Source organism: Oncorhynchus mykiss, chromosome 18 (assembly GCF_013265735.2).
Source record: "Oncorhynchus mykiss isolate Arlee chromosome 18, USDA_OmykA_1.1, whole genome shotgun sequence".
Lineage (NCBI taxonomy): Eukaryota > Metazoa > Chordata > Actinopteri > Salmoniformes > Salmonidae > Oncorhynchus > Oncorhynchus mykiss.
In genome coordinates, this window is record NC_048582.1 from 65168803 (window position 1) to 65240891 (window position 72089).

Below are 72089 nucleotides of genomic sequence, written 5' to 3' on the forward strand. Positions count from 1 at the left end.
GGGGGCATCCGTTGTTGCTACCCGATCCCCAGCCTCAATACACTTAGGGGGGGGGGGGGGGGGGGGGGGGGGGGGGGAGAAACAGGGAAAAGAGAGGAGTTGAGAGAGAGAGAGAAAGAAAGAGAATCCTGAGAGAGTAAGAGAAAGAGAGAGAGATAGAGCGCAAGAAATAAGAAGTTGGACTATCAGTATACCTGAACTACTGTAAGAAAACAAGGTTTTAGAAGTTAGATTATCTGTACACCTGAACCACTGGGTTTAGTAAACACGGGCTTCTACCATGATATTATGTCTCCGTGGATTAAGGTCCAATTAGTGATTAACCTGGTGAGACAGAATGATTTCCACAAAGATGATACGAGTAGAAATAAATTAAACTTTCCTAAATATAAACGAATGAATAACACTCCATACAAATGACATTACATTACTACAGTATAACACTGGAATCCAAAATGACCAAATAATTGACTTCCCTTTAGCTCAGGACCAAATATACTCGAATGTTTGCATTATGATTATAGACAGCATGGTCGAATGCCATTGCAATCAAACTCAACATAGAAACGGAGAGGGGATCACGGAAAGAACAAAATTGCCATTCTTTAGTGACAGATCTCATCAGCCACAAATGTTTCCTGTTTGTTCATGCACAGAGTGTACCCACCCCATGCTTTACTTCGGAGATGCCCTGTAATTTTTAACCATGCAGTCAGTCAGTGGTTGGCTGGCTGGCACAGTCTAGTACCCATGACGTAATCTCTTTCCCTGGGCACAGCTAGTGCTCTGGACACGCATCCCAAATGGCACCCTGTTCCCAATAGTGCACTTTAAAGGGTTCCATTTGGGACGTAGTCCTGGCTTCTGTAACCCACGTAACAGTTGTGGTTTCACCTGTTAGCATTGGACACACACAGAAACAGATGGATCAACATGTTATGTTCTAAAGATATAGTCAAACAATTACAAAGGATATTTTTCCTTTTTCCCATTCTCTTCTTAATGTTTCCATTTTGTGTAGTAGAGTTTATACAACAAAGTATGTTTTGCTCTGAGTGTGAATATAGTACAGTATAGCCTTATATGGTAACTGGACTGACAAGGTGTTTGTCTAGCCCAGGATTTTCAAAGACAAACTAAATTACTACAACTACAATAGCTCTTTCGCCATCTGGCTTGGATCCTTTGTCGACACGGCGTCCCGCCGTACCACCACGACTGGTCTGCCGACGAATACCCCATCCACTGTGCCTTCAACCGTCCTCCGTCGGACATCAGAGCAGACGCTTCCACTAGCCCCAGGCTACTAACTTTAGCACTAGCGTAGTAGCGAATACTCCGCTGCTTCCCTGTTCCTTCTATTGCTGCCCCCTGGATCCTATGATCACTTGGCTACAGTGCCTTGCGAAAGTATTTGGCCCCTTTGAACTTTGCGACCTTTTGCCACATTTCAGGCTTCAAACATAAAGATATAAAACTGTATTTTTTGTGAAGAATCAACAACAAGTGGGACACAATCATGAAGTGGAACGACAGTTATTGGATATTTTAAACTTTTTTAACAAATCAAAAACTGAAAAATTGGGCGTGCAAAATTATTCAGCCCCCTTAAGTTAATACTTTGTAGCGCCACCTTTTGCTGCAATTACAGCTGTAAGTCGCTTGGGGTATGTCTCTATCAGTTTTGCACATTGAGAGACTGACATTTTTTCCCATTCCTCCTTGCAAAACAGCTCGAGCTCAGTGAGGTTGGATGGAGAGCATTTGTGAACAGCAGTTTTCAGTTCTTTCCACAGATTCTCGATTGGATTCAGGTCTGGACTTTGACTTGGCCATTCTAACACCTGGATATGTTTATTTTTGAACCATTCCATTGTAGATTTTGCTTTATGTTTTGGATCATTGTCTTGTTGGAAGACAAATCTCCGTCCCAGTCTCAGGTCTTTTGAAGACGCCATCAGGTTTTCTTCCAGAATGGTCCTGTATTTGGCTCCATCCATCTTCCCATCAATTTTAACCATCTTCCCTGTCCCTGCTGAAGAAAAGCAGGCCCAAACCATGATGCTGCCACCACCATGTTTGACAGTGGGTATGGTGTGTTCAGCTGTGTTGCTTTTACACCAAACATAACGTTTTGCATTGTTGCCAAAAAGTTCAATTTTGGTTTCATGTGACCAGAGCACCTTCTTCCACATGTTTGGTGTGTCTCCCAGGTGGCTTGTGGCAAACTTTAAACAACACTTTTTAAGGATATCTTTAAGAAATGGCTTTCTTCTTGCCACTCTTCCATAAAGGCCAGATTTGTGCAATATACGACTGATTGTTGTCCTATGGACAGAGTCTCCCACCTCAGCTGTAGATCTCTGCAGTTCATCCAGAGTGATCATGGGCCTCTTGGCTGCATCTCTGATCAGTCTTCTCCTTGAATGAGCTGAAAGTTTAGAGGGACGGTCAGGTCTTGGTAGATTTGCAGTGGTCTGATACTCCTTCCATTTCAATATTATCGCTTGCACAGTGCTCCTTGGGATGTTTAAAGCTTGGGAAATCTTTTTGTATCCAAATCCAGCTTCACAACAGTATCTCGGACCTGCCTGGTGTGTTCCTTGTTCTTCATGATGCTCTCTGCGCTTTTGACGGACCTCTGAGACTATCACAGTGCAGGTGCATTTATACGGAGACTTGATTACACACAGGTGGATTGTATTTATCATCATTAGTCATTTAGGTCAACATTGGATCATTCAGAGATCCTCACTGAACTTCTGGAGAGAGTTTGCTGCACTGAAAGTAAAGGGGCTGAATAATTTTGCACGCCCAATTTTTCAGTTTTTGGTTTGTTAAAAAAGTTTGAAATATCCAATAAATGTCGTTCCACTTCATGATTGTGTCCCACTTGTTGTTGATTCTTCACAAAAAAATACAGTTTTATATCTTTATGTTTGAAGCCTGAAATGTGGCAAAAGGTCGCAAAGTTCAAGGGGGCCGAATACTTTCGCAAGGCACTGTACATAGCTGATGCCTGCTGGACTGTTCATTAATCACGGTACTCCATTCTGTTTATTTTTTGTTTTTTCTGTCGGCCCCAGCCGCGAACTCAGGCTCTGCTCTGTGTGTAGTTAACCGACCCTCTCTGCAGTTTATCACAGTGCCATCCGTTTTGTTACCAAATCACCTTATACCACCCACCACTGTGACCTGTATGCTGTAGTCGGCTGGCCCTCGCTACATATTAGTCGCCAGACCCACTGGCTCCAGGTCATCTACAAGTCTATGCTAGGTTAAGCTCCGCCTTATCTCAGTTCACTGGTCACGATAACAACACCCACCCGTAGCACACGTTCCAGCAGGTATATCTCACTGATCATCCCCTTAGCCAACACCTAATTTGGCCGCCTTTCCTTCCAGTTCTCTGCTGCCAGTGACTGGAACGAATTGCAAAAATCTCGAAGTTGGAGACTTTTATTTCCCTCGCCAACTTTAAACATCAACTATCTGAGCAGCTAACCGATCGCTGCAGCTGTACATAGTCCATCTGTAATTAGCCCACCCAATCTACCTACATCATCCCTTTACTGTTTTTTATTTTATTTACTTTTCTGCTCTTTTGCACACCAGTATCTCTACCTGCACATCATCATCTGCTCATTTATCACTCCAGTGTTAATCTGCTAAATTGTAATTATTCGCTTCTATGGCCTATTTATTGCCTACCTCCTCATGCCTTTTGCACACACTGTATATAGACTTTCTTTTTTCTACTGTGTCATTGACTTGTTTATTGTGTTATTGGCTTGTTTATTGTTTACTCCATGTGTAACTCTGTGTTGTTGTCTGTGTCACACTGCTTTGCTTTATCTCGGCCAGGTCGCATTTTTCAATGAGAACTTGTTCTCAACTAGCTTACCTGGTTAAATAAAGGTGTTCTCAACTGGCCTACCTGGTTAAATAAAGGTGTTCTCAACTGGCCTACCTGGTTAAATAAAGGTGGAACATTTTGTTTTTTAAAATAAATATTGCCGCGTTCACATGCTACTTGGAACTAGAAAACTCTGAAATGTACGACTTGCTAACTGGTTGTAGTTATACACGTGCCACTTTCAACCATTTAGCAAGTTGGAAATGTGCGAGTTTCCGAACTAGCACGTGAACGCGGCACATGTCATTAGGTATTTTTTTAGTCACATGGGTCCAGGTAGTCAGGCCGTTTGACCTTGGAATTGAGGTGATCCATTTGTGGTGTTTTGAAAACTCATTGTCATTATCAGGCCATGGATCCTCTCATCGGTCACACTGTGGACAAAGATGTGGTTACTGTACACAAAACCATGTGCCAGAGAGGAAACCGTGTGATTGTTGCAATTACCCTCATTGTTGTTCAGATTCAGAGTGATTGATAATCACATGTACAGGGTTGCAGGTGTAATTGCAGGGTACAATGAAAATCTTAGGCTTCGAGCTCCAACATGCAGAACTTATGAAATAAAATAATGACAATGGTCATAAAAACAATAGAAATAGATATACCACTACACACATCATAACAACTGTGGCAGTGATGAATAGATATACCACTATATAAGTCATAACAACTGTGGCAGTGACGAATAGATATACCACTATATAAGTCATAACAACTGTGGCAGTGATGAATAGATATACCACTATATAAGTCATAACAACTGTGGCAGTGATGAATAGATATACCACTATATAAGTCATAACAACTGTGGCAGTGACGAATAGATATACCACTGTATAAGTCATAACAACTGTGGCAGTGACGAATAGATATACCACTATATAAGTCATAACAACTGTGGCAGTGATGAATAGATATACCACTATATAAGTCATAACAACTGTGGCAGTGACGAATAGATATACCACTGTATAAGTCATAACAACTGTGGCAGTGACGAATAGATATACCACTATATAAGTCATAACAACTGTGGCAGTGATGAATAGATATACCACTATATACGTCATAACAACTGTGGCAGTGACGAATAAATACGTCCATTGGGGCGGAGGCAGAGTAAAGGCTTGAGGGGGTGGAGTGGAATTACCATAGGGGGAACAGCAGCACAACCATTGAGTGAAATAAAAACAAGTAAATAATATGATATACATATTAATAACTGCAAAAGTGATGAATATATATATTTTTCTAAACCTCAACATCTAAATACTCTCCTGCAACCCGCCTCACCCAATGTGGCGTGGATCTGCTTTTTTCTCTAAAATATCTATATTTACTTGGGATCTGGAACCCCTCAACTGAAGCTAGCCAGCTAACTACCAGCAATCAGTCAGCAAACCATTGCCAGCGGTCATCAGCTAACCTTCAGCTCGAATAGCTCTCGCCAGTTCGAACAACGTGACTCTAACCAGAGCATAACAGACCTATTATTTTTACCCCCGGATTCCCACCGCAAACTGAACATTTTCATCTGGATCTTCACAACTAGCTAACAGCAACCCCGGATGACTACTCCTGGCTAGCGTTTCCATCCACTTAGCTTGAAGCTAGCCCGGCCAGAGCTCCTGTGCTACCACCGAAGCATACTCCTGGGCTACAATATCCGGACCCCTTCTACAGCCGGTACGGGGCATGGAACCCCGCAGATCCCCTACGACTGGAATACCGACATAATCTGCCCGAGGACTCCAACAGGCCCCTCAGGCGCGACGCCCGCTGAAGGCCCATTATGCTAACCAGCTAGGCCTGCTAGCTACCTAGAGCTACTTGGAACACTACTAATTCCACGACCGGTCTATCGACGTCACCGCATGAAGAGGCAAAAACAGACTTAACCCCATCGCGACGTCCCCCAAAGGCTAACTTTCTAGCCCTTGCTTGCTTGCTAACCCGGCCTTCTAACTGCTAGCCTACCCCAGTCTACTAACTGCTAGCTTGTTTAGCCCCGGTCTGCTATCTGCTAGCTTGTTTAGCACCGGCCTACTAACTGTTAGCTTGTTAGCACAGGCCTGCTAACTGTCTGAATCTCCGTGTCCCCAGCCAGCCCAACCACTCACTGGACCCATATTTATTTTCAATCTCTTTTCGATTTTTAATTCGATTATACCTCCCGGTAACCTGCCTCACCCAATGTGATACGGAATCGCTATTATTTTTAATTTTAGAATACATTCAGGAATCTCCAGAAGCTAACCAGCTAATTAGCTACAAGCTGTTTAGTCATTGTTAGCCACTGCTAGCGGCTTTTACCTTCTGCACAGCCAGCCCTTTTTAGCCTGGATAATACTCGCCAGTCTACCAGTATCGAACTGTCTCTCCACAACAACGTCGGATTCCTGCCGTAATCCCTGTGTTACGGTTTTCTTCTGGTGAAAGAGAGGCGGACCAAAACGCAGCGTGGTTATTTATAAACATCTTTAATAAAGATGATAACGTGAACAATATACTTATACAAAACAAGAAAACGTGGAAAACCGAAAACAGTCCTAACTGGTGCAAAACACAGAGACAGGAACAATGACCCACGAAATACTCAAAGAATATGGCTGCCTAAATATGGTTCCCAATCAGAGACAATGATAAACACCTGCCTCTGGTTGAGAACCACTCTAGGAAACCATAGACTTTCCTAGACAACTCTACTAAATACAACCCTATAAATCTAATAAACCCCTAGACAAGACAAGACACATAAATCACCCATGTCACACCCTGGCCTGACCAAAATAATAAAGAAAACACAAAATACTAAGGCCAGGGCGTGACACCCTGGACCACTACTTCTGATCTTCACAGCTAGCTTGCACCCAGTACCGAAGCTATCCCTGAGGCCCACCTCCCGGCCTACTCAGCTGTTCACCTGAACCCCAATCATACACGGCTAGAGCCCAATACTCCACCGGATCCTTGCTGTAATCTCTGGACTTTGGCTAACGCCACTGCCACAAAGCTAGCACCGGTTAGCCGTGAGCCTGGCACATCTCCCTGCTAGCAAACTAAATTCTACAATACCTCTTTCGCCATCTGGCTTGGATTCTCTGACGAAACAGACCCCCCGCCGCACCACCACGACTGGTCTGCCGACGAATACTCCATCTGCTGTGCCTACTCCATCTGCTGTGGTAGACACCCCCTACCACCCCCGGGCCTCTAACTTTAAACGCTGTGTCGCCCGCGTGCTAGCGTAGTGGCGGCTTCCCTGTTCCATCTACTGCTGCCTCCTGGACACTAGGATCACTTGGCTACATAACTGATGCCTGCTGGACTGTCCATTAATCACGGTACTCCATTTTGTTTATTTATGTTTTATCTGTCGGCCCCAGCCGCGAACTCAGGCACTGTGTGTAGTTAATCCGACCCTCTCTGCCTAGTCATCGCCATTTTACCTGCTGTTGTTGTGTTAGCTAACTAGCTGTTGTTGTCTCACCTGTTGTTTTAGCAAGCTCTCCCAATCAAGACCTGCGATTACTTTATGCCTTGCTGTATGTCTCTCTCAAATATCAATATGCCTTGTATACTGTTGTTCAGGTTAGTTATCATTGTTTTAGTTTACAATGGATCCCCTAGTTCCACTCCTCACACCTCTGATACCTCCTTTGTCCCATAAATCTGCTCCTTTATTGCTTGTCCCCAACGCTCTAGACGACCAGTTTTGATAGCCTTTATCCGCACCCTCATCCTACTCCTCCTCTGTTCCTCGGGTGATGTGGAGGTAAACCCAGGCCCTGCATGTCCCCAGGCACCCTCATTTGTTGATCTGTGATCGAAAAAGCCTTGGTTTCATGCATGTCAACATCAGAAGCCTCCTCCCTAAGTTTGTTTTACTCACTGCTTTAGCACACTCTGCCAACCCTGATGTCCTTGCCATGTCTGAATCCTGGCTAAGGAAGACCACCAAAAATTCGGAGATTTCCATACCCAACTATAACACTTTCCGTCAAGATAGAACTGCCAAAGGGGGAGGAGTTGCAATCTACTGCAGAGATAGCCTGCAAAGTTCTGTCATACTTTCCAGGTCTATGCCCAAACAGTTCGAACATCTAATTTAAAGAATTAATCTCTCCAGAAATCAGTCTCTCACTGTTGCCGCCTGCTACCGACCACCCTCAGCTCGCAGCTGTGCCCTGAACACCATCTGTGAATTGATCGCCCCCCATCTAGCTTCAGAGTTTGTTCTGTTAGGTGACCTAAACTGGGATATGCTTAACACCCCGGCAGTCCTACAATCTAAGCTAGATGCCCTCAATCTCAGCCTGTATCCGCTACGGGTCCACGGTCAAACGACCACCCTGGGTCCACTGTCAAACGCTCCCTAAAACACTTCTGCGAGCAGGCCTTTCTATTCGACCTGGCCTGGGTATCCTGGAAGGATATTGACCTCATCCCGTCAGTTGAGGATGCCTGGTCATTCTTTAAAAGTAACTTCCTCACCATCTTAGACAAGCATGCTCCGTTCAAAAAATGAAGAACTAAGAACAGATATAGCCCTTGGTTCACTCCAGACCTGACTGCCCTTGACCAGCACAAAAGCATCCTGTGGCGGACTGCAATAGCATTGAATAGTCCCCGCGATATGCAACTGTTCAGGGAAGTCAGGAACCAAGACACGCAGTCAGTCAGGAAAGAAAAGGCCAGCTTTTTCAAGCAGAAATTTGCATCTCCAAAAAGTTCTGGGACACTGTAAAGTCCATGGAGAACAAGAGCACCTCCTCCCAGCTGCTCACTGCACTGAGACTAGGTAACACGGTCACCACCGATAAATCTGTGATAATCGAAAACTTCAACAAGCATTTCTCAACAGCTGGCCATGCCTTCCTTTAGGCTACTCAAACCCGGCCAACAGCTCCCCCCCCCCCCCCCCCCCCCGTAGCTACTCGCCCACGCCTCCCCAGCTTCTCCTTTACCCAAATCCAGATAGCAGATGTTCTGAAAGAGCGGCAAAATCTGGACCCATACAAATCAGCTGGGCTTGACAATCTGGACCTTCTATTTCTGAAACTGTCTGCAACCATTGTCGCAACCCCTATTACCAGCCTGTTCAACCTCTCCTTCGTATCATCTGAGATCCCCAAGGATTGGAAAGCTGCCGCGGTCATCCCCCTCTTCAAAGGGGGTGACATCCTGGACCCAAACTGTTACAGACCTATATCCATCTGCTCTGCCTATCTAAGGTCTTCGAAAGCCAAGTCAACAAACAGATCACTGACCATCTTGAATCCCACCGTACCTTCTCCGCTGTGCAATCCAGTTTCCGAGCCGGTCATAGGTGCACCTCAGCCACGCTCAAGGTACTAAACGATGTCATAACCGCCATCCATAAAAGACAGTACTGTGCAGCCGTCTTCATCAACCTGGCCAAGGCTTTCGACTCTGTCAATCACCGTATTCTTATCAGCAGACTCAGTAGCCTCGGTTTCAGTCTAATGACTGCCTTGCCTGGTTCAAATCGGAGGGCATGTTGTCCGGTTCTCTGGCAGTCTCTATGGGGGTACCACAGGGTTCAATTCTGGGGCCGACTCTTTTCTCTGTGTATATCAATGATGTTGCTCCTGCTGCAGGCGATTCCCTGATCCACCTCTACGCAGACGAGCCCATTCTGTATACTTCTGGCCCTTCCTCGGACACTGTGCTATCTAACCTCCAAACGAGCTTCAATGCCATTCAGCACTCCTTCCGTGGCCTCCAACTGCTCTTAAACGCTAGTAAAACCAAATGCATGCTTTTCAACCGTTCGCTGCCTGCACCCGCCCGCCCGACTAGCATCACCAACCTGGATTGTTCCGACCTAGAATATGTGGACATCTATAAGTACCTAGGTGTCTGGCTAGACTGCAAACTCTCCTTCCAGACTCATATCAAACATCTCCAATCCAAAATCAAATCTAGAGTTGGCCTTGGTTTCTCAAATGATTGCCTCGCCTGGCTCACCAACTACTTCTCAGACAGAGTTCAGTGTGTCAAATTGGAGGGCCTATTTTCCGGAACTCTGGCAGTCTCTATTTGCCATTACTAGGCAGTGTTGCAACCATTGCTCTCCATTGTACAGCTGTCAAACCTTTTGAGGATCTGAGGACCCATGCCAAATCTTTTCAGCAATGTAGAAAATAATAAAATAAAGAAAAACCCTTGAATGAATAGGTGTGTCCAAACTTTTGACTGGTACTGTATATATTCATATATATTAACCATTTCTATATATGTGTCCATTGTATATATGTGTTAATATTCATGTTGCTATTCATTATGTTACTATTCATTATGTTACTATTCACTGTGTTACTATTGATGTTACTATTCACTATGTTCATTTTCATCTTACTATTCACTATGTTACTATTCACTATGTTACTATTCACTATGTTACTTTTCATGTTACTATTCACTATGTTACTATTCACTATGTTACTATTCACTATGTTACTTTTCATGTTACTATTCACTATGTTACTTTTCATGTTACTATTCACTATGTCACTTTTCATGTTACTATTCACTATGTTACTATTCACTATGTTACTTTTCACTATGTTACTTTTCATGTTACTATTCACAATGTTACTATTCACTATGTTACTTTTCATGTTACTATTCACTATGTTACTTTTCATGTTACTATTCACTATGTTACTATTCACTATGTTACTTTTCGCTATGTTACTTTTCATGTTACTATTCACTATGTTACTATTCACTATGTTACTTTTCATGTTACTATTCACTATGTTACTTTTCATGTTACTATTCACTATGTTACTATTCACTATGTTACTATGCACTATGTTACTTTTCATGTTACTATTCACTATGTTATTACTCATTTTACTATTCACTATGTTAAAATTCACTATGTTACTATTCACAATGTTACTATTCACTATGTTACTATTCATGTTACTATTCACTATGTTATTAATCATTTTATTATTCACTATGTTACTATTCACTATGTTAAAATTCACTATGTTACTATTCATGTAACTATCCACTTTGTTACAGTTCATTTTAATATTTACTATGTTACTATATGTAGCCGATGTGAAATGACTAGCTAGTTAGCGGTGGTGCGCGCTAGTGGCGTTTCAATTAGTGACGTCACTTGTGGAGTGATGGGTAACGATGCTTCGAGGGTGACTGTTGACGTGTGCAGAGCGTCCCTGGTTCGCACCCTGGTCGGGGCGAGGGGACGGACGTAAAGTCTATACTGTTACATATTCACTATATTACTATTCACTATGTTACAATTCACCATGTTACAATTCACTATGTTACTATTCATGTTACCATTCACTATGTTACTATTCACTGTGTTACTATTCATGTTACTATTCACTATGTTACTATTCATGTTACTATTCACTATGTTACTATTCACTATGTTACTATTCATGTTGCAATTCAATATGTTACTATTCATGTTACTATTCACTATGTTACTATTCATGTTACTGTTCACTATGTTACTATTCACTGTGTTACTATTCATGTTACTATTCACAATGTTACTATTCACAATGTTACAATTCACTATGTTACTATTCATGTTACTATTCACTATGTTATTAATCATTTTATTATTCACTATGTTACTATTCACTATGTTAAAATTCACTATGTTACTATTCATGTAACTATCCACTTTGTTACAGTTCATTTTAATATTTACTATGTTACTATATGTAGCCGATGTGAAATGACTAGCTAGTTAGCGGTGGTGCGCGCTAGTGGCGTTTCAATTAGTGACGTCACTTGTGGAGTGATGGGTAACGATGCTTCGAGGGTGACTGTTGACGTGTGCAGAGCGTCCCTGGTTCGCACCCTGGTCGGGGCGAGGGGACGGACGTAAAGTCTATACTGTTACATATTCACTATATTACTATTCACTATGTTACAATTCACCATGTTACAATTCACTATGTTACTATTCATGTTACCATTCACTATGTTACTATTCACTGTGTTACTATTCATGTTACTATTCACTATGTTACTATTCATGTTACTATTCACTATGTTACTATTCACTATGTTACTATTCATGTTGCAATTCAATATGTTACTATTCATGTTACTATTCACTATGTTACTATTCATGTTACTGTTCACTATGTTACTATTCACTGTGTTACTATTCATGTTACTATTCACTATGTTACTATTCATGTTACAATTCAATATGTTACTATTCATGTTACTCTTGACATCATTACTATTCACTATGTTACTATTCTTGTTACTGTTCATGTTACTATTCACTATGTTACTATTCATGTTACTATTCACTATGTTACTATTCACTATGTTACTATTCATGTTACAATTCAATATGTTACTATTCATGTTACTATTCACTATGTTACTATTCATGTTACAATTTAATATGTTACTATTCATGATACTATTCACTATGTTACTATTCATGTTTTTATTTATGTTACTATTCACTATGTTACTATTCATGTTACTGTTCATGTTACTATTCACTATGTTACTATTCACTATGTTACTATTCACTATGTTACAATTCACCATGTTACAATTCACTATGTTACTATTCATGTTACAATTCAATATGTTACTATTCATGTTACTATTCACTATGTTACTATTCATGTTACTATTCACTATGTTACTATTCACTGTGTTACTATTCATGTTATAATTCAATATGTTACTATTCATGTTACCCTTCACATCATTACTATTCACTATGCTACTATTTATGTTACTGTTCATGTTACTATTCACTATGTTACTATTCATGTTACTATTCACTATGTTACTATTCACTATGTTACTATTCATGTTACTGTTTATGTTACTATTCACTATGTTACTATTCATGTTACTATTCACTATGTTACTATTCACTATGTTACTATTCATGTTACTATTCACTATGTTACTATTGATGTTACTGTTCATGTTACTATTCACTATGTTACTATTCATGTTTTTTTATGTTACTATTCACTATGTTACTATTCACTATGTTACTATTCATGTTACTGTTTATGTTACTATTCACTATGTTACTATTCACTATGTTACTATTCACTATGTTACTATTCATGTTACTATTCACTATGTTACTATTCATGTTACTGTTCATGTTACTATGCACTATGTTACTATTCATGTTTTTTTATGTTACTATTCACTATGTTACTATTCATGTTACTGTTCATGTTACTATTCACAATGTTACAATTCACGATGTTACTATTCACTATGTTACAATTCACCATGTTACAATTCACTATGTTACTATTCATGTTACAATTCAATATGTTACTATTCATGTTACTATTCACTATGTTACTATTCATGTTACTCTTCACATCATTACTATTCACTATGTTACTATTTATGTTACTGTTCATGTTACTATTCACTATGTTACTATTCATGTTACTATTCACTATGTTACTATTCACTATGTTACTATTCACTATGTTACTATTCATGTTACTGTTTATGTTACTATTCACTATGTTGCTATTCATGTTACTATTCATTATGTTACTATTCACTATGTTACTATTCATGTTACTATTCACTATGTTACTATTCATGTTACTATTCACTGTGTTACTATTCATGTTACTGTTCATGTTACTATTCACTATGTTACTATTCATGTTACTATTCACTATGTTACTATTCACTGTGTTTCTATTCACTATGTTACTGCTCAAGTTACTATTCACTATGTTACTATTCATGTTACTATTCACTATGTTACTATTCATGTTACTATTCACTGTGTTACTATTCATGTTACTATTCACTATGTTACTATTCACTATGTTACTATTCACGATGTTACTATTCATGTTACTATTCACTGTTACTATTTACTATGTTACTATTCAAGTTACTATTCACTATGTTACTATTCGTGTTACTATTCACTATGTAACTATTCCTGTTACTATTCACTATGTTACTATTCATGTTACTATTCACTATGTTACTATTCATGTTACTATTCACTATGTTACTATTCACTATGTTACTATTCACTATGTTACTATTCACGATGTTACTATTCATGTTACTATTCACTGTTACTATTTACTATGTTACTATTCAAGTTACTATTCACTATGTTACTATTCGTGTTACTATTCACTATGTAACTATTCCTGTTACTATTCACTATGTTACTATTCATGTTACTATTCACTATGTTACTATTCATGTTACTATTCACTATGTTACTATTCACTATGTTACTATTCATGTTGCTATTCAGTATGTTACTATTCATGTTACTATTCACTGTGTTACTATTCACTGTAATACTATTCACATTACTATTCATGTTACTATTCTTGTTACTATTCACTGTGTTACTATTCACTATGTTACTATTCATGTTACTATTCATGTTACTATTCATGTTACTATTCACTGTGCTACTATTCACAATGTTACTATTCATGTTACTATTCATGTTACTATTCACTATGTTACTATTCATGTTTTTATTTATGTTACCATTCACTGTGTTACTATTCACATTACTATTCATGTTACTATTCATGTTACTATTCACTGTGTTACTATTCACTATGTTACTATTCATGTTACTATTCATGTTACTATTCACTGTGTTACTATTCACTATGTTACTATTCATGTTACTATTCATGTTACTATTCATGTTACTATTCACTGTGTTACTATTCACTATGTTACTATTCATGTTACTATTCATGTTTTTATTTATGTTACCATTCACTGTGTTACTATTCATATTACTATTTACTATGTTACTATTCATGTTACTATTCTCTATGAGGAGGGGGTACTGGTAGTTTTTGTGTGCTGAGTCCCTTTTGAACTGGGTAAGTAAGTTTACAAAGGTGGGAGGGACCAGGGCTGTTCTACTCTACATCATGTGGCCTGTTGTGCTACGGCACTGTCCTGTGTAGTTGCATAGTCCCGCACTGTATGTTGGCGCTATAGGTGGCCTGTTGTGCTACTACACTGTCCTGTGTAGTTTCATAGTCCCGTACTGTATGTTGGCGCTATGGGTGGCCTGTTGTGCTACTGCACTGTCCTGTGTAGTTGCATAGTCCCGTACTGTATGTTGGCGCTATAGGTGGCCTGTTGTGCTACTGCACTGTCCTGTGTAGTTTCATAGTCCCGTACTGTATGTTGGCGCTATGGGTGGCCTGTTGTGCTACTGCACTGTCCTGTGTAGTTGCATAGTCCCGTACTGTATGTTGGCGCTATAGGTGGCCTGTTGTGCTACGGCACTGTCCTGTGTAGTTTCATAGTCCCGCACTGTATGTTGGCGCTATAGGTGGCCTGTTGTGCTACTGCACTGTCCTGTGTAGTTGCATAGTCCCGCACTGTATGTTGGCGCTATAGGTGGCCTGTTGTGCTACGGCACTGTCCTGTGTAGTTTCATAGTCCCGCACTGTATGTTGGCGCTATAGGTGGCATGTTTTGGAAAATTAATAGGAGAGTGCACATGAATAGAGAAAGGGCATCGAAAATACTATGGCTTCATAGAAAAGACATCAGAGTCCCAACCGGCCTGAAATTACTATGGCTTCATAGAAAAGATATCAGAGTCCCAACCTGCCTGAAATGACTATGGCTTCATAGAAAAGACATCAGAGTCCCAACCTGCCTGAAATGACTATGGCTTCATAGAATGACATCAGAGTTCCAACCCGCAGAGCCTTTGTTTAGTCTGACGGTCCAACTGGTGCCAACTTATAGAGTGATTCACTCAGCCTTAATGTTTTCGTGCATTCAGACATACACTGTAAGAGCCTACTGAGTCTAAATATTAGGACGTCTCACAGACATTATTTCATAGGTACAGTATGTACACACCCACATACTTTATTGTACAAACAGAGCCTATGCGGTCATAGCAGACCTACCTACACATTCACATAAAGAGTAGAGGTGTACTATGAAATGTCTGTGTACTACAAAGTACACACTTACATAAAAAGTTTGTGCCATGACAGTGTGTACTAGGAAATCCACTCATCTACAGACACAGGAAACTCCACTTTGTGGGGGATTTTGTCAAAGACAGGAAGTGATCTCTGACAAGAATCCATAGAATCTCTCTGATCTTATCAGTGAAGAGGCATCATCTACTAGAGTAGCCATAGAGACCAATGAGCTGATTGTGTCCAGACAGACAGTAAAGTGACTTCGTTTCCTGCATCCTAAATACTGTGAGATCAAGAAGTTAAACGTGGTCACACATACTTGACTATTTCATGCACTACTTTTTCATGCAACGAGGGTGCCCAGTCCGGGGCCCGCAACGAGGGTGCCCAGTCCGGGGCCCGCAACGAGGGTGCCCAGTCCGGGACCCGCAACGAGGGTGCCCAGTCCGGGGCCCGCAACGAGGGTGCCCAGTCCGGGGCCCGCAACGAGGGTGCCCAGTCCGGGGCCCGCAACGAGGGGCGGCGGTGCTTTGATGCACTGTTCACTGACCGACTGTCTCAGTTCTACTTTGATGCACTGACCGACTGTCTCAGTTCTGCTTTGATGCACTGACCGACTGTCTCAGTTCTGCTTTGATGCACTGACAGACTGTCTCAGTTCTGCTTTGATGCACTGTTCACTGACCGACTGTCTCAGTTCTACTTTGATGCACTGACAGACTGTCTCAGTTCTGCTTTGATGCACTGTTCACTGACCGACTGTCTCAGTTCTGCTTTGATGCACTGACCGACTGTCTCAGTTCTGCTTTGATGCACTGTTCACTGACCGACTGTCTCAGTTCTGCTTTGATGCACTGTTCACTGACCGACTGTCTCAGTTCTGCTTTGATGCACTGACAGACTGTCTCAGTTCTGCTTTGATGCACTGTTCACTGACCGACTGTCTCAGTTCTGCTTTGATGCACTGACAGACTGTCTCAGTTCTGCTTTGATGCACTGTTCACTGACCGACTGTCTCAGTTCTGCTTTGATGCACTGACCGACTGTCTCAGTTCTGCTTTGATGCACTGTTCACTGACCGACTGTCTCAGTTCTGCTTTGATGCACTGACAGACTGTCTCAGTTCTGCTTTGATGCACTGTTCACTGACCGACTGTCTCAGTTCTGCTTTGATGCACTGACCGACTGTCTCAGTTCTGCTTTGATGCACTGTTCACTGACCGACTGTCTCAGTTCTGCTTTGATGCACTGACAGACTGTCTCAGTTCTGCTTTGATGCACTGTTCACTGACCGACTGTCTCAGTTCTGCTTTGATGCACTGACCGACTGTCTCAGTTCTGCTTTGATGCACTGACCGACTGTCTCAGTTCTGCTTTGATGCACTGACAGACTGTCTCAGTTCTGCTTTGATGCACTGTTCACTGACCGACTGTCTCAGTTCTGCTTTGATGCACTGACCGACTGTCTCAGTTCTGCTTTGATGCACTGTTCACTGACCGACTGTCTCAGTTCTGCTTTGATGCACTGACAGACTGTCTCAGTTCTGCTTTGATGCACTGTTCACTGACCGACTGTCTCAGTTCTGCTTTGATGCACTGACCGACTGTCTCAGTTCTGCTTTGATGCACTGACAGACTGTCTCAGTTCTGCTTTGATGTTTTGGCATCCATGCATCATTGATCTGTATTGTTGATGGTAGCTAACATAGAGGCTGTGAGCCTCTTGACTGGTCTTGTCCTGTAATTTAGATGTTATCTGTTGGCAATTGAGAGAAACACAATATCACATCTAAGGGTATTCAATGGTTCAGTGTCATTTTCTCTAAGCACCACCTGCGTTAAAATGATACAGTCCACTAACTCACATACAAATCTTTTATTTTCTACATGAACTTTACTGACATGATAGTGGCTTCGTCCCAAATTGCACCCTACTCCTTATGTATGCTCTGGTGAAAAGTAGTGCACTATATAGGGAATAGGGTGCCATTTGAGATGCTGCTAGTGTCTGTATACACTGCAACTCATGTGGGACACTGTGTCCTCCTCCTGAATCTGCCTTACCCCAGATCCTAGACGCTGATAGGCCGGATACGAGTTACGACTGGATGACTTTGCCTTGGGCTAGCCAGGCTTATTTCGGGAGGATTGAGCCAAAAGGTGGAAACTTTCATGTTTCTGGGAAGTCCTGCCTCTAGCTGGTTTACAATCCCCACATACCTTTAGCCTGGGGCTCCACTCCTTCCTCCTACTACCAATCCCATTTTTTGTAGGTCTAGCTAGTCTAAATGAAACTGAGTTCCTGCCTCTGTTTTGGGTTTACCAAGTGAACCATTAAATTAGATTACATCAGATGAAATCAAACCTAAGCTGTTAAAATGAATTCTCAAACATTCCATTGAAGATGTGTGCCATATCAGTCCATTATCATAAAACAATTTGGGTAGTAAAGTAATTCAATTTCGATCTTAAATGGCAGAGGCATAAAGAATGCGATGACCCGTATTCCTTTGACACTGATTGTGATCGACTTTTCAAGGTAATGCCTCCTGTAAAAATCTCACGTGAACAATTCCCCCAATGATAGACTGACACACATTGGGACATGAAAAACCTCTCTGTACTCAGATCATTAATTCTATCTGATGCATGCCATTCTCTCAGGTCCTAGCACAACAAGTATAGTACCTAGGGCGTTGTTTCCTTTCATTGGGGACATCAGAATTGGGGACATTCATTGGGGACATCTGAAGCTGGACCTGAGAGTGAAATTAAGGTTCCACACAGTGGATGGATGGTGCCAGTGGTGGGGGACTCTTTTTGATGTGAGCCCTCACAGGAACTGAATCCCGCTAATCATACAGTATTCCGCCAGCCACCGTCACTGAGCTGATCAACTTATCCACTTCACTGGCGTTTATCTGCCTTATCATTACATATAGGACAGCACATCATAGGTGGTCTTACCACAGGGTTTTCCCAGTGGATTGCAAAGGAGGAACCATTCGTAATCACATTTAAACCAACAGGAAATACACGCCTGTAATGAAAAAACATGTACTGTACCTGTCTAAAACAGAGCCATAGATGTATATTAGATGAAGGGTTTTGATAGAGTGGGGGGGACAAATAAAGGGCAGGTCATGTGATTTTCCCAATGCATCCTGGGTCATCCTGGGGCCTAGAGTCTTTGTCAGTGGCAGGTGTGGGTACAGGCTTCTCTGGAGCAGGTGTTTATTTTCATACAGGAGCCAAAGAGAGTTCAGGTGGTACAGATCTGATTTGCTCCCTCGGTAAGACATAAAGTAGATCACCACATCAAACACTGTTCAACCTCGACCTGGGATTTAGAGTGGGGAACTCATGGACAGCTGCCTTTGGAAATCATCAAAGGTAAGCAGCAGCGTCACATGGCTAGGGAGCCTGCTGTAGCTGGCTAGCTGGCCGTTCTCCACACAAAAGAAACTCCTGACTGAAAGAACTCTGTTTTGCCTTTTCTTTGTGTCCTCTTAGTCTAGTCCCAGGTCTTTTTTTTGTTCTGTCTAGGGATTTCCTTTTAAACAATCACTACAGATGTTGGCAAGACACAACAAACAGATCTAGGACCAGGCCAGTGGCAGCATGTCCTCCTTCCCCCCCCGTCACATGAAACAATCAACCAGTTCAATGTGTTGCTTGTTATACCTTTCAATTGATTGATCAGGAAAACAAATTAAAATTAGTGTACAGTAGGGGTACGTCTTGCTCTGATAGAGGAAAGGAGCATCTTGGCTCTGAGTCCCAAATTACACCCTATTTCTGCATAGTGCACTACTTTTGACCAGAGTCCTGTGGGACCTGGTCAAAAGTAGGGCACTATATAGGGAATAGGGTGCCATTTGGGACATAGCTGTTGACTCATCCTCTGGTTGGTTCCAGTTAAGGTAACGTCCTGTGACAGGGATCCTAACCAGATGAAGCCTCTGCCGATGACTCGCCTGTACAAAGGCCATCTGCCTGGAGTGAAAGAAGGGGGAGAGAGAGAGAGAGAGAGAGAGAGAGAGAGAGGGAGAGAGAGAGAGAGAGAGAGAGAGAGAGAGAGAGAGAGAGAGAGAGAGAGAGAGAGAGAGAGAGAGAGAGAGAGAGAGAGACCATATATGAATAGATGAGTGAAAGTGTTTTGGGGCAATGTCTCACCTTGCAGATTCAATTACACAGGAAAAACAAAGGGATTCACAATGGAAGAGATCAAAGAGACTTCATATAAAGTGTCCAGAATGCAGGTCTGTACAGCACCCGAGGCTGTGACTTTTCAGGTTGGACCACAATCCCTGTTTCAGAACAAATCACACCGGAGAATGTTTAAACGGGAAAGCTCCCTCTTAATCCTTTACAGTGGATAGATTTATTACATTATACATCTATTTATTATACATCTATAAGGCTATAATGTGAACTCAAATTGTTCAGTGTTCCTAGTTAATGAGAATGTTGCATTGTTGTGTAAGCCTACCGTATTTGTCATTGATGTGCTGCAATGTGCACAAACAAATAAAGACAGCAAAAATAAAGTGTCTAGATGTTTCTTCCAACCTCTTGGTGGAGTCACACAAAAAGCATAAAAGCAAGAATGGGATTGAATTGAAAGACTGTGGAAAAGTACAGCAGGGATTTACAGGAACACTGGAGTAGGTGTCCACCTGGTGGCCAAATATGTCAACAACAGAAGCTTGTAATTCATCGACAAGGCAAGGGTTCTTTTTCAAACGGAACGTTTTACATTTTAATCTGGCAGTTGGCCTTTAGGTCGGGACTCATTAAATGTTTCCCTGACATATTTCTACGTGACATTTGTTTTTTGTATTCAGCCCCGGCTTCGTTAAATCCCATTTTCTAAACAAGAACACGGGCTGGTCGTATTTGATATGCAAATTATCTTACAGATACATTTTTTTCAATCACAAAAACAGAGCTGAATTCTTCTGACCTTAATAAATAAACATCAACTTTATAATAAGGAAGATTATGAATATTCAATTTTATGATCAACACTGTTAAACCAGGCAAGCACTACAAAGTACCAGTGCATTTGATCTGGACATTTCACAGAGATCATATTAGATCATATGACTGATATCCATTGACGTTTTCACACCGTACAGAGATAGGTGGGTATCATATGTATGCAGGCAGACCGGTGGGAACGAGTCAAATAGCTCTTTCATCCCACTAACCTAACCTAAACTGCCCAGAGGGTGGGTATGTCTTTACCCTTCTGAATGGCCATCTCTTCGTCTACAGACTATCACACCCCCGCATTACACTATCTAGTCTACACCCAACTTCAATTTACCTTACACAGGACCTTCCAATTCAGTTGACCTAAACACAGGACCCTCCATTTCAGTTGACCTAAACACAGGACCCTCCATTTCAGTTGACCTAAACACAGGACCCTCCATTTCAGTTGACCTAAACACAGGACCCTCCATTTTAGTTGACCTAAACACAGGACCTTCCATTTCAGTTGACCTAAACACAGGACCCTCCATTTCAGTTGACCTAAACACAGGACCCTCCATTTCAGTTGACCTAAACACAGGACCCTCCATTTCAGTTGACCTAAAGACGGAACCCTCCATTTCAGTTGACCTAAACACAGGATCCTCCATTTCAGTTGACCTAAACACAGGACCCCTGCATTTCAGTTGACCTAAAGACGGGACCCTCCATTTCAGTTGACAGGTGGGATGGAGTAAAGACTTCCCTTCACTCCCAGTCATCTACCACAGTTGAATTCCTCACAAGTTGTTATGGAAGTCAGATACACACTGCAATCCAATGCTTATCTATTTCAATACCTTATATCACAGACCAGAACAATAGGGTTTCCTATGATTCTTTATACCATCCTCCATTGTCTGTGAGACAGTGGATGTTGGTGCCGTTTAAGATGAGGGAGGACAATTTTTCATGGGCATGTCCTTATTTCTATTACAGCATATTGGGTGACTCTCGTTCATATTCCATTCACCCAGCTCAATGTAATAGCAATAGGTTTAGGCTACTACATGATACTCAAATTTTCCCTATCATTTGCATACGAGAGTTTCTATTGAACAAATTCAGGAATGTGTATCCCCGTTTTGTTCCATTTGCTTCCGTTTAAGAAACGTATTTCAACAGAATCTGCAAAATGAATACACCCCTGATCACCCATAAACACAGTTAACTTTCATAGCAGCCACTCCTCTCTCTCTCTCTCTCTCTCTCTCTCTCTCTCTCTCTCTCTCTCTCTCTCTCTCATGTTTTTTTCTCTCTCGTTCTCCTCTCTTTTCTCTCTCTGTCTCTCATCTTTCTCTCCTCTTTTCTCTCTCTGTTTGACTTTCCTCTCTTTCTGTCTCCTCTCTCCTCTCTCTTCCCCCCCTCTCTCTCTCTCTCTCATGTTTTTTTCTCTCTCGTTCTCCTCTCTTTTCTCTCTCTGTCTCTCATCTTTCTCTCCTCTTTTCTCTCTCTGTTTGACTTTCCTCTGTTTCTGTCTCCTCTCTCCTCTCTCTCCCCCCCTCTCTCTCTCTCTGTCTCTGTTTCTCTTCTCTCTTTCTCTCTCTATCTCTGTCTCTTTCTGTCTTTGTCTCTCTCTCTCTTTCACAACCTCCAGACTATGAAATTGAAGTACAGTCTAAATGATCCTGTACTAAAATTAGCATTTCTTTGCAGTGTTTAATGTGTTGATGCTGAATCATTCAAATGAAAGTTATACTGTGTCATTGGTCTAGTTCTATAGAAGTTTGTTCTTACAAACAAACCCCCACAGAAATGTAAACCATTTTCCTCTGGTAATGAATGTAGACATAGTTATCAAAGATAACATAGAAAGAAAATACATTTTACACTGCTGCATTATGCATTCAATAGATGTTGAATAAGCCATTAAAAACCCCAAAATACTTATAGATTACATATAAAAAATATACAGTACCAGTCAAAAGTTTGGACACATCTACTCATTCAAGGGTTTTTATTTATTTAGACTATTATCTACATTGTAGAATAGTAGTGAAGACATCAAAACTATAAAATAACACATATGGAATCAGGAAGTAAGCAAAAAAGTGTTATGTAAATATATTTTACATTTTACATTCTTCAAAGTAGCCACCCTTTGCCTTGATGACAGCTTTGCACACTCTTGGCATTCTCTCAACCAGCTTCATGAGGTAATCACCTGGAAAGCATTTCAATTAACAAGTGTGCCTTGTTAAAAGTTCATTTGTGGAATTTCTTTCCTTCTTAATGCGTTTGTGCCAATCAGTTGTGTTGTAACAAGGTAGGGGTGTTATACAGAAAATAGCCCTGTTTGGTCAAAGACCAAGTCCATAATATGGCAAGAACAGCTCAAATAAGAAAAGAGAAACGAATAAATGCTTCACAGAGTTCAAGTAACAGACACATCTCAACATCAACTGTTCAGAGGAGATCGTGAATCTGTGAATAATCTAAGTTATTTCATGTTTATTAGTAATACAGTGAAAAGTCTCACCACCATCCTGATGTGAAATACAAAACATGCTACGTATGGATCTAATTCCTAAAATGTATTTGTTGAAAGGACCACATAGTGGGAAGAGCTCTATAGCTTGCTCTCGTGCCTTATAGTGCTGTTCAGGTCCCTGATAAATAAACAAATAGAAAGTCGAGTTGAAGCTTTCAGACTTCTCATCTGCCTTGAAAGCAGAAATCATTGTTTCTGGAATGTTAGCTTATACATTTCTCTCCGATAAATTCCCGAACGATGATCTTAATATTGACTCAGATGATGGTAATAGAGAATAAGATCTGCTGAATATGATATCTCTTATTGATATTACCCACCGCCACTTTTATCAGGCGTTTTAGGATTGACTCAACTGGGAGCAAATCAGCACCATGGACAGTACCGGCAACGATGAGACGTCACAGACAACGCCCTGCAATACAAAAACGCATCATTCTTTTCATAGTAAAAATATGCAGGATACTACAGCCAATAGTCCTCTCACTGATTTTCACAATTTTACCGCTCAATTACGCACACATGTGCCACATGATTACGCACGTTTTCAGTGTAAACACTACTGTACTGATTACTCATCTTTTGTTTACCATTCATAAAGGGCTACAATATCATAACGGTAACTCGTAGGTTTAGCGTACACTCCACTTTAACCGGTGACGGCCCCTTTAAGGGTTATGTAGAGAGACGGGCTGATGTAGGACCACACCTCCGTGTGCGCTATGCTCTCTCGCGCTGCCATCCCATCCTCATCATGGCCTCCAAAAATCCGCCGCTGCGTCCGAGAATGAGCACGAGCAGACTAGCCGTTGGCCCTTACCTTCCCCGCGCGGAAATGAACAACGTCAAGCCGAAACAGAGGCACCGGTAGAGGTGTGCGCGCCGGGGGATAACGCCTCCGAGCTCATGCCACCCCGGTCTCCTCGATGTCTTCGTCAAAAGCCACGTACAGCCATTTGACAAAGAGGGGTGCGAACCCCGGCCGCGGCGGCGACAGAAACATGAACAGGGATTTTTCTGTCAATCTATCAGTGCAGCAAGTGCTGAGCCTCTGGGTACAAGGCACGACGCTGCAACATTTCACAGGTAGGCTATGTCACATTATTACTGTACAGTGTACAGCCATGTCGTACACTTGGCATCGTTTCAAACGTTGTGTGTAGGGTCTGGCTCGCTTCACCCAATTGCCTGTGTTGTAGGCTACACACATGTAGTGTTGTAGCCCATATCTACTAACCTACTGTAGGCTACGGACATCAGGGCGACATGGACTGCTGTGCGCGTTCATTTGTAAAGGGATAGCATCCACAGCACGAAATATCTACCGGGAACTGGTAACTGACCAGAGGTGTTTGGTCTCTCGGTCTCCATACTTTATAGCCTACCAGTTGCCTACCTTGGTTCGCAGGACGCATCCGCCTGTCAATGGTAGACCTATCACCAGAATAACACCTGGCAATGTGTAACATAAATTGTTACACTCCCATATAAATGATGCCATGCTTGGAATCATCAAATGAATAGCAATCTGTTATACCGGTTATTTCATCTTTATGGTGCGTGAATGCACTTTGCACTGTGAAGTGTTGAGTCGACTTATGACCTGCAATTAGTGACATCTTCTCCAACTCTTGAATAGGCTGTATTCACATTTATTATGGATCCCCATTACTCTTCCTGGAGTCCAGCAAAAATGAAGGCAGTTATACAATTTTAAAAACATTACAATACATTTCTACAACACAAAATCCATGTGTATGTGTGTGTATAGTGCGTATGTTATTGTGTGTGTGTGTGTGTGTAGTGCGTATGTTATTGTGTGTGTGTGTGTGTGTAGTGCGTATGTTATTGTGTGTGTGTGTGTATAGTGCGTATGTTATTGTATGTGTATGTGTGTGTATAGTGCGTATGTTATTGAATGTGTGTGTGTGTATAGTGCGTATGTTATTGAATGTGTGTGTGTGTGTAGTGCGTATGTTATTGTGTGTGTGTGTGTGTGTGTATGCATGTGTCTGTGCTTATGTTTGTGTTGCTTCACAGTCCCCGCTGTTCTTAAGGTGTATATTTATCGTGTTTTTTTGTAAATAAATATTTTACTGCTTGTATGAGTTACTTGATGTGGAATAGAGTTCCATGTAGCCAAGGCTCTATGTAGACTGTGCGCCTCCCATAGTATTTTCTGGACTTGGGGACAGTGACGAAACCTCTGGTGGCATGTCTTGTGGGGTATGCATGGGTGTCCGAGCTGTGTGTCAGTAGTTAAAACAGACAGCTCGGTGCATTCAGGTTGTCAACACTTCTTACAAAAACAAGTAGTGATTAAGTCAATCTCTCCTCCACTTTGAGCCAGGAGAGATTGACATGCATATTATTAATGTTAGCTTTCTGTGTACATCCAAGGGCCAGCCTTGCTGCCCTGTTCTTAGCCAATTGCAATTTTCCTAAGTCCCTCTTTGTGGCACCTGACCACACGACTGAACAGTAGTCCAGGTGTGACAACTAGAGCCTGTAGGACCTGCCTTGTTGATAGTGCTGTTAAGATGACAGAGCAGCGCTTTATTATGGACAGACTTCTCCCCATCTTAGCTACTGTTATATCAATATGTTTTGATCATGACAGTTTACAATCCAGGGTTACTCCAAGCAGTTTATTCACCTCAACTTGCTAAATTCTCACATTATTCATTACAAGATTTAGGGTTTAATGAATGATTTGTTCCAAATACAATGCTTTTAGTTTAGAAATATTTAGGACTAACTTATTCCTTGCCACCCATTCTGAAACTAACTGCAGCTCTTTGTTGAGTGTTGCAGTCATTTCAGTCGCTGTAGTAGCTGACATGTATAGTGTTGAGTCATCCGCATACATAGACACACTGGCTTTACTCAAAGATTTACTTAAAGATTGAAAAAGTAAGGGGCCTAGTCAGCTGCCCTGGGGAATTTCTGCTTCTAACTTGATTATGTTGGAGAGGCTTCCATTAAAGAACATCGACCGATTTATGATTTTTCAACGCCGATACCGATACTGATTATTGGAGGACCAAAAAAAGCTGATACCGATTAATCGGCCGATTTTTAAATATATATTTGTAATAATGACAATTACAACAATACTGAATGAACAATGAACACTTTTATTTTAATTTAATATAATACATAAATACAATCTATTTAGTCTCAAATAAATAATGAAACATGTTCAATTTGGTTTAAATAATTCAAAAACACAGTGTTGGAGAAGAAAGTAAAAGTGCAATATGTGCCATGTAAAAAAGCTGACGTTTAAGTTCCTTGCTCAGAACATGAGAACATATGAAAGCTGGTGGTTCATTATTCCCAGTTCTTCAATATTCCCAGGTAAGAAGTTTTAGGTTGTAGTTATTATAGGAATTATGACGCGTCAACTATTTCTCTCTGTACCATTACTATTTCATAAACACTGTACCTTCGACTATTGGATGTTCTTATAGGCACGTTAGTATTGCCAGCCTAATCGCAGGAGTTGATAGGCTTGAAGTCATAAACAGCGCTGTGCTTCAAGCATTGCTAAGAGCTGCTGGCAAACGCAGGAAAGTGCTGTTTGAATGAATGCTTACAAGCCTGCTGCTGCCTACCACCGCTCAGTCAGACTGCCTTATCAAATCATAGACTTAATTATAACATAACACAAATCAATCAAATCAAATATCAAATTATAGACTCCATTCTAATATAATAAACACATAAACACTTTAATAAGGTCTAATCCAGAAACTAGTATTTAGAAAACAAAACGTTTATTCTTTCAGTGAAATACGGAACCGTCCCGTATTTTATCGAATGGGTGGCAACCTAAATATTGCTGTTACATTGCACAACCTTCAATGTTATGTCATAATTATGTAAAATTCTGGCAAATTAGTTCACAGTTCGTAACGAGCCAGGCGGCCCAAACTGTTGCATATACCCTGACTCTGCTTGTCATGTACTGTCATGTTGTCTTGTCTCTGTCCTTTCCCTTCACCCTGTCTCCCTCTGCTGGTCGTTGTTATGTTACCTTTTCTCCCCCTCTTTTCCCCAGCTGTGCCCTGTCTCCTCCTAACTACCTCGTCACCCCGTTCCCCACCTGTTCCCTTTTTTCCCTCTGATTAGGTCCCTATATCTGTCTCTGTTTCTGCTCCTGTCCTTGTCGGATTCTTGTTTGTTTGTTTGTGTGTCTCATGCCTGAACCAGACTATCATCGTGTGTGCTGCAACCTTGTCCTGTCCTGTCGGAATCTACCTGTCCATCTGAGCCCACGTATGTTCGTCATTAAAGTACTCTGTTTGTTAATTCGCTTTTGGGTCCTCATTCACGCACCATAACAGAAGAATCCGACCAAGAATGGACCCAGCGACTTCGGATCCTCTCCACTCAGCCGTCGAGATCCAGGGAGCGATGCTAGGCAGACACAAGCAGGAATTGTCTGCTGCTCGACATGCCGTTGAGACCCTGGCCACCCAAGTCTCCAACCTCACAGAACAGGTTCACCATCTCCGCCTCGATCCACCGGCCACTTCCAGGGCTTTCGAATCTCCGGAGCCCAGAATCAATAACCCGCCGTGTTACTCTGGGGAGCCCACTGAATGCCGCTCGTTCCTCACCCAGTGTGATATTGTGTTTTCTCTCCAGCCCAACACTTACTCCAGGAGCACTGCTCGTGTCGCCTACGTCATATCTCTCCTTATTGGACGGGCTCGTGAGTGGGGCACGGCAATCTGGGAGGCAAGGGCTGAGTGTATTAACCAGTATCAAGACTTTAAGGAGGAGATGATACGGGTTTTTGATCGATCTGTTTTTGGGGAGGAGGCTTCCAGGGCCCTGTCTTCCCTATGTCAAGGCAATCGATCCATAACAGACTACTCTATTGAGTTTCGCACTCTTGCTGTCTCCAGTGGCTGGAACGAGCCGGCCTTGCTCGCTCGTCTTCTGGAGGGTTTCCGCGCAGAGGTAAAGGATGAGATTCTCTCCCGGGAGGTTCCTTCCAGCGTGGATTCCTTGATTGAACTCGCTATTCGCATTGAGCGACGGGTTGATCTTCGTCACCGAGCTCGTGGAAAGGAGCTCGCGCTCTCCGTCGCCTCCCTCTCCGCATCACTACCATCTTCCTCTGCCGGCTCGGGTGCTGAGCCCATGCGGCTGGGAGGTATCCGCATCTCGACTAAGGAGAGGGAACGGAGAATCACCAACCGCCTCTGTCTCTATTGCGGTTCCGCTGGTCATTTTGCCACTTCATGTCCAGTAAAAGGCCAGAGCTCGTCAGTAAGCGGAGGGCTACTGGTGAGCGCTACTACTCCTGTCTCTCCTTCAAGATCCTGCACTACCTTGTCGGTCCATCTACGCTGGACCGGTTCGTCAGCTTCCTGCAGTGCCTTAATAGACTCTGGGGCGGAGGGCTGTTTTATGGACGAGACCTGGGCTCGGGAACATGACATTCCTCTCAGACAGTTAAAGGAGCCCACGGCCTTGTTCGCCCTGGATGGTAGTCCTCTCCCCAGGATTCAGCGTGAGACGCTACCTTTAACCCTCACTGTTTCTGGTAATCATAGTGAAACCATTTCTTTTTTAATTTTTCGTTCACCTTTTACACCTGTTGTTTTGGGCCATCCCTGGCTAGTTTGTCATAATCCTTCCATTAATTGGTCTAGTAATTCTATCCTCTCCTGGAACGTCTCTTGTCATGTGAAATGTTTAATGTCTGCTATCCCTCCTGTTTCCTCTGTCTCTTCTTCACAGGAGGAGCCTGGTGATTTGACAGGGGTGCCGGAGGAATATCACGATCTGCGCACGGTGTTCAGTCGGTCCAGGGCCACCTCTCTTCCTCCACACCGGTCGTATGATTGTAGTATTGATCTCCTTCCGGGAACCACCCCCCCCCGGGGTAGACTATACTCTCTGTCGGCTCCCGAACGTAAGGCTCTCGAAGATTATTTGTCTGTAGCTCTTGACGCCGGTACCATAGTCCCCTCCTCCTCTCCCGCCGGAGCGGGGTTTTTTTTTGTCAAGAAGAAGGACGGGTCTCTGCGCCCCTGCATAGATTATCGAGGGCTGAATGACATAACAGTGAAGAATCGTTATCCGCTTCCTCTTATGTCTTCAGCCTTCGAGATCCTGCAGGGAGCCAGGTTTTTCACTAAGTTGGACCTTCGTAACGCTTACCATCTCGTGCGCATCAGGGAGGGGGACGAGTGGAAGACGGCGTTTAACACTCCGTTAGGGCACTTTGAATACCGGGTTCTTCCTTTCGGCCTCGCTAACGCTCCAGCTGTCTTTCAGGCATTAGTCAATGATGTCCTGAGAGACATGCTGAACATCTTTGTTTTCGTTTACCTTGACGATATCCTGATTTTTTCACCGTCACTCCAGGTTCATGTTCAGCACGTTCGACGTGTCCTCCAGCGCCTTTTAGAGAATTGTCTTTTCGTGAAGGCTGAGAAGTGCACTTTTCATGCCTCCTCCGTCACATTTCTCGGTTCTGTTATTTCCGCTGAAGGCATTAAGATGGATCCCGCTAAGGTCCAAGCTGTCATTGATTGGCCCGTCCCTAAGTCACGCGTCGAGCTGCAGCGCTTTCTCGGCTTCGCGAACTTCTATCGTCGTTTCATCCGTAATTTCGGTCAGGTGGCAGCTCCTCTCACAGCCCTTACTTCTGTCAAGACGTGCTTTAAGTGGTCCGTTTCCGCCCAGGGAGCTTTTGATCTCCTCAAGAATCGTTTTACATCCGCTCCTATCCTTGTTACACCTGACGTCTCTAGACAGTTCGTTGTCGAGGTTGACGCGTCAGAGGTGGGAGTGGGAGCCATCCTTTCTCAGCGCTCCCTCTCTGACGACAAGGTCCACCCATGCGCGTATTTTTCTCATCGCCTGTCGCCGTCGGAACGTAACTATGATGTGGGTAACCGCGAACTGCTCGCCATCCGGTTAGCCCTAGGCGAATGGCGACAGTGGTTGGAGGGGGCGACCGTTCCTTTTGTCGTTTGGACTGACCATAGGAACCTTGAGTACATCCGTTCTGCCAAACGACTTAATGCGCGTCAGGCGCGTTGGGCGCTGTTTTTCGCTCGTTTCGAGTTCGTGATTTCTTATCGTCCGGGCTCTAAGAACACCAAGCCTGATGCTTTGTCTCGTCTCTTCAGTTCTTCAGTAGCCTCCACTGATCCCGAGGGGATTCTCCCTGAGGGGCGTGTTGTCGGGTTGACTGTCTGGGGAATTGAGAGGCAGGTAAAGCAAGCACTCACTCAAACTCCGTCGCCGCGCGCTTGTCCTAGGAACCTTCTTTTCGTTCCCGTTCCTACTCGTCTGGCCGTTCTTCAGTGGGCTCACTCTGCCAAGTTAGCCGGCCACCCTGGCGTTCGGGGTACGCTTGCTTCCATTCGCCAGCGTTTCTGGTGGCCCACCCGGGAGCATGACACGCGTCGTTTCGTGGCTGCTTGTTCGGTCTGCGCGCAGACTAAGTCCGGTAACTCTCCTCCTGCCGGCCGTCTCAGGCCGCTTCCTATTCCCTCTCGACCGTGGTCTCACATCGCCTTAGATTTTGTCACCGGACTGCCTTCGTCAGCGGGGAAGACTGTTATTCTTACGGTTGTCGATAGGTTCTCTAAGGCGGCTCATTTCATTCCCCTTGCTAAGCTTCCTTCTGCTAAAGAGACGGCACAAATCATCATCGAGAATGTTTTCAGAATTCATGGCCTTCCGTCAGACGTCGTTTCGGACAGAGGTCCGCAATTCACGTCTCAATTTTGGAGGGAGTTTTGCCGTTTGATTGGGGCTTCCGTCAGTCTCTCTTCCGGCTTTCACCCCCAGTCTAACGGTCAAGCAGAACGGGCCAATCAGACTATTGGTCGCATCTTACGCAGTCTTTCTTTTCGCAACCCTGCGTCTTGGTCAGAACAGCTCCCCTGGGCAGAATACGCCCACAACTCGCTTCCTTCGTCTGCGACCGGGCTATCTCCTTTTCAGAGTAGCCTCGGGTACCAGCCTCCGTTGTTCTCATCTCAGTTCGCCGAGTCCAGCGTCCCCTCCGCTCAGGCTTTTGTCCAACGTTGCGAGCGCACCTGGAAGAGGGTCAGGTCTGCACTTTGCCGTTATAGGGCGCAGACTGTGAGAGCTGCTAATAAGCGTAGAACGAAGAGCCCTAGATATTGTCGCGGTCAGAGAGTTTGGCTCTCCACTCAGAACCTTCCCCTTAAGACGGCTTCTCGCAAGTTGACCCCGCGGTTCATTGGTCCATTCCGTATCTCTCAGGTCATTAATCCTGTCGCAGTGCGACTTCTTCTTCCGCGATATCTTCGTCGCGTCCACCCGGTCTTCCATGTCTCCTGTGTTAAGCCCGCTCTTCGCGCCCCCGCTCGTCTTCCCCCCCCCCCCCCCCATCCTTGTCGAGGGCGCACCTATCTACAGGGTCCGTAAAATCTTGGACATGCGTCCTCGGGGCCGTGGTCATCAGTACCTAGTTGACTGGGAGGGGTACGGTCCTGAGGAGAGGAGTTGGGTTCCCTCTCGGGACGTGCTGGACCGTGCGCTGATTGATGATTTCCTCCGTTGCCGCCAGGTTTCCTCCTCGAGTGCGCCAGGAGGCGCTCGGTGAGTGGGGGGGTACTGTCATGTACTGTCATGTTGTCTTGTCTCTGTCCTTTCCCTTCACCCTGTCTCCCTCTGCTGGTCGTTGTTATGTTACCTTTTCTCCCCCTCTTTTCCCCAGCTGTGCCCTGTCTCCTCCTAACTACCTCGTCACCCCGTTCCCCACCTGTTCCCTTTTTTCCCTCTGATTAGGTCCCTATATCTGTCTCTGTTTCTGCTCCTGTCCTTGTCGGATTCTTGTTTGTTTGTTTGTGTGTCTCATGCCTGAACCAGACTATCATCGTGTGTGCTGCAACCTTGTCCTGTCCTGTCGGAATCTACCTGTCCATCTGAGCCCACGTATGTTCGTCATTAAAGTACTCTGTTTGTTAATTCGCTTTTGGGTCCTCATTCACGCACCATAACACTGCTGGCACTGAACGCAAGAGAAGTCACACAATTTCCCTAGTTCATATTGCCTGCTAACATGAATTTCTTTTAAAAAATTTACCTCTGTGTATTGATTTTAAATCATCACCCGTTCGGCGAAGTTGAAGTAGGCTGTGTTTCGATGATACATTAACAGGCACCACATTGATTATATGCAACGCAGGACAAGCTAGTGTACCTAGTAATATCATCAAACATATGTAGTTAACTAGTGATTATGTGAAGATTGATAGTTTTTTATAAGATCAGTTGTTTCATGCTAGCTAGCAATTTACCTTGGCTCCTTGCAAGGTCCTTTTGACGCTGCACCCGCGTAACAGGTGGTCAGCCTGCCACGCAGGTTCCTCGTGGAGTAACAGGTGGTCAGTCTGCCACGCAGGTTCCTCGTGGAGTAACAGGTGGTCAGCCTGCCACGCAGGTTCCTCGTGGAGTAACAGGTGGTCAGCCTGCCACGCAGGTTCCTCGTGGAGTAACAGGTGGTCAGCCTGCGACGCAGGTTCCTCGTGGAGTAACAGGTGGTCAGCCTGCCACGCAGGTTCCTCGTGGAGTAACAGGTGGTCAGCCTGCCACGCAGGTTCCTCGTGGAGTAACAGGTGGTCAGCCTGCCATGCAGGTTCCTCGTGGATTGCAATGTAATCGTTCATAATCGGAGTTAAAAAAGGCAGATTACCGATTGTTATAAAAACCCGACTTCTACTACAGAGGGTAGTGCGAACGGCCCAGTACATCACTGGGGCAAAGCTTCCTGCCATCCAGGACCTCTATACCAGGCAGTGTCAGAGGAGAGCCCTGAACATTTTCAAAGAGTCCAGCCACCCTAGTCATAAACTGTTCTCTTTGCTATGCACACATCTATGGTTAATCACGCTAACTCGGCAGGGAAGTGACTCGCATGCACACATCTATGGTTAATCACGCTAACTCGGCAGGGAAGTGACTCGCATGCACACATCTATGGTTAATCACGCTAACTCGGCAGGGAAGTGACTCGCATGCGCACATCTATGGTTAATCACGCTAACTCGGCAGGGAAGTGACTCGCATGCACACATCTATGGTTAATCACGCTAACTCGGCAGGGAAGTGACTCGCATGCGCACATCTATGGTTAATCACGCTAACTCGGCAGGGAAGTGACTCGCATGCACAAGTATTGCAGAAGTAAAGTTGCTGTAGTGAGGGAACCGAGGAGTGACACCCAGTTTCACATCCCTGATCAGATGAGAAACAAGATGATGAAGCTTAGAGAAGTTCTGAATGTAGACTCCTCATGTTATGATAGACATCTCCCTTATACTAGTAGTGTCGCCCACAGACAGACTCTAGTACTTTAAAAAATGAGATTTCCTGTGGATGTGTTCTTCTGTGTCCTACCAGCAATTTAACTTCCCATTTTCTTCTCTATTCTCAACAAAGCACAAAAACATGCATTCTTCTATTTTTTCCATTTTAAAATGTTGAAAAGACTGCATGCAGCAAATTGATATGCTCTGATTGTCAAGGTTATTGAAGACACTGTTAAAACCTCTTTGGGAAAGGCATGCCGCTAGCGGGACACCTCAAACAACATCTGGTGAAATTGCAGGGCGCGAAATTCAAACTACAGTATTATAAATATTTAACTTTCATATAATCACAAGTGTAATACATCAAAATAAAGCTTAACTTCCTGTTAATCCAGCCGCTGTGTCAGATTTCAAAAAGGCTTTACCGCGAAAGCACACCATGTGATTATCTGAGGACAGCGCCCCGCATACAAAACCAGGAAAAACATATTTCAACCAGGCAGGTGCGACACGAAAGTCAGAAATAGCAATATAATAAATGCCTTACCTTTGATGATCTTCTTCTGTTGGCGCTCCAAAAGGTTCCAGTTACATCACAAATGGTCATTTTTTTCAATAACGTCCTTCTTTATATCCATAAAAAAAGTTTAGCTGGAACGCTTCAGTCAATAATCCACCCAGTTTCCCTCCATGCATACAAAATGAATCCCAAACGTTACTAATAAACTTTTCCAAACAAGTCAAACAACATTTATAATCAAACCTTAGGTACCCTAATACGTAAATAAATGATCAAATTTAAGACGGAGAATCGTTATTGTCTTTACTTGAGAAAAATACCAAAGAACGCGCTTTCATTCACGCGCTTGGAAACACTACATCATTAAATGTGAAGACTGTTATATTATCAAATCAATTCTCTATGTGTAATTATTCTTACGTGATTAAACTTATCATGTAAACTTTAATTAACTAGGAAGTTGGGGAACCATGGGACAATGTTTAAAGAGTCTCTATTTCCCAAATTAACTCAGATATTTTCATATCTTACAGTCTTCTATTAATGTATTGTTACCTCATCAGTGTCTTATATTAATGTATTATTACCTCATCAGTCTCATTCCTGAATGTCACAAACCCTTGGATATCTGCACGAACCCTAGTCATGATTCAGCGATATACAAATTGGCTTAATTATTTATTTACTAACCAACTATAATCAATTCCAGAATTACATAAACAAACACACACACACAGTAGGTCATACATTGGTTACTAACATGATACAAAGAAACTGATATGACAGCTTGGTAGACAAAGGAAAGGGGTGGGGACAGTTCAAGAGCGGGAAACTCAGAGTGGACGCATGTACATACAGTTGACTACGCTCATGGAAATGCTAACTCTCTGAACATGCATAGTCGCTCATTCGAAAATACAATTTACATATTTACGAGTGTATGTCTTTGTTGTTTCTCTCAGTGGTCGCCGATCCATCTGCTGGATAGTTAGTCTACAGAAAGTCTCTGGTTTGTCTGGTTTGTCTCTGGTTTGTCCTCAAAGTCTTTCCTAGTTGTAGCTTGTTATAATGGATACGTCATAGTACCTTTCGGTCGTTCGAACGGATGCGTTTACTAGGCTAAAGTATTTAAACAGCCGCAAACTGAATAATTGGTCTTTGGTTTGTAGATTTCACAACCATTTCAGTGTGGGGATGATCCCCACGTTCTCTGGTCTTGTCCTTCAGTAGAGTTGTAATTTAAACCATTTTGCACCATCCGGCTCACGTCTTAGTCTTCTTGGTCTATAGAGTGGTAGCCATCCCTGCGTTCTCTTGACTAAATGTACATTTTGTCATGTGTCCTTTTATTAACTCTGTGGAAAGGGGGCGTTCCGTGACGTTTGGGTATAATGTCTGTGCTCATGGGATGCAAACCCCATCATTGAGAAGTGTATACAACTAAAGAAACAGTAATGTGTTCTCCTGTCCTTCATGAGGTCACCAAATGAAACAAACTCGACATGTCTGTTCCCTTAATTGCCCATGGACCACTGTCTGTTTGGAATACAGAAATACTGTTCAATTATTCAACTTTTTGATGTCTGAGTTTGGCCAAGTGTCTCTGTGTTCCAAAGTCACATTCCAATCTGAATACTACAGAGCCCAGAAGCAGAGTATTTTATGACAGCCATAAAACTGTGGAGGGTAAGGGGGCCCCGGGCAGTCATAACAATCTCTACTATTCTCTCATACAGCACAGTCTTTCATATCTGACTAGCCTATAGCAGTGGTGGTATTACTCCGGGATTCATCTCTCTCCTCCTCTCTCCCCACAAAGCAGGAGATAGGACTATAGCAGTGGGTGAACCCAGCTCCCCTGTGGCCCTCTCGCTCTGTTCTCCTCTATCCCGTTTAGCTCTGTCCCATCAGTCCCTCGGGGCCCCCATACAGCTACAGCTGCCTGGCTGGCTTTGCCTTTTGTAATCAAGGCTCACCGCTTGTCAGTGGAATGGGAACATAATGCCTTTCCCGGTAACACGGAGCCATAATTAACCATTTATTAAGCATTTTATAAAGTGTATGTTTACCATTTTATTTTATTAATAATTACTCCCTCATTAATAAACAATTTAATAATCATTAATAAAGTATTTTTGCGATCTCTAATCAAAAGTGAGTGCTATTTATACTTTCTAAGTGTTGAGGGACCGGTGTAATTTGCCACAACAAGGTGGGTATGCCATTGGTAGACATTCCAGCAGTACCTAGTGATAAAACCAACACACAACACAGGATGTTAAAGGAACTAAATATACATGTCTGAATAACTAGCTTACTAACATTACACATGTGGGAGTCATGTTTAATACATGGTGAGCAAACGGTTTATAAACGGTTTATAAATGCCATAACGGTTTGTGTTATAAACGGGTTTATAAACGCCTTATAAACGGTTCTATAAATGTGTTATAAATGGTTTTATAAATGCCTTATAAACGGTTTGTATAAATGCCTTATAAACGGGTTTATAAATGCCATAACGGTTTATAAATGCCTTATAAACGGTTTATAAATGCCATAAAGGTTTATAAATGCCATATAAATGGTTTTATAAATGCCCTATAAACGGGTTTATAAACGCCCCTTATAAACGGTTCTATAAACGCCTTATAAACGGTTTTATAGATGCCTTATAAACGGTTTATAAATGCACCATAAACGGGTTTATAAACGCCTTATAAACGGTTTTATAAATGCCTTATAAACGGTTTTATAAATGCCTTATAAACGGTTTTATACATGCCCCATAAACGGGTTTATAAACGCCTTATAGACGGTTTTATAAATGCCTTATAAACGGTTTATAATTAATAAAGTGTTCCCCCATCCTGTTTAATGCTTGTGTTGGCATACAAGGCCAGCCGGGACCCATCGTATGTTGTAAAAACTGCTGACAGCGGCCCACAGGTCCCTGGTAGGGGATTAGTGGTGTAACACACATGAATAATCCTACATTCTGCTGACATGGGGGGGGGGTTGCATGCCTGAAGATGACACAGCACTTGTACTACTACAGACAACCTTGACTCCTCGACAACCCCTCGTAGCCACACACACACACATTCCCATGCAGAGAGTGGTGCTGCTAAGGATCTGTGTCCCAGTGGCGTGACAGAGCAGTGGTGTGTGGTTGGCCAACAGATGCTCAGCTAGCGCCATCCTGTGGACTGTGTGGAATCCTAACGGAGTTGGCTGGCTGTGACGTGACTCTCTTGGGGGCCCGGTATGGCCCTTCTCTCTCCTCTCTATCCTTCCATCTCTCTCTCTTTCTGCATCTCTCTCTTTCTGCATCTCTCTCTTTCTGCGTCTCTCTATCTTTCTCCCTACCTCTCTCTCTCTCTCTCTCTCTCTCTCTCTTTCTGCTCCTCTCTCTACCTCTCTGTCTTTCTCTGCCTCTCTCTCTCTCCCTCTGCCTCTCCTGTCTCTTTCTTTCTCTCTTTGACTCTCTGCCTCTGCCTCTCTCTCTAGATCACTCCCTCTCTTTACAGTATCCTGTCCCTGTCTTCCTATGCTGGCCTGCCTCTCCAGTCTGGCCCCACTCCTCTCAATCCATCTCTCTCTCTATACCTCTTTATTTCTCTCTCTCTCTACCTTTTTCATTAAACATTACTCACAATAGTTTAAACAGATAAATATGGGTTGTATTTACAATGTTATTTGTGCTCCACTGGTTTCCCTTTTCTCATGGGAGACTATCAATGTTTGATATGTGGGTGTGTGTGATCTGTGGGAAATATGTATCTCAAATGTGGTCATAAATTTGGCAGGAGGTCAGGAAGTGTAGCTCAGTTTCCACCTCATTTTGTGGGCAGCGTGCATATAGATAGTCTTCTCTCTCTTCATGGGGGCCTTTCTCAATAGCAAGGCTGTGCTCACTGAGTCTGTACATAGTCAAGGATTTTCTTAATTTTGGGTCAATCACAGTGATCAGGTATTCTGCCAATGTGTATTCTATGTTTAGGGCCAGACAGCATTTCAGTTTGCTCTGTTTTTTGGTTGATTCTTTCTTGTGTTTCAAATAGTTATCTTTTTTTTCTTCTTCTCATAATTTGGCTGAGGCTAAATGTGTTTCTGTCCTGGGGCTCTGTGGGGTCTGTTTGTGTTTGTGAACAGAGCCCCAAACCAGATGGCTGAGGGGACTCTTCTCCAGGTTCATCCTTCACAACCATAGAGGGCAATGGGTTCGATAACAGATCCTAATGGGGATGTTGAGTTTTATGTTTCTTTTGATGGCGTAGAAGGCCCTTCTTGCCTTGTCTCTCATATTTTTTTATTTTTTTTTATTTCACCTTTATTTAACCAGGTAGGCTAGTTGAGAACAAGTTCTCATTTGCAACTGCGACCTGGCCAAGATAAAGCATAGCAGTGTGAACAGACAACACAGAGTTACACATGGAGTAAACAATTAACAAGTCAATAATACAGTAGAAAAAAGGAGAGCCTATATACATTGTGTGCAAAAGGCATGAGGAGGTAGGCGAATAATTACAATTTTGCAGATTAACACTGGAGTGATAAATGATCAGATGGTCATGTACAGGTAGAGATATTGGTGTGCAAAAGAGCATAAAATAAAATAAAGAAAAACAGTATGGGGATGAGGTAGGTAAAAATGGGTGGGCTAATTACCGATAGACTATGTACAGCTGCAGCGATCGGTTAGCTGCTCAGATAGCAGATGTTTGAAGATAGCAGCCTTGTAGAAGTTACCTGAAGTTACCTGTGGTGTTAATGTTTAAGCATCTAGATATAATTTGTATTATTTGTCTTGGCTACTGGACCATTTTTGGAACACCATTATTTTTGTCTTACTGAGATTTACTGTCAGGGCCCAGGTCTGACAGAATCTGTGCAGAAGATCTAGGTGCTGCTGTAGGCCCTCCTTGGTTGTGGACAGAAGAACCAGATCATCAGCAAGTTGACTTCAGATTCTAGTAGGTTGAGGCCGGGTGCTGCAGACTGTTCTGGTGCCCTCGCCAATTCATTGATATATATGTTGAAGAGGGTGGGGCTCAAGCTGCCTCCCTGTCTCACCCCATGGCCATGTGTAAAGAAACGTGTGTGTTTTTTGCCAATTTTAACTGCACACTTGTTGTTTTTGTATATATGTATAGCAGACCCTCATGCCAAATTGAGTCAAAAGCTTTATTGAAATCAACAAAGCATGAGAGGACTTTGCTTTTGTTTTGTTTGTTTTTCAGTAAGGGTGTGCAGGGTGTGTACATGGTGTGTCGTATTTTGATAATTTGACATTTGCTCCGGTCACTGTTTTCACTGAGGAAATGTTGGAGTCTGCTGTTGATACTGCAGAGGATGCTGCTCACACATATTCCATAGTAATCAAATTTGTCTCCACTTTTGTGGATTGGGGTGATCAGGCTAAGGATAATGTTAGAGTTTAAGAAGAGCCCATTTGAATTTGCAGTCTGTATATTTGATCATTTAATTTAGTATACCATCAACACTAGAGGTCGACCGATCATGATTTTTCAACACCAATACCGATTATTGGAGGACCAAAAAAAGGCGATACCGATTAATCTGCTGATTTGTATTTATTTATTTGTAATAATGGCAATTACAACAATACTGAATGACCACTTATTTGAACTTAATATAATACATCAATAAAAATCAATTTAGCCTCAAATAAATAATGAAACATGTTTAATTTGGTTTAACTTCTTATGGCTGCAATCCCGTTAACGGGAGCGATTTGACAACAACCAGTCAAAGTGTAGGGCGCCATTTTCAAAACATCAAAAATCTCAATTAACATGTTAAGTTATACACATGGAATTATAGATATACGTCTCCTTAATGCAACCGCTGTGTCAGATTTCAAAAAAAGTTTATGGAAAAAGCAACCCATGCAATAATCTGAGACGGAGCTCAGAACAGAAGCCAAATTAGCCGCCATGTTGGAGTCAACAGAAACCAGAAAATAACATGATAAATGTTTCCTTACCTTTGATGAACTTCATCAGAATGCAGTCCTAGGAATCACAGGCCCACAATAAATGCTTGATTTGTTCGAAAATGGCCGTTTATTTATGTCCAATTAGCTACTTTGGTTAGCGCATTTGGTAAACAATTCCAAAGTCACAAAGCGAAATGTCTAAAAGTTCCGTAACAGTCAGTAGAAACATGTCAAACGATGTACTGAGTCAATCTGTAGAATGTTGTTTACATATATCTTGAATAACGTTCCAACCGGAGAAATAGAATGACTTCAGATGACCGGTGGAACGCAGGTCCTTCCCCTGTGAACGCGCATAGTGAAAGCATGGTCAACTCATGGCAGTGGTGACTATTTCCTGTCTCCTTCGACCCCCCCTTCACATTAGAGTCATCAGACAAAGTTCCATTGACTGTTGACATCTAGTGGAAGCCGTAGGAAGTGAAAACTCATCCATATCTCGCTGTAATGTCAATGAGAGCTTGGTTGAAAATCTGCCACCCCCAGAAAAAATACAAACAGGAAGTGGAATTTCTCAGGTTTTTGCCTGCAATATGAGTTCTGTTATGCTCACAGACATAATTCAAACAGTTTTAGAAACTTCAGAGTGTTTTCTATCCAATACTAATAATAATATGCATATATTAGCAACTGAGACTGAGGAGCTGGCCGTTTACAATGGGCACCTTTTCATCCAAGCCACTCAATACTGCCCCTGCAGCCATAAAAAGTTAAATAATGCAAAAACAAAGTGTTGGAGAAGTAAAATTGCAATATGTGCCATATAAAAAAGCTCAGAACATGAGAACATATGAAAGTTGGTGGTTCCTTTTAACATGAGACTTCAATATTCCAAGGTAAGAGGTTTTAGGTTTAAGTTAATATAGTATTTATAGGACTATTTCTCTCTATACCATTTGTATTTCATATACCTTTGACTATTGGATGTTCTTATATGCACTATAGTATTGCCAGTGTAACAGTATAGCTTCCGTCCCTCTCCTCGCCCCTACCTGGGCTCGAACCAGGAACACATCGACAACAGCCACCCTCGAAGCAGCGTTAGCCATCGCTCCACAAAAGCTGCGGCCCTTGCAGAGCAAGGATGAACAACCACTCCAAGTCTCAGAGCGAGTGACGTTTGAAACGCTATTAGCGCGCACCCCGCTAACTAGCTAGCCATTTCACATCGGTTACACCAGCCATTAGGTTGATAGGCTTGACGTCATAAACAGCGCTGTGCTTGCGAAGAGCTGCTGGCAAAACGCACGAAAGTGCTGTTTGAATGAATGCTTACGAGCCTGCTGCTGCCTACCATCGCTCAGTCAGACTGCTCTATCAAATCATAGACATAATTATAACATAACACACAGAAATACGAGCCTTTGGTCATTAATATGGTCGAATCCGGAAACTATCATTTCGAAAAAATTTATTATTTCAGTGAAATACGGAACCATTCGGTATTTTATCTAACGGGTGGCATCCCTAAGTTTAAATATTCTTGTTACATTGCACAACCTTCAATGTATGTCATAATTACGTACAATTCTGGCAAATTAGTTCGCAATGAGCCAGGCGGCCCAAACTGTTGCATATACACTGACTCTGCGTGCAATGAACGCAAGAGATATGACACAATTTCACCTGGTTAATATTGCCTACTAACCTGGATTTCTTTTAGCTAAATATGCAGGTTTAAAAATATATACTTCTGTGTATTGATTTTAAGAAAGGCATTGGTGTTTATGGTTAGGTACAGTCGTCCAATGATTATGTTTTTTTCGCAAATGCGCTTTTGTTAAATCATCCCCCAGCATTTCATTGATTATATGCAACGCAGGACACGCTAGATAAACTAGTAATATCAACAACCATGTGTAGTTATAACTAGTGATTATGATTGATTGTTTTTTATAAGATAAGTTTAATGCTAGCTAGCAACTTACCTTGGCTTCCACTGCATTCGCGTAGCAGAATGTGTATTTCTGTATTGTTTTAGTGATTCACCATAGTGAAGGCTTAAGCTCTTAAGGTTTTCTGGTTCTCTGTGTTTCTCTCTCTCTCTCTCTCTCTCTCTCTCTCTCTCTCTCTCTCTCTCTCTCTCTCTCTTTCTACATCACTCTCCCTCGCCCTACAGTTTCCCGTCCTGACCCTTACCTGCCCTAACATAGATAGGGGCTGTATTGTGTCTCGTCTCAACAGTATGAGCTGACTAAGCTGGCTGATCTCTTGAGACCATAGAGCCAGGCAGCACAAAGGGCCCTATGTCACGTCTCTCTCTCTCTGCCCAGCATGACAGCTGGCAGCTGGATCGATATCAGAGGCAGAAGGTTGTGGAACAAGGTTAAATGGATATGCTATAGATAACATAGTTCATGTTGACAGCACATTCAGGTCATTGGCACATGTATTAGACATTTAGCAGACAAGCGACTTACAGGAGCAATTAGGGTTAAGTGGCTTGCTCGAGGGAACATCGAAACATGTTTTACCTAGTTGGCTCAGGGGTTTTAAGCCAGCGACCTTTCAATTACTGGCGCAACGTTCTTAACTGTGTTTTTTTGCAGAGGTGCTCTTTGAAGATGCTAGAACAGTCCACGTTTACTTTTCCTCTGCAAACAAAGTGAGTAATGAATAGAAAAATCAGACCACCCCATAGCCTAAAAGTTGATCTCTTTACCTAGATCCTGAGTGGCGCAGCGGTCTAAGGCACTGCATCTAAGTGCAAGATGTGTCACTGCAGTCCCTGGTTTGAATCAAGGCTGTATCACATCCAGCTGTTTTTGGGAGTCTCACAGGGCAGCGCACAATTGGCCCAGCATTGTTTGGGTTTGGCCAGTGTAGGCTGTCATTGTAAATAAGAATTTGTTCTTAACTGACTTGCCTAGTAAAATATGTTTGAAGCATTCTGACAAGCAGTCAACACTTCTGGCAGTCACAGGAAAACCAGCGGTTTTAATGGAGATCACAGTTTTTACGTTCCTACTTTATTTATTTCTCAACTCCTAAATATGCGGGAACGGCGTCATTTTAAACCCAGGGTGTTTAGCATCGGCATGGTTACTGCTCTGAGTGCATAGGGGAGAGTAGGGCTAAATGTAACACGGGTCAATTGTAGGGTAACTCGGGGTAAAACTCCCCCCTACCTCAAAATATTTTTTTGGGGGGGGGGGTGTGACTTAAAAAAATTGTGAAGAGGCAGTTTACATTCTCTTCCCAACACCCCAAACATCCTGTCCAATTTTACGTCCAATCCACTTTGCCTCTGTGACAGCGGAGCCAAGCTGGCCACTCGATGGCTGAGTGAATGTGATGTGGCCAGAAGACCACAGCTCTTTATGCAAAGCTTGTCTCCATGAGTCAGGAAAAAGGAATATAACAAGGGATGAGGGGAGGGAGAGAATGTGAATAGGACACTCTGCTGGGCTCTCAAGCCTCTCTCTGGGACATGATAGGATTGGGACATCCCTGTTTCTCTCTGGGACATGATAAGATTGGGACATCCCTGTTTCTCCATAGAGCATCTATGTTTTCTTTCCCAGCGATAACTCTGGCAGGTGCTCTACCTTGGTCATGTACTAGAAATGACAGATATGTGTTGGAATCCCTATGTTAGAACATAGAGAGAAATCAATTCATCATAGTGTTGGAATGTCCAATATTTTTGGAGGAGTTCTTTGTGAAAAGGGATACTTGTCCAGTATGTACCATGTATGTGTCCCAGGTTGGTGTTTCCGTTGGGGTAACGTAGAACACAGTACAGTAGTTCTAGAGGTGGGACAGAGCAGGAGAATGTTTGGTATTTACATTTTTTGTGATTTATCCAGAGCGACTTGTGAGTGCAGACCATTTTTGTAATGTTTTTGTAGTAATTTGTCCAAATTTGATAGAACAGTGAATTGAAATGGTTATTTAAGTGCTTTTAAATCCTTCCCTGAATGAATGTGATACTCTTCGTAAGCCTTCAGAATGGCTACTGGATATGAATGTAATACCCTTCGTAAGCCTTCAGAATGGCTACTGGATATGAAATGCTAGAAATGTTTTGAAATGCAGCCTGTTTTATTGCATGGTGTCTACACGCAAAAAATCAATAAAGATAATGATTCAACGTACAATTATAAAACAACCAGCTACAGTAGGATTGTTTGCTCAACATTTTCACACAACCATTTTGTTGTGAGTTTGCTAAACAAACATTTTGTTGTGAGTTTGCTCAACAAACATTTTGTTGTGAGTTTGCTCAACAAACATTTTTTTGTGAGTTTGCTATACAAACATTTTGTTGTGAGTTTGCTCAAAAAATATTTTGTTGTGAGTTTGCTCAACAAACATTTTGTTGTGAGTTTGCTCAACAAACATTTTGTTGTGAGTTTGCTCAACAAACATTTTGTTGTGAGTTTGCTCAAAAAATATTTTGTTGTGAATTTGCTACACAACATTTTCACATACAAGCATTTTGTTGTGAGTTTGCTCAACAAAGCTTACACGCACACACATTTTTGTTGAGCAATCAAACTCACAATCCTATTGCAACTTGTTGCCTTACAATTGTACATTGAATAAAAATTTAAAAAATGCAATTTAGTATTTTTACATTGTATTAGCATGCTTGGCTGCCTTCTCATGAGCCCAGGCACAAGGTGTGTGCAGCTGCTGTCTCTCTCAGATATAATAATACAGCTGCTGTTCTCTCTCAGATATAATAATACAGCTGCTGTTCTCTCTCAGATATAATAATACAGCTGCTGTTCTCTCTCAGATATAATAATACAGCTGCTGTTCTCTCTCAGATATAATAATACAGCTGCTGTTCTCTCTCAGATATAATAATACAGCTGCTGTTCTCTCTCAGATATAATAATACAGCTGCTGTTCTCTCTCAGATATAATAATACAGCTGCTGTTCTCTCTCAGATATAATAATACAGCTGCTGTTCTCTCTCAGATATAATAATACAGCTGCTGTTCTCTCTCAGATATAATAATACAGCTGCTGTTCTCTCTCAGATATAATAATACAGCTGCTGTTCTCTCTCAGATATAATAATACAGCTGCTGTTCTCTCTCAGATATAATAATACAGCTGCTGAGGTTTGACCCGGAACTGCTTCCTGTGGATGTTTGTTCAGAGATGTGTCTTAAACCACATCCTCTGTTTTATATTTAGAGTACGATGAAGGCCATGTACTCTTAATGCCTTAATGGGGTTAATAGTTCAATTATGCAAGCTCATCTTTTCTAACCACACCTTTTTCCAGTAGGCCTGCAGAGCTGTCTAACTAACCACTCTGCCTCTTTTTCCATTCAGAGACTATGTTATGGTAGGCCTGCAGAGCTGTCTAACTAACCACTGGTCTGTGTTTCCATGTTTTTTATTTAACTAGGCAAGTCAGTTAATTACAAATTCTTATTTTAAATGACGGCCTAAGAACAGTGGGTTACCTGCCTTGTTCAGGGGCAGAACGACAGGGGCCTTGTCAGCTCAAGGGATTCGATCTTGCAACCTTTCGGTTCCCAGTCCAACTCTCTAACCACTAAGCTACCTGCCGCCTGCCGCCCATCTCCAGAGCTGTGTCTAACCACTAATCTCTGTCTTTCCTCCCCCTCTCTCTCAGAGATGTGGTACTGGGTGTTCCTGTGGTGTCTCTTCTCCTCTCTCTTGGTCCACGGGGCGATGGGCCTGCTCATGTTGGTCATGTTGCAGCGCCACAAGAGGGGTCGCCTCATCACCTTGGTCCTGGTCAGTCTGGGTTTCCTGACCTCCCTGGTTGGAGGGGTCATCACCAGTGAGTCATTGGAAGATGTTGAGTGTGTGTCTGTCTGTCCCAGCTTATGTATGCCACCCCCCTCTGTCTGTCTGTCTGTCTGTCTGTCTGTCTGTCTGTCTGTCTGTCTGTCTGTCCTCTGTCTGTCTGTCTGCGTGCCCTTTTCCTGTTTGTCTGTCTGTCTGCATTTTGCCTCTCTGTCACCACCCATTCTGTGTCTGTCTGTCGATAGGTCTGTCTGGCTCCTGCCCTCTTTCTGTCTATCGATCTGCATATCTCTCCGTCTGTCTGGCTTTCTATCTAATTGTCCTCTCTACACATGCCCAACATCTTTAGCCCAAATATCATCATTCTGTCTGAAGAGTGGTACATAGTACTGCGTCTATGTGTAAATAGACCTTGGTATCCTAAATTAGTATCCTAAATGGCACCCTATTCCCTACCTAGTGCACTACATTTGATCGGGGCCATAGGGCTCTGGTCAAAGCAGTGTGCCTAATACAGATGTTAGATCTTATTGTGACCCAGTTTGCTACAGCAGGAAAATAATCCTGCAGCAACAGGAAATGATTATGTGGATTATAATTCATGTACATTTTTGTAAGGTTGATGCATTTTTCGTAAGGGAAAATCAAGTCTGAAATTGCAGTGTGGAAATGACAAACTTCAGAAACCCATTTTTAAACCTCAAATACACTACAGGTAAAAAAAAAAAAAAAATCATGAAAGTTATCCTGCAACAGGGTGATCAAATTAAGATCCTACATCTGTTGGTAATAGGGTGCCATTTGGGGCGCTGTTTGTGAGCTACGTGGACTAGGACTGGAGCTCCTGATGACAGGCCAGGATGAAACACTCAATCACAGAGCCAAGCCAGGAATAGAACAGACCACTTTGTTATTATTATGGAAGCTCGCAGAGAGAGCAAACTATTGACTGTGCATTGTGGGTATGCTTAAAACAGCTAAAAGCAGGTACCGTGTTGTAGCAGCAGCAACCCCCTGCCAAGAGTGATAGAAGGTGAGGGAATGTAGTGGTCGACCGGCAACAGTCAGACATCAACAACCTTGAGCCATTTCATAGGCTAATCTCTTCCGCTGTCCCTTGTCTTGACATCGTTGTTTGTTGTTGACTCAAAATAACATTTGTATCTAAAACATATGTGTATTTTTATTGAACTCAAGACATGTTGGACATTTGAGACCCTCTTCAGTTCTGACCGTTTCCATGGCGATGGTCCTAATGACGTATAGTGAGAGAGAGGCGGGACTAACTTGTAGGGAGTGAGAGAGAAAAACTGCGTCCTAAATGGTACCCTATTCCCTACATAGTACACTACTTCTTGACCAGGTCACATAGGAAGTAGGGCTCTACGGTATGTAGGTAGTAGGACTCTACAGTATGTAGGTAGTAGGACTCTACGGTATGTAGGTAGTAGGACTCTACGGTATGTAGGTAGTAGGACTCTATGTAGGTAGTAGGACTCTACAGTATGTAGGTAGTAGGACTCTACGGTATGTAGGTAGTAGGACTCTACGGTATGTAGATAGTAGGACTCTACGGTATGTAGGTAGTAGGACTCTACGGTATGTAGGTAGTAGGACTCTACAGTATGTAGGTAGTAGGACTCTACGGTATGTAGGTAGTAGGACTCTACAGTATGTAGGTAGTAGGACTCTACAGTATGTAGGTAGTAGGACTCTACAGTATGTAGGTAGTAGGACTCTACAGTATGTAGGTAGTAGGACTCTACAGTATGTAGGTAGTAGGACTCTACGGTATGTAGGTAGTAGGACTCTACAGTATGTAGGTAGTAGGACTCTACAGTATGTAGGTAGTAGGACTCTACAGTATGTAGGTAGTAGGACTCTACAGTATGTTGATAGTAGGACTCTACAGTATGTAGGTAGTAGGACTCTACGGTATGTAGGTAGTAGGACTCTACAGTATGTAGGTAGTAGGACTCTACAGTATGTAGGTAGTAGGACTCTACGGTATGTAGGTAGTAGGACTCTACAGTATGTAGGTAGTAGGACTCTACAGTATGTAGGTAGTAGGACTCTACAGTATGTAGGTAGTAGGACTCTACAGTATGTAGGTAGTAGGACTCTACAGTATGTAGGTAGTAGGACTCTACGGTATGTAGGTAGTAGGACTCTACAGTATGTAGGTAGTAGGACTCTACAGTATGTAGGTAGTAGGACTCTATGTAGGTAGTAGGACTCTATGTAGGTAGTAGGACTCTATGTAGGTAGTAGGACTCTACAGTATGTAGGTAGTAGGACTCTACAGTATGTAGGTAGTAGGACTCTACAGTATGTAGGTAGTAGGACTCTACAGTATGTAGGTAGTAGGACTCTACAGTATGTAGGTAGTAGGACTCTACAGTATGTAGGTAGTAGGACTCTACAGTATGTAGGTAGTAGGACTCTATGTAGGTAGTAGGACTCTACAGTATGTTGATAGTAGGACTCTACAGTATGTAGGTAGTAGGACTCTACAGTATGTAGGTAGTAGGACTCTACAGTATGTAGGTAGTAGGACTCTACAGTATGTAGGTAGTAGGACTCTACAGTATATAGGTAGTAGGGCTCTACAGTATGTAGGTAGTAGGACTCTACAGTATGTAGGTGGTAGGACTCTACAGTATGTAGGTAGTAGGACTCTACAGTATGTAGGTAGTAGGACACTACGGTATGTAGGTAGTAGGACTCTACGGTATGTAGGTAGTAGGACTCTATGTAGGTAGTAGGACTCTACAGTATGTAGGTAGTAGGACTCTACAGTATGTAGGTAGTAGGACTCTACGGTATGTAGGTAGTAGGACTCTACGGTATGTAGGTAGTAGGACTCTACGGTATGTAGGTAGTAGGACTCTACAGTATGTAGGTAGTAGGACTCTACGGTATGTAGGTAGTAGGACTCTACAGTATGTAGGTAGTAGGACTCTACAGTATGTAGGTAGTAGGACTCTACAGTATGTAGGTAGTAGGACTCTACGGTATGTAGGTAGTAGGACTCTACAGTATGTAGGTAGTAGGACTCTACAGTATGTAGGTAGTAGGACTCTACAGTATGTAGGTAGTAGGACTCTACAGTATGTAGGTAGTAGGACTCTACGGTATGTAGGTAGTAGGACTCTACAGTATGTAGGTAGTAGGACTCTACAGTATGTAGGTAGTAGGACTCTACAGTATGTAGGTAGTAGGACTCTACAGTATGTTGATAGTAGGACTCTACAGTATGTAGGTAGTAGGACTCTACGGTATGTAGGTAGTAGGACTCTACAGTATGTAGGTAGTAGGACTCTACAGTATGTAGGTAGTAGGACTCTACGGTATGTAGGTAGTAGGACTCTACAGTATGTAGGTAGTAGGACTCTACAGTATGTAGGTAGTAGGACTCTACAGTATGTAGGTAGTAGGACTCTACAGTATGTAGGTAGTAGGACTCTACAGTATGTAGGTAGTAGGACTCTATGTAGGTAGTAGGACTCTACGGTATGTAGGTAGTAGGACTCTACAGTATGTAGGTAGTAGGACTCTACAGTATGTAGGTAGTAGGACTCTATGTAGGTAGTAGGACTCTATGTAGGTAGTAGGACTCTATGTAGGTAGTAGGACTCTATGTAGGTAGTAGGACTCTACAGTATGTAGGTAGTAGGACTCTACAGTATGTAGGTAGTAGGACTCTACAGTATGTAGGTAGTAGGACTCTACAGTATGTAGGTAGTAGGACTCTACAGTATGTAGGTAGTAGGACTCTACAGTATGTAGGTAGTAGGACTCTACAGTATGTAGGTAGTAGGACTCTATGTAGGTAGTAGGACTCTACAGTATGTAGGTAGTAGGACTCTACAGTATGTAGGTAGTAGGACTCTACGGTATGTAGGTAGTAGGACTCTACAGTATGTAGGTAGTAGGACTCTACAGTATGTAGGTAGTAGGACTCTACAGTATGTAGGTGGTAGGACTCTACAGTATGTAGGTAGTAGGACTCTACAGTATGTAGGTAGTAGGACTCTACAGTATGTAGGTAGTAGGACTCTACAGTATGTAGGTAGTAGGACTCTACAGTATGTAGGTAGTGGGACTCTACGGTATGTAGGTAGTAGGACTCTACAGTATGTAGGTAGTAGGACTCTACAGTATGTAGGTAGTAGGACTCTACGGTATGTAGGTAGTAGGACTCTACAGTATGTAGGTAGTAGGACTCTACAGTATGTTGATAGTAGGACTCTACAGTATGTAGGTAGTAGGACTCTACTGTATGTAGGTGGTAGGACTCTACAGTATGTAGGTAGTAGGACTCTACAGTATGTAGGTAGTAGGACTCTACAGTATGTAGGTAGTAGGACTCTACGGTATGTAGGTAGTAGGACTCTACAGTATGTAGGTAGTAGGACTCTACAGTATGTAGGTAGTAGGACTCTACAGTATGTAGGTATTAGGACTCTACGGTATGTAGGTAGTAGGACTCTACGGTATGTAGGTAGTAGGACTCTACAGTATGTAGGTAGTAGGACTCTACAGTATGTAGGTAGTAGGACTCTACAGTATGTAGGTAGTAGGACTCTACAGTATGTAGGTAGTAGGACTCTACAGTATGTAGGTAATAGGACTCTACGGTATGTAGGTAGTAGGACTCTACAGTATGTAGGTAGTAGGACTCTACAGTATGTAGGTAGTAGGACTCTACAGTATGTAGGTAGTAGGACTCTATGTAGGTAGTAGGACTCTACGTTATGTAGGTAGTAGGACTCTACGGTATGTAGGTAGTAGGACTCTACGGTATGTAGGTAGTAGGACTCTACAGTATGTAGGTAGTAGGGTGCCACATCCAGGGGTGAGTAAACACAGTATGTGTGCAGACTCTCACTCATGCCCCCACTGACTGTGTGGAGCCATGTATTAATACAGCAGGTAGCCTAGTGGGGTGGCAGGTAGCCTAGTGGGGCGGCAGGTAGCCTAGTGGGGTGGCAGGTGGCCTAGTGGGGCGGCAGGTGGCCTAGTGGGGCGGCAGGTGGCCTAGTGGGGCGGCAGGTGGCCTAGTGGTGCGGCAGGTGGCCTAGTGGGGCGGCAGGTGGTCTAGTGGGGCGGTAGGTGGCCTAGTGGGGCGGCAGGTGGCCTAGTGGGGCGGCAGGTGGCCTAGTGGGGCGGCAGGTAGCCTAGTGGGGTGGCAGGTAGCCTAGTGGGGCGGCAGGTAGCCTAGTGGTTAGAGTGTTGGACCACTAACCGAAAGGTTGCTAGATCGAAACCCCGAGCTGACAAGGTAAAAATCTGTCTCTGAACAAGCAACCCACTGTTCCTAGGCCGTCATTGTAAATAAGAATTTGTTCTTAACAGCCTTGCCCTAGTTAAATAAAGAATAAAAAATATACGGTCAGCTTACAAAGGGAAATCTTTTAATGCTTCTTCTAAAACTGTCCATGTGGGAGAGTCTAAAGGCACAACATTAGATTCCAGTACGGAGCTGTAGGGATACGAGGACAGGCTGAGAATAAGGAGTCCCGAGAGTCATTTTTCTTTGTGCTTTTATCAGTACTGAAATGCTATTGAACAATCTGGGGTGCAGTCGACAAGGCTCGACTGACTGGTATGTTAGGATATGTGTGGTAATACTCATATTAATGACAATCTGTATGTGGGTGTGTCTCTTTCCCAGGTGCGGCGGTGGCGGGGGTGTACAGGGTGGCAGGGAAGGACATGGCCCCTCTCCAGGCCTTGGTGTTTGGAGTGGGCCAGACCACCCTCTCTGTCCTCGTCTCCTTCTCACGCATACTGGCCACCCTCTGAAGAGATGACCCTTCCACACAGATGGACAGAGACTCACTGACGGATGGATAGATAGACACACACACACTCACACACACACACACACACACACACTCACACACACACACACACACACAGGAGAGGAGGGAGCGACTGGGCACGTGTGGGAGACCATGGTTCACATCCTACCAGTTACACTCGCCAGCGACAGATAACAACACAGCCAATGGGTGAACTGTGGTGTCAGTGAACTTCATGTTGTATTTGGAGGAAAACAAACACAGTCAATTAGCTGAAGACTGTGGTGTCCCAGCAGTTGCAGACATTTAGGGAGGGATGCCGAAGAGATAGTACCCCCCCCCCCCCCCCCCCCCCCCCCCCACCGGTGGCTGTGTTCTGCCACTGCTGCCCTCACTAGATCCCCCTCTGCTGCAGTACGACATGGGACGTCAATGCAGGTCTCAGTTCTCTGTGTTCAAGAAGCACTTCAAAAGGCTCCCCACCAGGTGGCGATGTCCCCAGCCTCCGTCAAGTGTCGAGTCAGTGAAACCACATCCTGGACCGAAGGCAATGTCTTGGGTATTTTCAGAATTGTCAGTTCTATGTGCCAATGGCCTCTGGGACTTACCTCCAGTGTTGTCAAGAGAGATGCTTTCATGGCCATCTCCACAGACTCTCCTTGAAGGTTTTCTGATGCACTTGTAGTGGGAAAACCACCCACATTTGTTTTTTTACAGTAAAGAAAAACGACAACAACCTGTATTTAATTGTACACTTAATAGCCTATGGTCCTTGAAGTGCCAGGGTATGCTGATGAGGGCCATGGCCAGAACAGAGATGGACCTCTCAGAGAGGATGCCAGACAGGATGTCAACCGAACTACCTTTCAGTGTTAAAAACACAACCACAAAACAGCTGGTTCTTCTGACTGTGGACATCTTTATAACTATTCCTTCTTGTAAAGTTCTTTGACTACCGCAGCCGTGTTTCTGTTGACAACATATGTTTCTTTTTTAGGGGAAAGAAAGAAAGAACATGACAAATGGCTCAAGCCTTTCTACTTTCTAAATGTTGGCGATCCCCCCCTTGTTTACCTAAAAAGGTGTCTGAATAGGGAAAGTCGTTCAGGTGCCGTAGTTCAAGGTTACTAAGGAGATAGAACCACCATCTCTGTTTGACCTTTTGTTCATTCATGTCTAGACCCCGTCCAGGTTGTCCAACATACTCTGAGGCAATAGCAACTCTGGCCATGAAGATTGTCTGGAGAGGGTCAGAGTTGGGGATTCTTTCACCACCTGGTTCTTACAGAGTTTTATGGAGGTAAACTATTGTCTTAACTGAAGTTAATGTCCTGGTAGTAGCTGTATGGCTGCTTGAGAATAGTTAAGATAGAGTATATCTTGGAAGGGTTTCTGTCTCTGTGTTGTGGTGCAGATTTACTGTTAAAGGCACAGTACAGTCAACAATGTCATTTTTCCTGTGTTTTATATATATTTCTACACTATGCGGTTGGAATAATACTGTGAAATTGTGAGAATGATGATCGTGCCCTTTTCGTGTAAGAGCTGTTTGAAAAGGACGCCTGACATTTTTGCTTGTTTTGGTGGGATGGAGTTTTGGCCTGCCTGGTGACATCACCAGGCAGTAAATTAGCTAATAGACCAATAAGAAAGAGAGTTCCAAAGCTCTTTGTCAATAACAGCTAGTTTTCAGTTTTCCCCTCTCTACTTCAGACAGTCCTAGCAAAATGTGAGACCGTTTTGATTGAAATTAATATTTAATTTTTACCCAGAAATGATTTAATATTGAGATAAAAATGTCTACATTGGACATTTCTTAAGGTTTAGAAATTGGAATCCAGCTGCTACTTGGTGGTTAAAGATACAAATGTCTGGACTCCTATAAATCCCACTCCATAGAGAGCCATTTCTATAGAAGGTCAGAGACTCAATCTGCATCCCAAACCACACCCTATATAGTGCACTACTTTTGACCAGAGCCCTATTACCTATATAGTGCACTACTTTTGCACTACTGCTGCTGAGATGGCCATTTTCTATGGCTCCCTGCCTCTCTGTTAGGTCTTGCCAAGCCAGTGTGTATTGTTAATGTGTTCTGTTTAACTAAGTTTGACTTGTTTGTGTTCTGTTTAACTAACTTGTTTGTGTGTTCTGTTTAACTAACTTGTTTGTGTGTTCTGTTTAACTAACTTGTTTGTGTGTTCTGTTTAACTAACTTGTTTGTGTGTTCTGTTAAACAAGTTAGTTTATGTGTTCTGTTTAACTAACTTGTTTATGTGTTCTCTTTAAGTTTAACATTGTGTATTGCACTGACAAGGTATCTGCCTTAATTTCACACAGTGTTGATATCTGATGAGACTGGTCTTAGGTGGGTGACCCATAGACCCATAGACCCATGTAGGATGCTATATGTAATTCTATGAGGTGACCGATCAAAACCAGTGTTCCCTGGTACATATTCCCTGTGGGCTCTGGTCTAAAGTAGTGCACTATATAGGGAATAGGGTGCCATTTGGGACACCGGCCAGGTTTGAGAAGCGCTGCTGTGGTTTTGGAGGTGTAACTGAGTGAGACTGAGAGACTGCAGCACCAGGGTCGTTATTCGTTTGGCTCTGTGGGACTAATCATGATTAATGTGTTTGTGTCTGACTGTCCTCCCTCTGGGACAGTTCAAGTGTATTTGAACCTTTTGTATTGACCAACAACAGGACAAGTCTTACTGTAACCACATTAGACCACACAGATGTATTGGTTGTGTCCCAAGAGGCACCATATTCCCTATATAGTGGACTACTTTAGACCAGAGCCCTATTCCCTATATAGTGCACTACTTTAGACCAGAGCCCTATTCCCTATATAGTGCACTACTTTAGACCAGAGCCCTATTCCCTATATAGTGCACTATTTTAGACCAGAGCCCTATTCCCTATATAGTGCACTATTTTAGACCAGAGCCCTATTCCCTATATAGTGCACTACTTTAGACCAGAGCCCTATTCCCTATATAGTGCACTATTTTAGACCAGAGCCCTATTCCCTATATAGTGCACTACTTTAGACCAGAGCCCTATTCCCTATATAGTGCACTACTTTAGACCAGAGCCCTATTCCCTATATAGTGCACTACTTTAGACCAGGGCCCTATTCCCTATATAGTGCACTACTTTAGACCAGAGCCCTATTCCCTATATAGTGCACTACTTTAGACCAGGGCCCTATTCCCTATATAGTGCACTACTTTAGACCAGAGCCCTATTCCCTATATAGTGCACTACTTTAGACCAGAGCCCTATTCCCTATATAGTGCACTACTTTAGACCAGGGCCCTATTCCCTATATAGTGCACTACTTTAGACCAGAGCCCTATTCCCTATATAGTGCACTACTTTAGACCAGAGCCCTATTCCCTATATAGTGCACTACTTTTCACAGAGCCCAAAGGGTCCTGGTCAAAGTATTTCACTATATAATGAATAGCAGGGTGTAGTTTGTTATTTCCTCCTGGTATTGGAGGGTTGCAAGGTCCACTGTTTTTACCTGTTAGTCAGAGAGCTGATAACATACCATCCCCACCAGTCACTTTCATTGGTTGGTAAATTACATTCGACCAATAAAGGGGTCCTCTGCCGCATAATAACTAGAGGTGAATACCACACCAGACACTCGGTGGAATCTAAGGGTTATTTTTTTTATGCCAAAGGACTTTGTTCTCACATTTGAACTTTATTTATTGTGGATTTCTTACTTTTTGTTTGTTATTATTGCTGAGAAAGTATGTATTGTTTAAATATCAGAACCATTATTTTTGCACAATGGCGTGAGCTGAACAACCGGATTTTAAAATCCCCCAAACCACTTTGCTTCATTTTGGCCAAATATGAATGTCCAGTGTGACCTGATTGAGTGTTTTTTTTTTTTTTTTTCATTAGTTATGTAATTGACACCACTCACCTTCAGTACCAAGTCATTCCACCAGATGGCACTAGTGTATTGCATTTTATGAGGGACATTATAGCAGCCAGTGTAAGTGGGGGACATGGATTGAGAGAGAGATGATTTTGTATTGAAGAAGATGCCTGGTGATATTTTTTGTACTTGAATTTTTTCTTCTATTATTTAATGAATTATTTGATTAAATAATTCCTGAGGCTTCCAGACGGTCTGGAAACGTTTCTGTTTGACAAATCTAATGTATAACTATCAAATCTTTATTTGCCAAATCAAACTTTATTTGCCATGCGCTGAATACAACAGTGTAGACTTTACCGTGAAATGCTTTACTTACAAGCCCTTAACCAACAGTGTAGACCTTACCGTGAAATGCTTTACTTACAAGCCCTAAACCAACAGTGTAGACCTTACAGTGAAATGCTTACTGACAAGACCTTAACCAACAGTGTAGACCTTACAGTGAAATGCTTACTGACAAGACCTTAACCAACAGTGTAGACCTTACCGTGAAATGCTTACTGACAAGACCTTAACCAACAGTGTAGACCTTACAGTGAAATGCTTTACTTACAAGCCCTTAACCAACAGTGTAGACTTTACTGTGAAATGCTGACTTACAAGCCCTTAACCAACAGTGTAGACCTTACCGTGAAATGCTTTACTGACAAGACCTTAACCAACAGTGTAGACCTTACAGTGAAATGCTTTACTTACAAGCCCTTAACCAACAGTGTAGACCTTACAGTGAAATGCTTACTGACAAGCCCTTAACCAACAGTGTAGACCTTACAGTGAAATGCTGACTTACAAGCCCTTAACCAACAGTGTAGACTTTACCGTGAAATGCTGACTTACAAGCCCTTAACCAACAGTGTAGACTTTACCGTGGAATGCTGACTTACAAGCCCTTAACCAACAGTGTAGACCTTACAGTGAAATGCTTACTGACAAGACCTTAACCAACAGTGTAGACCTTACAGTGAAATGCTTACTGACAAGACCTTAACCAACAGTGTAGACCTTACCGTGGAATGCTGACTTACAAGCCCTTAACCAACAGTGTAGACCTTACAGTGAAATGCTTACTGACAAGACCTTAACCAACAGTATAGACCTTACAGTGAAATGCTTACTGACAAGACCTTAACCAACAGTGTAGACCTTACAGTGAAATGCTTACTTACAAGACCTTAACCAACAGTGTAGACCTTACAGTGAAATGCTTACTGACAAGACCTTAACCAACAGTGTAGACCTTACAGTGAAATGCTGACTTACAAGCCTTTAACCAACAGTGTAGACCTTACCGTGAAATGCTTTACTTACAAGCCCTTAACCAACAGTGTAGACCTTACAGTGAAATGCTTACTGACAAGACCTTAACCAACAGTGTAGACCTTACAGTGAAATGCTTACTGACAAGACCTTAACCAACAGTGTAGACCTTACCGTGGAATGCTTTACTGACAAGACCTTAACCAACAGTATAGACCTTACAGTGAAATGCTTACTGACAAGCTCTTAACCAACAGTGTAGACCTTACAGTGAAATGCTGACTTACAAGCCCTTAACCAACAGTGTAGACCTTACAGTGAAATGCTTACTGACAAGCCCTTAACCAACAGTGTAGACTTTACCGTGGAATGCTGACTTACAAGCCCTTAACCAACAGTGTAGACCTTACTGTGAAATGCTTACTGACAAGACCTTAACCAACAGTGTAGACTTTACCGTGTAATGCTGACTGACAAGCCCTTAACCAACAGTGCAGACTTTACCGTGGAATGCTGACTTACAAGCCCTTAACCAACAGTGTAGACCTTACCGTGAAATGCTTACTTACAAGCCCTTACCCAACAGTGTAGACTTTACCGTGAAATGCTTTACTTACAAGCCCTTAACCAACAGTGTAGACTTTACAGTGAAATGCTTTACTGACCAGCCCTTAACCAACAGTGCAGTTCAAGAAGAAGAAAATATTTACCAAGTAGGCTACAATAAAAAGTCATAATTAAAAGTAACACAGTAAGAAGAACGAGGCTACATACAGGGGGCACCGGTACTGTGTGCAGGGGTACAGGCTAGTTGAGGTCATCTGTACATGTAGGTGGGGGCGAAGTGACTATACATAGGTAACAAACAAACAGCGAGTAGCAGCAGTGTACAAGAGGGGGGGGGGGGGGGGGGTGTCAATGTAAATTGTCCAGTGAGGATTTTTATGAATTGTTCAGCAGTCTAATGGCTTGGGGGTGGAAGCTGTTGAGGAGCCTTTTGGTCCTAGACTTGGTACCGCTTGCCGTGCGGTAGCAGAGAAAACAGTCTATCACTTGGGTGACTGGAGTCTGACAATTTTATGGGCTTTCCTCTGACACTACTTATTATATAGGTCCTGGACGGCAGGAAGCTTGGACCCAGTGATGTACTGGGCTGTTCGCATTACCCTCTGTAGGGCCTTACAGTCAGATGCCGAGCAGTTGCCATACCAGGCGGTGATGAACCCGGTCAGGATGCTCTCGATGGTGCAGCTATTTTTTTTAAAATGTTTTATTTCACCTTTATTTAACCAGGTAGGCTAGTTGAGAACACCTTTATTTAACCAGGTAGGCTAGTTGAGAACAAGTTCTCATTTACAACTGCGACCTGGCCACGATAAAGCATAGCAGTGTGACACAGACAACAACACAGAGTTACACATGGAGTAAACAATAAACAAGCCAATAACACAAAAAACAAGTCAATGATACAGTAGGAAAAAAAAGAAAGTCTATAAACAGTGTGTGCAACAGGCATGAGGAGGTAGGCAATAAATAGGCCATAGAAGCGAATAATTACAATTTAGCAGATTAACACCGGAGTGATAAATGAGCAGATGATGATGTGCAAGTAGTGATACTGGTGTGCAAAAGAGCAGAAAAGTAAATAAAAACAGTATGGGGATGAGGTAGGTAGATTGGGTGGACAATGTACAGATGCAGCGATCGGTTAGCTGCTCAGATATCTGATGTTCAAAGTTAGTGAGGGAAATAAAAGTATCCAGCTTCAGCGATTTTTGCAATTCCTTCCAGTCACTGGCAGCAGCGAACTGGAAGGAAAGGCGGCCAAATGAGGTGTTGGTTTTGGGGATGATCAATGAGATATACCTGCTGAGATATATAGAACCTTTTGAGGATCTGGGGGCCCATGCCAAATCTTTTCAGTCTCCTGAGGGGGAAAGGTTTTGTTGTGCCCTCTTCACGACTGTCTTGGTGTGTTTGGACCATGTTAGTTTGTTGGTGATGTGGACACCAAGGAACTTGGATACCTACCCCATAGGTGTCCCCCCTTTCCCTTTCCTTTTCCATACTAGCTCTCTCACAACTCTTTCATTAAAGAAAATACTTGGAAATTGTATCCTTAAAACAAACTATAATGAGCTAACTATAATGAGCTAACTATAATGAGCTAAAAACTCCCCCGATCAACTGAATTTGTAGTGCATTAGTTAGTTATTACACTCATTGAAATCTTTCCTGGTTCTAGTTCAGGAACCAAATGTGACTTATTTCAGATGACTCTACCACAGATAGAACAATGAGACAGATTTTTCACTGGATGTGTAAATGTGAAGCAAACGCTTGGCGTTTCCACTCCCTACCAAATATGGTAGTGAGAGGAAGCCCAGTGGCCGGCAGTGGGACACGATGGATCGAGATGGATTTCAGCCGACATTCTGCAAATGTTCTCATCGATGAAACATTTGTTCTCAATACAGTGTTCTGTTCCCAAAACTAGAATATGTTATGAACAGAGTGGACTGTTTTGTAGACTTTGCCCTTTGAAAACGTAAAAAAAAAAAAAAAAAAAAAAAAAAAAGTTTAATCGAGTTGTTTAGAAAGTGCTAGTTATTGCGCACATCACAGAGTAGGCGTTCCCTAACGGAAATATGCAGACGATGCTAAAACACGCCAATAGGATCTCGCTAGTTCATGCTTGGCTCTGCCCACCTCATTGCTTGTTCTGCCCACTATGACTCATTTGTTCCCATTGGAAACGACAGGCTGTGGCCTATCTTGGTTTAGTTCTAAAATCTTTGACTCTACCCTGCTGTCAGAGTGATATGATCAATACTGTATGTATCTGTTTGTAAGTGAAACTGTGTTTGACAGAGTGTTGATGTTGTACTTGATGTATGTCTGTGTGGTGTGGTTGTTTGTGTATGTGACTGTTTTAACATGTATTAATTTATTTTCTTACAATCCCTGAAAAGCGCTTTCTCGAGTCTTGGGCAAAATGTTGTGTGATGGCAGGTCACTGAGCAATGTCTAATAATAATAATGTTGTTTAAATCCTTTTGATGTATTTCATCTACAAGGTGTTCACAACTATTTTTTTCTGCTACCAAAGCTCCATGCACTATTCTTAATACTGTTAAATGTCTAGATTTTGTTTCGCCAGATGAGGACACATCATGTATTATTGTGCAGAGTAGACGGAGCCGGGATGGGCTCAATTCCATTTAAATTCTAGTCAATTCAGAAAGTAAACCAAATTCCTGTTTTAAATATTCTCACATAAAATCATTAAACAGAATTGGCATTTCAGTGTAATTTGTGCATTGACTGGAATTGAGGAATTGACCCCAACCCTGATACATTCTTCACCAGAGGATGTGTAGCGTGAGATGTACTGACATACATTGACATTTCCATTTCCACCATGGACAGTATTTTGATACCAATAAGATGGATTTGTCTATGACAAACACTAACCATATTTTGGAACGTTAAAAGGAAAGATTCACCCATTTTGAATGTTATATTGTTTTGGTGCATCTCTGAGTGATGTTTTATCGATTCCCTGGGTTATTTCTTGTTTTTCATGTATGTCTGAGTTATTGGACGTTGAAGCAGGCAGAAATCCGTCCGGTATGACGTAGCACCGTGATGATAAAGTCTCTCTCGCTACACTGGAAGATAATAGGAATAAGACTTTTAGATCGCCAAAACGTCTATCATACATGTCAGATTTCAGTACTGGCCGATGTCATAACTCAGGAGGATGTCTTCTCTTGAATGAGACATTTTCTGTGATATTCCTACCTCGAGAAATGTGTCATTTAACGGAGGGTCTAGCACATTTTTTCCCAATTTGTCTGCCTCTTTAGACCAGGGTACATTGCATGGTGCCGTTGAGATGTTATAGAAAGGAGATCGGAATCCACTGAATGGTGGAACGTAATACCGACTCACCCAGCAGATGTCGACCAATCGCATTCAATTTGTCTTGCTGCGTCACGCGGTTGTTAAGCTAATTGTCACTCAATCCCTTCTCAAAGTCAGTGTATATGTCGAGAAACGTGCCTATTTTCCTCGAAAGTACGTAATGTCACGATTCCAAAGCTATACGATACTACAGATAGCAAGTTAATTATCTCACATCTCAGAAAATATTTGTAATGCGGTACTTCTTGTTGACAAAATATGTGATAATGTTGGGTTTTTGAGCTAGCGCCCAATAGACTCCCATTCACTCCTTGAAGGAGAGTGCTCATTGACCTAGCATGGGCAATGTTTCCCATCTCCTGTTTGACTCCACTTTGTGAGGCACATCGATCTGCAGGTTGAACATGGTGAGATTGTAGACTCCTAAATTGATAGTGTAGTTTGTTGAGGCAATTTTACAGCAAACCAGCTACTTTACATGCTGGTATTATCTTTGGTATTATTGTGTGTTGCTATGTTTGCTAGCTACACTCTTAGGAAAAAAGGGTTCCAACCCTTTTTGGTTCCATGTAGAGCCCTCTGTGGAAAGGGTTCTACATGGAACCCAAAAGGGTTCTACTTGGAACCGAAATTGTTCTACCCGGAACCAAGAATAGTTCTTCAACGGGTTCTCCTATGAGGACAGCCAAAGAACCCATTTAGGTTCTAGATAGAAAAAAAGGTGCTAACAGTGTAGCTAGCTAGCCAGCCTATAGAGAGAGCATTGCATTGTGGGTTTTGTAGTTGACAGATTTCCACAACGATTTTCCATGTTGCTACCAACCTTGTTATAATGCCAAAATGAAAAATGTGTGTTCACAAAAAATATTGTTGTCACGTATTAGTGTTATTCAACACTGTAAATGAAAGGAATGGATGGTTTTGGGTGGATTTTTCCTTTAATGTAATTGCCATGAATGTAAATTTGTGGCCGTTGGATGAAGAGGATGACAAGGAGGATGAGTCCATTTTCTGCTCACGGTGTGATGATGTCATAGACGTGGGCGGGTAATCCTGTGGAGACTGCAATAACTAAAAGGGACATTTTGCAGCTGGTGATCCCCACAGTTTTAAATACCCACAACCCCCATCCGACCGTACGATGCGCTGTCCTATAATCCGTCGTTTTGTATTTCTCATGAGCTTTATAACCAACGCCGACCCCTCAGTCCAGTTCAGTGTTATACAAATGCCACGTACGCTCCAAGGACAACTCTGTACCCACTCAGCAACTGCATGCGGAATGAAACTCGGATAATGTGTGTGAATGGATTCGGACAATCCATAGACCATGGTGTGCAAAACAAAGTGGCACGTGTAGATAATGTATAATATGTTGTTTTTAAACATTTTGTACCAGCGAACGGCTGACGTTTCTAACTGTATTTATATACAAATGTTCTCCTGTACATACTCAGCATTCTATTGAATTAAAATGTTTTGCAGTAAAAATACTGTTGGTTATTCTTTTGACTTATTCCTAAGTGTATGAAATAGACTGTTACTTGTTCATATGTTCAGCTGAATGATGGTTTTGTTAAAGAAGAGAGAGAGTGGTAGTATTATTGGGACTATGATGCTGAAGTTTTTTTGCCTCTCCTGGTAATCTACCATTCTTCTTTCTAGAAGCCCATTCTACTATATGACTAGTCTGATCATGTCCTCTCTCCCTCCAGCTCTCACAATATCACCTGTCAACCTTCCCTATCCTCGGTCACACTTTGGATAGTCCGGGTTTTCCACCTGTAGATGCTTTACAGATGGTCATACTATCAACAAACTATCTGTTGATAAGCAACTGCTTGCCAAAGTTACGGGTAGGGTTAGAATAAGGGCTAAGGTTTAGAATAATGGTTAGGGTAAGGGATAAGGATTAGGATTATAATCAGGGTTGGGGTTAGAATAATGGTAAGGGATAAGGATTAGGATTAGAATAAGGGTTGGGGTTAGAATAAGGGTTAGGGTAAGGGATAAGGATTAGGATTAGAATAAGGGTTGGGGTTAGAATAAGGGTTAGGGTAAGGATTAAGGTTATAAGAAGTGTTAGGGTTAGATTAAGAGTTAGGGTAAGGGGATAGGGTTAGATTAAGAGTCAGGGTAAGGGGATAGGGTTAGATTAAGAGTTAGGGTAAGGGTTAAGGTTAGATTCAGAGTTAGGGTAAGGGGATAGGGTTAGGGTTAGATTAAGAGTTAGGGTAAGGGGATAGGGTTAGATTAAGAGTTAGGGCAAGGGGATAGGGTTAGAATAAGAGTTAGGGTAAGGGGATAGGGTTAGATTAAGAGTTAGGGTAAGGGTTAAGGTTAGATTAAGAGTTAGGGTAAGGGCATAGGGTTAGGGTTAGATTAAGAGTTAGGGTAATGGGATAGGGTTAGATTAAGAGTTAGGGTAATGGGATAGGGTTAGGGTTAGATTAAGTTAGGGTAAGGGGATAGGGTTAGATTAAGAGTTAGGGTAAGGGGATAGGGTTAGATTAAGAGTTAGGGTAAGGGGATAGGGTTAGATTAAGAGTTAGGGTAAGGGGATAGGGTTAGATTAAGAGTTAGGGTAAGGGGATAGGGTTAGATTAAGAGTTAGGGTAAGGGGATAGGGTTAGATTAAGAGTTAGGGTAAGGGGATAGGGTTAGATTAAGAGTTAGGGTAAGGGGATAAGGTTAGATTAAGAGAGGGTAAGGGGATAGGGTTAGATTAAGAGTTAGGGTAAGGGGATAGGGTTAGATTAAGAGTTAGGGTAAAGGATAGGGTTAGATTAAGAGTTAGGGCAAGGGGATAGGGTTAGAATAAGAGTTAGGGTAAGGGGATAGGGTTAGATTAAGAGTTAGGGTAAGGGTTAAGGTTAGATTAAGAGTTAGGGTAAGGGCATAGGGTTAGGGTTAGATTAAGAGTTAGGGTAATGGGATAGGGTTAGATTAAGAGTTAGGGTAAGGGGATAGGGTTAGATTAAGAGTTAGGGTAAGGGTTAAGGTTAGATTAAGAGTTAGGGTAAGGGCATAGGGTTAGGGTTAGATTAAGAGTTAGGGTAATGGGATAGGGTTAGATTAAGAGTTAGGGTAATGGGATAGGGTTAGGGTTAGATTAAGTTAGGGTAAGGGGATAGGGTTAGATTAAGAGTTAGGGTAAGGGGATAGGGTTAGATTAAGAGTTAGGGTAAGGGGATAGGGTTAGATTAAGAGTTAGGGTAAGGGGATAGGGTTAGATTAAGAGTTAGGGTAAGGGGATAGGGTTAGATTAAGAGTTAGGGTAAGGGGATAGGGTTAGATTAAGAGTTAGGGTAAGGGGATAGGGTTAGATTAAGAGTTAGGGTAAGGGGATAAGGTTAGATTAAGAGAGGGTAAGGGGATAGGGTTAGATTAAGAGTTAGGGTAAGGGGATAGGGTTAGATTAAGAGTTAGGGTAAAGGATAGGGTTAGATTAAGAGTTAGGGCAAGGGGATAGGGTTAGAATAAGAGTTAGGGTAAGGGGATAGGGTTAGATTAAGAGTTAGGGTAAGGGTTAAGGTTAGATTAAGAGTTAGGGTAAGGGCATAGGGTTAGGGTTAGATTAAGAGTTAGGGTAAGGGGTTAGGGTTAGATTAAGAGTTAGGGTAATGGGATAGGGTTAGATTAAGAGTTAGGGTAATGGGATAGGGTTAGGGTTAGATTAAGTTAGGGTAAGGGGATAGGGTTAGATTAAGAGTTAGGGTAAGGGGATAGGGTTAGATTAAGAGTTAGGGTAAGGGGATAGGGTTAGATTAAGAGTTAGGGTAAGGGGATAGGGTTAGATTAAGAGTTAGGGTAAAGGGATAGGGTTAGATTAAGAGTTAGGGTAAGGGGATAGGGTTAGATTAAGAGAGGGTAAGGGGATAGGGTTAGATTAAGAGTTAGGGTAAGGGGATAGGGTTAGATTAAGAGTTAGGGTAAGGGGATAGGGTTAGATTAAGAGTTAGGGTAAGGGGATAGGGTTAGATTAAGAGAGGGTAAGGGGATAGGGTTAGATTAAGAGTTAGGGTAAGGGGATAGGGTTAGATTAAGAGTTAGGGTAAAGGATAGGGTTAGATTAAGAGTTAGGGTAAGGGGATAGGGTTAGATTAAAGGTCATGGTTAGAGCTATCCTCATAGTGTTACCCTTTCCTCTGGACATTACTCTATAAGTATCTTAACTACCTCCTTTTGTCCCTCCATATCTTACCTCTCCATTCTTGCCCCTCTGTCTCTCTCTTTCTCTCTCTGTCTGTCTCCCTCCTCCCCCTTCTTCCTGTCTATATGGACACTGCCCTCTGTCTGCCCATGCTGAAGCCCTACCAGGCTGGCACACCCCGCACACAGAGCCATCATAAATCCTCATTGTGTTTCCACATGACTCTGCCATTGTCTCCCATTCATGACTGGCCTCCTGGCAGTGCCCCTATAAGGCTTCCCAGGGGTGACATGCTGGATGTGGAGCCAGGGAAGGATCATCAGAGGGAGCGGCTGGTCTCTCGGGTTGGCGCTGCTACTAGACAAGCCGCACCCCCTGGCGCTGCTACTAGACAAGCCACACCCCTGGTGCTACCAGACCAGCCACACCCTCTGGTGCTACTAGACCAGCCACATCTCCTGGTGCTGCTTCTAGACTAGCTACACCGCCTGGTGCTTCTACAAGACCAGCAAAATCTCCTGGTGCTGCTAGACCAGCCACATCCCCTGGTGCTACTAGACCAGCCACATCCCCTGGTGCTACTAGACCAGCCACATCCCCTGGTGCTACTAGACCAGCCACATCCCCTGGTGCTACTAGACCAGCCACATCCTCTGGTGCTACTAGACCAGCCACATCCTCTGGTGCTACTTGACCAGCTACAGCCCCTGGTGCTACTAGACCAGCCATATCTCCTGCTGCTACTAGACCAGCCACATCCCCTGGTGCTACTAGACCAGCCACATCTCCTGCTGCTACTAGACCAGCCACATCCCCTGGTGCTGCTAGACTAGCCACATCTCCTGGTGCTCCTACTAGACTAGTCACATCTCCTGGTGCTCCTACTAGACTAGCCACATCTCCTGGTGCTCCTACTAGACCAGCCACATCCCCTGGTGCTACTAGACCAGCCACATGCCCTGGTGCTGCTAGACTAGCCACATCCCCTGGTGCTACTAGACCAGCCACATCTCCTGCTGCTACTAGACCAGCCACATCCCCTGGTGCTCCTACTAGACCAGCCACATCCCCTGGTGCTACTAGACCAGCCACATCCCCTGGTGCTACTAGACCAGCCACATCCCCTGGTGCTACTAGACCAGCCACATCCCCTGGTGCTACTAGACCAGCCACATCTTCTGGTGCTGCTAGACCAGCCACATCCCCTGATGCTGCTAGACCAGCCACATCTCTTGGTGCTCCTGTTAGACCAGCCCAACCCCTTGGTGCTCCTGCTAGACCAGTCCAACCCCTTGGTGCTCCTGCTAGACCAGTCCAACCCCTTGGTGCTCCTGCTAGACCAGTCCAACCCCTTGGTGCTCCTGCTAGACCAGTCCAACCACTTGGTGCTCCTGTTAGACCAGCCCAACCCCTGGTGCTCCTGCTAGACCAGTCCAATCCCTTGGTGCTCCTGCTAGACCAGTCCAACCCCTTGGTGCTCCTGTTAGACCAGCCCAACCCCTTGGTGCTCCTGTTAGACCAGTCCAACCCCTTGGTGCTCCTGCTAGACCAGTCCAACCCCTTGGTGCTCCTGCTAGACCAGTCCAACCACTTGGTGCTCCTGTTAGACCAGCCCAACCCCTTGGTGCTCCTGCTAGACCAGCCCAACCCCTTGGTGCTCCTGCTAGACCAGTCCAACCCCTTGGTGCTCCTGTTAGACCAGTCCAACCCCTTGGTGCTCCTGTTAGACCAGCCCAACCCCTTGGTGCTCCTGCTAGACCAGTCCAACCCCTTGGTGCTCCTGTTAGACCAGTCCAACCACTTGGTGCTCCTGTTAGACCAGCCCAACCCCTTGGTGCTCCTGCTAGACCAGTCCAACCCCTTGGTGCTCCTGCTAGACCAGTCCAACCCCTTGGTGCTGCTGTACCCCAATTCTAGGTGGGGCAGGAGACCACTTGGGATGGATCCTGGAGCCTTCCAACTATCAGAAGTGCTCTTTAGAGTGAGGCAATAAACAAAGTCTATAAGATGCAATGCGTCTCAGTACTAGAGGCGTCACTACAGACACCATGGTTCGAATCCAGGCTGCATCCCAACCGGCCGTGATTGGGAGTCCAATAGGGCGGCGCTCTATTGGCCCAGCGTCGTCCGGGTTTGGACGGTGTAGGCAGGTCATTGTAAATAAGAATTTGTTTCTTAACTGACTTGCCTAGTTAAATAGATAAAGGTTAAATTGAACAATTTCAATGTAAAAGTAGTTCAACACTACGTGCTCTTACTAATACAGTTAAAGAGCCATTTTTAACCGAGCTGCTGAAAGACATGGTGTGGTCACGCCTGGGTTTGAGGAAGTTTGCTGTTTTTGGCTAATATGGTACAGCCCTTCAATGTTCAAGAAGAACCCTCTGTAAAGTGATGGATCATCAGTCAGTGAACGGAGCAGAACAATCGCAAAGTTCCTTATCCGATTCTAGTCTCCATATCAGAACAAAAGACCATTTAGAACCTCAGACAACTGGTCTTTCCATTGATATGTGTGTAATGTGTCTTGTCGGTTTCAAAGTAACTTGACTTGAACCCAAAAGCTCAAGGCCTTAGTCTCCTATTACCGTATGTTCTCGTCACCACTGTGCTGTGCTACAGTAAGTACTTTTTGTCCTGGGGTCATTGTCATCTTTGTTGCCTAAAGTAGGTTGACTGAGGCGTGGGAGCGACAATGCACTCAGTGGAATTGAATCAGTTGCTTGTGGAATGAAAAAGGCGAAAGTCTCAAGTCTTTATCGCCTTATTTGTGTGAGTGTTTTTGTTATTCTACTCCATACACTTCTGGCTAGGTTTGTGGTTTCCAGTAAACTCCGTTCAAGGGACTGTTTTATAACCTGTTGAGTGGCTGAGAGAAGCTGATAAGAGGTCAGTGGCCCAGTCCGAAGCTTTGTTCCAAACCGCTCCCTATATATCCCTATTTAATGCACTACTTTTGGCCTGGGATCTGTTTAAAAGTAGTGCACTAATATTGGGAGTAGGGTGCCATTTGGGATGTAGTCTGAGCACGGATACAGGGAAGGAAATGTTTCATAAGAGCAGAACAGAGCAGAGCGGCGCTGAGCCTATATGATCCATGGAATGTGTGTGTGTGTGTGTGTGTGTGTGTGTGTGTGTGTGTGTGTGTGTGCGTGAGTGAGTGTGTGAGGCCGTGTGTGTGTGTGTGTGTGCGTGTGTGTGTGTGTGTGTGTGTGTGCGTGAGTGAGTGTGTGAGGCCGTGTGTGTGTGTGTGTGTGTGTGTGTGTGCGTGTGTGTGTGTGTGTGTGTGTGTGCGTGAGTGAGTGTGTGAGGCCGTGTGTGTGTGTGTGTGTGTGTGTGTGTGTGTGTGTGTGTGTGTGTGTGTGTGTGTGTCAACTTGGTGCCACCCCGTACATCACCTGTCAGTCTGTATTTGATATCCCAAACAGGAAGTCTGTTATGTTGCTTTCCTGTTTTCTGTCTTCCATAGCTTGTTCTGGAATTCGACATGTCACACCACGGGGTTAGGTTCCAAATGGCACCCTATTCCTTATAGTGACTTATGGGCTCTGGTCAAAAGTAGCGCACTATATAGGGAATAGGTTGCCATTTGGGAAGAAGGCCAGTTGTCTTTTACGTGGCCCTTGGTACAATCTGCGCCCTTATTTTCCAGGAATGTATTTATCCTTTAACCTGGAAGTGCTCTGGTCATGGCAGGAAGCCACCTCTCTGTGATCTAGTTCAAACACACCACTTTTCTACTGACAGAGGTTTATTATTCTAAGGACTGGTATCTAGCTGTGAGGGACAGTTTCCCCTTAAATACTGATACAGAGATTAATGAACTAATGAACCACCAGGACACATATGAAAACACTTACAGGTATGAAAGGGTGATTAGCAAGTCATGTCGTATTTCAAAGGAGAATGGATGTCTTCTGCTTGTATGTTTCCGTTTATTCAGGACATACTGTACGCAATTCAGCGTCTCAACGTGGGGCTCTTTAGGATATAGGCTACTACTTTATCTGAGACACTCGCTTCCTAGACTACGTTTTAAGTGTTGTAAATCATCCTATCACCATGGTGACTAAATTAGTCATATCACTGCACTAATCCAAACAGTTTGTTCTATATTGATTCATCATAGGATTTATTATGGCTCCGTAGAGTAGATCAGTCTGCTTCATTAAGTCTTGTGCCTTTTGTCTTATTGCTTCCTCCTCAGGAAATACTCCTGAGTTGAGGAAGAGACAAGGAGTTGCATGCTCGCCTTGACAACAAAAAAAAAAAGACTCATTCCACAATGGCTGGATCCTGACCAAGTCGTTTGACCTGGAATATCATCTCAAATGATTGACCTTGTCTCCCCTGGATCATCATCTTTAAGAGCTGCAGACAACAGACAACTCAGGGTCTGTCTCCTGGACTGGCCAGAGGTTCAGTCGTGACAGCAGCGTCTACAGTCTGGACTGGCCGTAGTCTCTCCAGACAGACCGGTTGCCTCCCACAATGTTCCAATGCTGTTGCCCTAGGTCTGGGATTTCTGAGGCCAGGTCTGGGGTTTCTGAGGCTAGGTCTGGGATTTCTGAGGCTAGGTCTGGGATTTCTGAGGCTAGGTCTGGGATTTCTGAGGCTAGGTCTGGGATTTCTGAGGCCAGGTCTGGGATTTCTGAGGCCAGGTCTGGGATTTCTGAAGGTAGGTCTGGGATTTCTGAGGCCAGGTCTGGGGTTTCTGAAGCTAGGTCTGGGATTTCTGAGGCTAGGTCTGGGATTTCTGAGGCTAGGTCTGGGATTTCTGAGGCCAGGTCTGGGATTTCTGAAGCTAGGCCTGGGATTTCTGAAGCTAGGTCTGGGATTTCTGAAGCTAGGTCTGGGATTTCTGAAAGTAGGTCTGGGATTTCTGAAGCTAGGTCTGTGATTTCTGAAGCTAGGCCTGGGATTTCTGAAGCTAGGTCTGGGATTTCTGAAGCTAGGTCTGGGATTTCTGAAAGTAGGTCTGGGATTTCTGAAGCTAGGTCTGTGATTTCTGAAGCTAGGCCTGGGATTTCTGAAGCTAGGTCTGGGATTTCTGAAGCTAGGTCTGGCTTAGTCACGGTCACTGAGGGTAGAAAGTAATTCTATTTCTATGGCTTAGTCGTGTGGATGGAGAGAACCCTCTGGTTCGTTTACTGTCCTCTGGCCCACAGCCTGGGTAAGACTAGGCCTGTATCCCATGTGGAACCCTTTTCCCTGTACTGTGTACTAATATGGACCTTGGTCAAAAGTAGTGTACTTAGGGTTTCAAAGGGAAAGTATATTACTGGAAACTTTGGAAGTTTACCAGTAAAGTATATCATACCAGACATACTGTACAGTGGCCCTTTTGAATACTTCAGTTTATCACAGGTGTCTGTAATCAACTCTGTCCCTCTGTGTGGCCGTATCACATGTCAAATATATGAAATCATTATAATAGATCATCAAACCCGTAAAACATTGTGCTAAATATAAACCATCCACGTAGTGAATACCATTGGTGTTTAATATGAGGGTTTGAGCATGAAACATCCTTTATTTTGTTTTTACAAACTTTTATTTATTTGTTGTCAATGTTTTGGCGTTAAAAGTCATTTGTTGGAAGAGTTGCAGAGTTAATTGAAAATAATGCCATTGTTGATTAGATGCTTTTTTTTCATTAATTAGGCTATTTTCTCTTGAACCGTATGGTCTATCTACTAAAAACCCATGGACAATATGGATACAGATTTTAAAAAGTAATACTATATATGAATATATATTTTGAAAGTTTTTAAAGTATAAATGACCAAAGTTACGATAGATTGCCATTGACTTTCTGTTAATTACAAAAATGACTGAAGATTCGGGTAACTTTGGGAAATTACCCATAGCTTTGTAACCCTGAGTGCACTACATAGGGAATAGGGTGCCATTTGGGACGCAAATCTAGTTCTGTTCGACTGGCTCCGGGCCCACTGCGCAGCTGACGGCACAATACACTCCGGGACTGATTTATGGTCTTCTCTCCTCTCATTATATTAATAGACAGTATGAAAAATGACCTACCTCTTGAGCTCCCCATTGTCTAGGGCTTCTTCTCCGACTCCCCCGACTCTATCTCTGAAAGATAAGGCGCTGCTGGGTCATCCTCTGGGGAGGGGCGTATGTGTGTGTGTGTGTGGGGGGGGGGTCCTCCCGTTTTTATCCATGTCCAGTGCCTGAGAGGGGATCATTGTCTGGGCCAGTGGCTGTCGCGTGTGGGAACAGTGCTGCAGGCGTCGACCCACACACCTGGCTTCTGGTTCTGGTACAGGCTTCTTAGATGTTGAAACGACAATCAGCCACACAAGGCTCTGGGTGAGGGGCTCTGGGTGAGGGGCTCTTGGTGGAGGGGCTCTGGGTGAGGGGCTCTTGGTGGAGGGGGTTCTTGGTGAGGGGCTTTGGGTGAGGTGGTTCTGGGTGAGGGGATCTGGGTGAGGTGGTTCTGGGTGGGGGGATCTGGGTGAGGTGGTTCTGGGTGGGGGGGGGGGGGGGGGGGGGGGGTCTGGGTGAGGTGGTTCTGGGTGGGGGGATCTGGGTGAGGTGGTTCTGGGTGGGGGGATCTGGGTGAGGTGGTTCTGGGTGAGGGGCTTTGGGTGAGATCGTTCTGGGTGAGGGAGCCTGATTGACTGCAGCCTGATTGACTGTCATTGGGTGTGGCTCGCTGAATTAACAGTAGTCTTGTTCTAGATCAGTGTTACTCAATACTTCAGGTTCTGATTGGCAGGCAGGTGTTACTCAATACTTCACTTCTGATTGGCAGGCAGGTGTCACTCAATACTTCAGGTTCTGATTGGCAGGCAGGTGTCACTCAATACTTCAGGTTCTGATTGGCAGGCAGGTGTCACTCAATACTTCAGGTTCTGATTGGCAGGCAGGTGTCACTCAATACTTCAGGTTCTGATTGGCAGGCAGGTGTTAGGATT

At 43.2% G+C, this 72089-nt stretch overlaps 1 protein-coding gene across 1 annotated transcript; it reads left to right on the forward strand.

Moving 5' to 3' along the window:
* Positions 1-24139: 24139 nt before the first annotated feature.
* Positions 24140-54720, forward strand: LOC118941205 (transmembrane protein 170B-like). The gene is made up of 3 exons (XM_036953557.1): positions 24140-24523; positions 45896-46066; positions 51710-54720. Exons 1-3 carry the CDS (start codon positions 24364-24366, stop codon positions 51838-51840), a joined length of 462 nt encoding a protein of 153 aa, XP_036809452.1. The 5' UTR covers positions 24140-24363; the 3' UTR covers positions 51841-54720.
* Positions 54721-72089: the final 17369 nt, after the last annotated feature.

Excerpts from the sequence above, each read along its gene's own strand:
- LOC118941205 (XM_036953557.1), top strand. The coding sequence starts at position 24,364 with ATGTCTTCGTCAAAAGCCACGTACAGCCATTTGACAAAGAGGGGTGCG. Across the intron at positions 24,524-45,895 it reads GACGCTGCAACATTTCACAG|AGATGTGGTACTGGGTGTTC; the intron begins GTAGGCTATGTC and ends CCTCTCTCTCAG. Across the intron at positions 46,067-51,709 it reads GGTTGGAGGGGTCATCACCA|GTGCGGCGGTGGCGGGGGTG; the intron begins GTGAGTCATTGG and ends TCTCTTTCCCAG.